Below are 62890 nucleotides of genomic sequence, written 5' to 3'. Positions count from 1 at the left end.
AGGATATATATATGAATGTTCTTGTATGTGTGGAGTATTTGTCAAAGCATATATAAGAACCTACATGCAGTTTTGCCTTTGAAGGAAGGAAACTGGGTAACTCTGATCTCAATCTGCATTGTATTCCAGCAATAAGCATATGCATCTCTAATCTCCAAAATTAAAATTTAATTCCTTAAAAGCAATGACTTGTCTTATTTATCACCAAATGTACCCAAGCACGGCTTAGCATATGGTCTTACAATTAGTAAATGCTCAATCATTATTATCTGAGATGAAATTGATCTAATCTCAAACAAGTAAAGGGAAAGTAATCAAAAAGAAGAAAGCAAAGGGAATATATAGCGAGTACATTTTAAGACAGACAAAAAGACTCTGAACACAACGTATCACTTTTATGTTAATGTTAGAATAATACAATATAATATATTACATGGCTATTTCCAGCATGAAAGATTATATAGCTCTGTCTGTAATATTTAGTAAAAACATTTTATCTGAATTTTTTAACAATGCCTATGTGGTTACCTATGTATCATGATTAACTAGCCATGGTTCTGTAGATCCCTGGGGTCCCTGAGACTCTTTTAGTTGACTTCAAGGTCAAAGCTATTTTCATAATAATACTAAGACATTATCTGCCTTTTTACTGCATTAACATTTGCACTGGTGGTACAAAAACCATGGAGGAGAAAACTGGTGCCTTAATACAAATCAAGGCACTTTTATCAAATTATACTATTCTTTAGTGCCATATATTCATGGTCAAAGAAAATCAGTGTCATTTAAGGATGACCTTGATGAAAACATAAAAATTCATTTCCTTAAATCTTGATTCTTGAGTTCACATCTTTTTAATGTCCTGTGTGAAAAAAATGGCAGGTATACATAAAGTACTTCTGCTGCACACCAAAGTATAATAGTTGTTTTTAAAAAGAAGCATTTAAGATTTGTGCTTAACTAGACATTTTTTAAAAATTTATCTTTATTGTTGAAAGTATTATAGATGTCCCCTTTATATCTCCATTGACCCCTTCTACCCCGCACCCTACCCCCCTCTCCAGGCCTTCACCACACTATTGTCTGTGACCATGGGCTATGCATATATGCATATAAATTCTTTAGTTTATCCCCACCCCCACCTCCACCCTGAGATTCATCAGTCTGTTTCATGCTTCTTTGTCACTGGATCTATTTTGTTCATCAGTTTATTTTGTTCTTTAGATTCCACATATAAATGAAATCATGATATTTGTCTTTCTCTGCCTGGCTTATTTCACTTAGCATAATATTCTCCACGTCCCTCCATGCTGTCCCAAATGGTAAGAGAGCCTTATTTTTTCACGGAATACCATTTTTACTTTAAAGAAAGAGTAAAAGAAAATGATGGTTCATAGACCACTTGTTAAGGCACAATGCATCTCACAATAGATTAAGAAGATTGAAATCATATCAAGCATCTTCTCTGATCACAATAGTATAAAACAAGAAATCAATCACAAGAAAAAACTTGAAAAACACACAAACACATGGAGGCTAAATAACATGTTACTAAACAATGAATGGGTCAACAATAAGATCAAGGAAGAAAACAAAAGTTTCCATGAAACAGATGAAAATGAGAATACAACAACACAAAATCTATGGGACACAGTAAAAGCAATACTAAGAGAAAAATTCATAGCATTACAGACCCACCTCAAGAAACAAGAAAAATCTCAAATAAACAATGTCGTCTTACACTTAACAAAACTAGAAAAAGAACAACAAACAAAACCCAGATTGAGTAAAAGTAAGTAAATAATAAATATCAGAGCAGAAATAAACAAAGTAGAATCTAAAAAAACAGTACAAAAGATTAATGAAAGCAAGAGTTGGTTCTGTGAAAAGTTAAACAAGATTAATGAATCTTTAGCTAGACTCATCAAGAAACAAAGAGAGAAGACCCAAATAAATAAAATCAGAAATAAAAAAGAAGTAACAAATGACCCCACAGAAATACAATGGATTATAAGTATTACAAACCACTATGTGCCAACAAATCAAACAATGTGGAAGAAATGGATAAATTCCTAGAAACATACAACCTTCCAAAACTGTATCAAAAAGAAGCAGAAAATCAAAATATACTGATTGTATCTAATTAAATTGAAGCAGTAATCAAGAAACTTTCAACAAAAGTCTTGGACCAATTTCTTCACAAGTGAATTTTACCAAACATTCAAAGAAGAACTAATACCTACTTTCTCAAACTATTCCAAAAAATTCAGGAGGAAAGAAGACTCCCACACTCATTTTATGAGACCAGAATTATCCTAATTCCAAAGCCAGATAAAGACACTACAAAGAAAGAAAATTATAGGTCAACATCCCTGATCAGCTTAGATGCAAAAATCCTTAGCAAAATATTAGCAAACTAAATCAATAAATCAAAAAGATCACACACCATGATCAAGTGGTTTTTATTCCTGGGATGCAAGTTTGGTACAATATGCACAAATCAAATAAAGTTATACACCACATAAATAAAATAAAGGATAAAAATTATAAGATCATATCAGTAGAAACAGAAAAGCATCTGACAAAATCTGGTACCCATTTTTGATGAAAACTCTCAGCAAAGTGGAAACAGAGGGACCATACCTCAACATATTAAAGGTCATATATGACAAACCCACAGCTAACAAATCCAATGGGGAAAAATTAAATCAATTTTCTTTAAGATTAGGAACAAGACAGGGATGTCCACTTTCACTAAACTTATTTAACAGAGTACTGGAAGTCCAAGCCACAGCAATCAGAAAAGAAGAAGAAATAGAAGACATCCAAATTGGAAAAGAAGATTTTAAGCTGTCATTATTTGCAGATGATGTAATACTGTATATAGAGAACCCTAAAGATTCTGCCAAAAAACAACTGGAACTGATAAATTCAGTAAAATATTAGGATCCAAAAATATCCAGAAATCAGTGGCATTTTTATACACCAATAATGTTCTATTAGAAAGGGAAACTAAGAAAACAATCCCATTTATAATTGCATCAAAAAATACCTAAGAATAATTTTAACCAAAGATGTAAAAGACCTGTACTTGGAAAATTATAATATACCAAAGAAAGAAATTGAAGAAGATACAAATAAATGGAAGCATATACTATGTTCATGGATAGGAAGAATTAACATTGTTAAAATATCCATACCACTCAAAACAATCTATAGATTCATCTTCATTCCTATTGAAATACCAATGATGTATTTCACAGAATTAGAACAAATAATCTATACATTTATATGGAATCACAAAAGACACCACATAGCCACAGCAATCTTGAAAAAGAACTAAGTTGGAAGAGTCACACTACCTGAATCAAAACTATACTACAAGGCCATAGTAATCAAAAAAGCATGGTACTGGCATTAAAACAGACATATAGTTCAATGGAACAAAATAGAGAGCTCAGAACTAAACCCAAAACTATACAGTCAATTAACATTTGTCCATGAATGTCTGGCCAGTGTGGTTCAGCAATTGAGCGTCAACCCAGGAACCAAGAGGTCACCAGTTTGATTCCCACTCAAGGTACATGCCCGCATTGCAAGCTCTATCCCCAGTAGGCGGCATACAGGAGGAAGCCTATTGATGATGTTTCCCTCTCATCAATGTTTCTATCTCTCTATCCTTCTCCCTTCCTCTCTCCCAAATCAATAAAAAAAATGTTTTGACCATGAAGATAAGAACATACAATGGACTAAAGATAGTCTACTCGATAAATGGTGTTGGGGAAACTAGACACATTTGTGCAAAAAATGAAAGACTACCATATACTAGAAAATTCTCAAAATAGATTACAGAATTAAGTGTAAGAGTCAAAACCATAAAACTCCTAGAAGAAAAGATAAGCCATAAAAATTCTGACATTTCTCCTGGCAATATTTTTTTCCTGATATATATGCTTGTGCAAGGGAATGAAAAGAAAAAATAAAAAGATAGGGCTATAGCAAACCAAAAAGGTTTTGTACACCAAAGGAAACCATAACAAAACAAAAAGACAACCTGCTAAAATGTAAAAACATATTCACCAATGATACATGACACCAAAAAACCCCCAAAACAATCCAACTAAAAAATGGGCAGAGGCCCTGAATAGACATTTCTCCAAAGAGGACATTCAGATGGCCAATAGACATACCAAAACATGTTCAACATTCTTAATTGTCAAATAAATGCAAATTAAACGTCAATGAGATATCAGCTCACTCCTGTCAGAATGACTATTATAAATAAATACACAAATGGCAAGTGTTGGTGAGGATGTAGAAAAAAGGGAACCCTTGTGCACTGTTGGTGGGGATGCAAATTAGTGCAGCCATTATGGAAAACAGTATGAAGTGTCCTCAAGTAATTAAAAATAGAACTGCATTATGACCCAGAGACTCTATTTGTGGGTATATATTTCGAAGTAACCGGAAACACTAATTTGAAAGAATATATGCACCTCTATGTTCATTGCAACATTATTTACAATAACTGAGCTATGTAAGAAACCCAAGTGCCCATCAATAGATGAGTAGATAAAAAGCAGTGGTGTATCAATAATGCAATATAACAGATCACCTTTTCAATTACTCTGGTAATATAGAGTACACAGGAAGCTAAGTATACTATGATTATTTCAAGGGTTTCTTTGTATTTTTGTATGAATGTGTGTTTTGTTTTTTGTAACATCTGCAATAAGAATCCGCTTATATTTGTCTTAAAAATAAAACAGGCTAAAATTTTTGCAATATGATCCGCAGAATAAAATTTCAAGATTTGGCCACATATCAATTTGAGCTTTAAAAGTGGATCCAAATAAATTTTCTAAGGAGAATATTAGAACTGTTCTAAATAACCTATTAGCACACCTACAGAAAGGGGATAAATCTTTTCAGTTAGGAATTAATATATTGTAGATTTGCTTAACTGCTGTAAACTGCAATTAATCATAACAGAGAAACAATATTACTTATGTAGAAAACTTTTTGAAAGTACTCAATGTAATAAGGTATGTAAATCATCTAGAATAACACCTGGTATACAGTAGCTATTCCTAAGAAGAATACTTACTTTTTTTAAAAAAAATATATCTTTATTGATTTCAGAGAGAGGAAAGGAGATGGAGAGATATAGAAACATCAATGATGAGAGAGTCATTGATTGGCTGCAGCCGGCAACCTGGGCATGTGCCCTGACCGGGAATCGAACCCGGATCCGCCTGGATCCTAGGTCAACGCTCAACTGCTGAGCCACACCCGGCCGGGCAATACTTACTTTTTAACAGCTAATTACTTTGTTTTCTTTTTGATGGCATGTATTAGTTTATCTCTCAGAAGATTTATTCATGAAAATGTTTGTTAACCCAAAGTGTACACTAAAATAACAATGAAAAGTTTCCACCTCAAAATATTGTATATTGTACTAAAATATATTATTGAACAAATTAAATGAAAGCTAAAAAAAAAAAAAAAAAAGCAGTGGTACATATATACATATATACAATAGTATACTACATGACCATAAGAAAACAACAAAATTTTTCCATTTGCAGCAGCATACATGGACCTAGAGCGTATTATGCTAAGTGAAATGTATCAGTGAGAGATAGATACCATATATTTTCACTTATATGTGGAATCTAAAGAACAATATAAATGTACAAACAAAATAGAAACAGAGTCATATATACAGAGAACAGACTAATGATTGCCAGGGGGGAAGGGGGTTGTGGGACTGGATGATAAAATTGAACAGATTGAGCCCATCTGGGCGTGGCTCAGTGGTTGAGCGTCAACCTAGGATCCAGGCCTTCGGGATTCGATTCCCAGTCAGGGCGCATGCCTGGGTCAGGGGCTCGATCCCCAGCAGGGGACATGCAGGAGGCAGCTGACCAATGACTCTCTTATCATTGATGTTTCTATCTCTCTCTCTCCCTCTCCTTTCCTCTCTCTGAAATCAATAAAGATATATTTTTTTAAAAAATTGAGAAGTACAGATTGGTAGTTATAAAATAGTCATGGGGTTATAAAGTACAGCACAGAAAATATAATCAATTATATTGTAATACCTATGAATGGTGCCAGGTGGGTACTGGAAATATTAAGTAGAACACTGTAAAATATATGAATTGTCTAAGCACTATGCTGTACACCCAAATCTAATGCAAAATAATATTGAATTTAAAAAAGCATGAAAATTATGTTTATTTAGATTTTGGTATTCAGTAGACATTTCTTGAAAATGATTGAAGGGTACCTGTTACTTTAAGAAAAACAACTGACAAGTATTTGTCACCAATGTTAAAATTTGGGTTTTCAAGTTAAAATTAGAACTTTGGACAACTTGCGCACATCACCATATGCTTGACAACTTCCTACTTCTTGTGGACTTCCCTACTGAAACCAGTGGTTATAGTAACAAATGTGATGCATTTTTGATTTTGTGTAGTAAATTGTATCAACAGTTGCAGAACTCAATTAAACAATATTTTCCAAAAGACTAATACATATTGTTACAAATAATGCATGGTTAAAGGATCCACTCAAAACTCAAGACAGATCAATGAATTTTAATGAAAGAGAATATGAAAAGTTCCTTGATATGCTTTCAGAATCCACATTGCAGTTAAGCTTTAAAAATCTAGTACTTCTCCAGTTTTAGTGTTGTATCAAAGAAAATTATGTACACTTATACAAAAAGATTATTAAAATGTTCTTCCCTTTTCCATTTATATACCTATGTGACCCAGATGTTTTTCTCCTACATTACAACTAAAACAATATATTGCAACAGATTCAATGAAAAAACAGATATGAGCATTGAAACATCTTTCATCAAGCAGGACATTTTTAATAGGTATGCAAAAATGTAAAACAATGTCACTCTTCTCAATATTTTTTGTAAGTTAATGACATCCGTTATTTATATTAAAGTATAATGGATTCATTATTATTTTAATTTAATGGATTAATAAATTAACATTCCTGAACATCAGTTTTTAATGTCTAATGTGATAAATATTGATGGGTGCAACTCATATAAATGGAAGCCCTTGGGATCCTAAATAATTTTTAAGATTGTAAAGGGATCTGAGACCAAAAATCTCAATAATTGCTGATTTGAGGAATTTGATTAATAGCTAATTTGTGGAATGTTGATTTAAAGAATCTTTTGCTGCTTGTCACTGCCTGACATTACAGACATTTGGAATCTATTTTCTTGTGTTTACAGTGCTCAGTTCCTAAAAATCCTTCCTGTTTTAGTATTAAGAATTTAACCAGGTCACATTATTTTGTGACAACAGAAACCCAGAAGGTCTGAGAAAGCACCATATTCCTTGGAGAGAAAGCTGAACAAAAAGGCCAGCAAAGGTAAGTGGAACACAAATAGTCGTCTCCTATTACACCATTTCCCCAATTAGTCTTAGTGACATGTATGAAGTTAGTAAACCTCATAGTAAGGAGCCAAAAATAAGAAACTGGGACAGGATATACCTTTTCCTCATCCTTTGTCCTCTTACTCATGCATAGGAGGATGTGAGCAATAGTGGCAAGATTTATTGGAACAAAACAAAGGACTGCCACTGGGTGCCATATGTCTTACCTAGGACCAGGTGGCTCAGCTCCATCTTGCTGCATTAGTAGTCCAGCCTCTGGGGCTGCAGACACCCACCCACGTCCATCAGGCCTACGAGGGCCAGGACCCAGAGACGCAGAATTTCTCTGTGTGTCATTTCCCCATCTGCAGGCTTGGTGGCTCCTGGGCAGCAACCAGTGCTGCGCTTGGGCCTTGCTTCAGCCCACACAGCTGCAAGGCCCGCAGGGCTGCTTTGGAGAGAGAGTGTGTAAACAGCACCTGGCCTTTGTTAAGCTTTGATTGTATCTCCTTTGGTTTGAGAAGGGGTAAGCTTTCTTTCAAACTAACCAATCTTCTTCCCAGTTCTTCGTGGTCTTTTGCTGATGCCTGCCCCTATTCAGTCCCTTTCCTGGACCCTTCAGGCCTTCATGCCCTTATCCTATCTGTTTTTTACCCCAGATATTCCCAGGCTAGACTCTTCCCCTTCATGGTCGCCTTTTTGGCTCTTACTCCACAAGCGTCAGTAGAAGGGCCTCCCCTTGTGCCATCTTGGCTTCTACTGTACATGTGCTCAGAGAAGAAATTTCCCCCTTACTGTATTATTCCTCTCTCTCGTAATTAATTGGAAGGGGCTAGTTCTGTCCTGAGAAGATTGGGAAGTCGGTCCTTCTTCCCTACTCGAGCTGGGGGGTCCCCGGGGAGGAATGTTAATCCTATTGGCCGGGCAGTGTGGCTATCCCCTACAGAGTCTGGAAGCTGCTCCTTCCCAGTTAATCAGGCTTAATATCTGATTCCATTAGCTCCCTTCCTTTGTTAACTACCTAGCTATCTACTGTAACAACCAAATAAATCACCAAGAATTGGGGGTAATTCCATCATTCATGTTAATTCACAGCATGTATACACAACCACCCAGCTGTTTAGAGGAAGGAAACCTGTTTGTATGGAGATTCTCTGCAATACATTTCTTTAGAAATTCACATAGTGTGAAAGGAAACCATTTCCCTTTTCAGGACTTCAGGTTCCTCATAGAGGGACTTAAAAAGTTGCCCTGTGCTGATACCAGTCTTCAATACAAATTTCTGGGGTTCACAAAAATGAACTCTTCCAGCTATAATGTATTTTTTTCATTGAAGGAAGATACTTCAGTGTATGACTCAAAAGAGTTTTAATGAAAAATATGCAAAAATTAAACCCGTTAAGGACTGATTTATTTCTGCTCAAGAAGAGTCATTTCCTCTTTCATTTTACTAATTACAGTTTTAAGTGCTCTTTTGAGAAAAATAATTCTTTTGAAATTACCCTCTATCTTCATTCTTACTGTCACTACCCTAATCCATGCTCTTATCGCCTTAAATTTAAATTATTGATGTAGTCTCCAATAGGGCCTTCCACTTTCTTTTTTGCCCCTTCTCCAATTTATTCTGTGCACCTATGTCTCAGCAGTCTTTCAGGCAGTGGCAGAAAAAAACTTGGGCTCTGGAGAGAGACTGTGAATCTTGTCTCTCCCACTTATATTTATGATATTAAGGAAGTTAATTAACCTCTGTGTGCTTTGATTAACTGATAGATAAAGTAAGATATACTATTAACCCCTACTCTATAAGACAGTTCTGAGAATTAGATGATTGTGTAAATTTCGTAGAATGATGACCAGTACATAGAAAGTACTAAGTAAATAAGAGTTTTTAATCTCCCTTCCTCAAGTATGATTAAAAGACTTCCTGTATCCTATGGGTTCTATACCCCATAAGATCTTAATTGTATGATTCCATCCTCTAAGCTTTTTTTTTTTCATTCCCTAGCATGCCTTATGCTTTAGTCAAAAGTTTGTCCTCACTATCACATGTATAGTACATGTTACTTTTCATTCATATCCTTGGGAATATTCCTTCTCTCTTCTGAAAAGCCTTGCCTTCTTTCCTCTCTTTAATTGGTATATGCCAAATTTCAGGTACTCAAATGTTGCTCCATAGGTTTTGTTGTCTGCTTACCTTCCATAGCTTTATTTGTTTGTGTTTTAAAATCATGCTTTTTTTCATCCTGCCTACTTACTTTAGCCTCATCCTAAGTAATATTTTCCATTAAATCAAAAATTTGAAGTGCTAATTGTATTACAATTTAAAGCCTTAAACAAATGTCTAACTTGAAAATGTTTAAAAAGTTATTCCTTATACTACCAAAACTAACATGGCATGCCTCCAATGAGACATGTTCGACTCATTGGGAACACTGCTTAAGCCAAACTTATCTATTGAGCAAGGACCACCCAACCTTTCCAAACAGGTCCAGCCCATAGTGAGCTCATCTTCTTAACTTTCACATAACTTAATAATAAATCATTTAATGTGCTATATTTTCTCATTATTTTATGAGTGATCAACTTCTCACTTAAAGTGGATTCTTGGAGAATAGGGGACATATTTTATGCTCCTGAGTCCCACCCTTTCCACTCAGCAGCCAACAAAATTGCTCATTGTTGTACTTCTTTAAGTACTTGTTGAATGATTAATTCCAAACAAAATGTAGGAATAGTCTGTGGATATAAAAGCAGATATGGAAAACTCCTGAAAACAGTTTATCTAAAGCAATTAATATTCACTGCTTTTAACGCAAAAGGAATTAAGGTCACTGTTCACCCTTTCTTTTTTTGGTAACTTTTTCCCCCACTATTGTTCCAGAAAAGATTGAAAGTGGTCTGGAAGGATTCATACTATAATAATAAATACAAATAAATAGTAAGATGGAAAATAATAAAGAAAAGATGTTCAAGAACATAAGAGTAGAGCCATGAAATAGAATAAAAAAAACCACATACCATATTCTCATGGCCCATCCATGTTGTTGCAAATGACAGTACTTCATCTTTTCCTATGGTTGAGTAGTATTTCATTGTATATATGTCCCACATTCTAAGCAAAATAAGTCAGATAGAAAAAGTGAAGAACCATATAATTTCACTCATATGTGGGACATAAAACTGAAAGCAATAAATAAACAAAAAAAACCAAGTAAACAGACAAGAACTCATAGACACAGACAACAGTATGGTGGTTATCAGAGGGTAGGGGGTGGGGAGGAGGTAGAATATGGTAAAAAGGGTTCAATATATTGTGATTGAAGGAGACTTGACTTTGGGTGGTGAACTCACAAAGCAATATACAGATAATGCATTATAGAATTGTACACCTTAAACTTATATAATTTTATTAACCAATGTTACCCGAATAAATTTAATAAAAAATGTTTTTAAAAGCACACTATAGGCCAGGCCGGGTGTGGCTCAGTGGTTGAGTGTCGACCCAGGATCCAGGAGATCGTGGTTCGATTCCTGGTCAGGGCGCATGCCTGGGTTGCGGGCTTGATCCCCAGTTGGGGGCGTGCAGGAGGCAGCCGATCAATGACTCTCTCATCATTGATGTTTCTATCTCTCTCTCTCCCTCTCCTTTCTTTTCTCTGAAATCAATAAAGATATATTTTTTTAAAATAATAAAAAATAAAAATAAATAAATAAAAGCACACTATAGAAAGATCTCCAAACTTGCTACCAGTAGACAACAAATTAGTTACAGGTTTTTCAGCAGACCATGTAAATGGAGACATTTGACACAATTATAAGTATCCATAAGAAACAAATCAAACAAATTACTTAGGAAAAATCTAGTTCTTCTTAATACTAATATTGGGTAGTACTCTTGGGTCTTCCCAGAAAACACAGTGCATTTTAATGAATAATGTCCTCTATAATAGTTATCACCCCTAATCTATTGTTTCTGTTAGAGAAGACCTAAAACCTTTGAAGCACCAATTTATAAACTTTCCTCAGCCTAGGGAATACACCATGCACCAGTTAAAGTAAACTTTGAGGGAATGCATAGATAAAGTAAAGAGTTCAGAACTATGGGCAAATTGTTTCAGCTGTACTATATTTTAGGCCCTTATGACTGGATATTTATTACTTCGTTTGAGATGATAATGATTCCTAGACTGTCAGTCATACTCAATAATTAGTAGACTCTCTTCTAAAAATCAGTTGTAGATGATTGTTAAATTATCAGCTTTTTGTTGTTTTAATCAACACTCAAAACTTTACCTGAGATAAAATATTTTTTGCCTAAATTGGTTCACTCACTTCTGAGATACTTTTGCTTCCCTTTTTAGGGCCAATGAAAGGAGAGGATACTTGCATGCAAGAGAGAAATGAGGTAAGCAGGCAGTCTTTCTTTTTAGCAATGTTAAGGTGTCTGTGAAATGAAACTGGGAGGTAGTGTTAATAGCTAATTGTCAAGAAAGCATCCCGTTCTTCTTTCTTTCCCAGGGTTTGGCTTTAAAGCTCAAAAAGCCTGGAATTTTCTTTGTCCAGAGTAGGATCATACCCTAGGGAAACTGGCTCATGCTGCCCAAACTCACAAGGGATAGATCTGTCTCAATAAATTTGTATTAATCGGTTATAGTAAGGAACAGAACTGCCAAATGGACTGAAACGTGTGTTGACCTGTCAGTATATTTTCTTTTCAGTAGGGAAGCCAAGTCAGAATATTAACAACAGATCAGGGCTGGATAAATATATGAAATCAGAACTAAAAAAGGGATTGCAAGGTAAAGCATGTTTCATTTGATAGACCTCAGCTAGGATGGGTATCCTCTCCCTTTACCAGTCCTCACAAGTCATGGACTTTTCATCAATCAGTTCAAGCTCTTAGTTTCTAGTGTTGAAAGTGCTTCTTTTCCATCTTTTAGTGCCCTTGAAAATTCTATTAGACATTTCTGAGTATTGGGCATGTCTCCATCTAGGTCTTGAAGGGTGCTAGTTTTATAAGGAGACCTTGTTGCAGATCCAGTTTGCCCTACTGCAAAAAAAATGTTGTCATCTACTTCTTTCTTTATTCAGTCTTATCCATAAATCCAAATGCTACTGTTTGACCTAACACACAGTACTTTTTTTTTTCTTTTGCTATGGCTATTACCCAGAAGGCTCTTTGCAGTTCCAGGCCATGGTTTCTGAATGTGGTTCCCTTGTATGCCCACAGAGGTTCATGCTGCTTTACAAGCTTTGTTTCTCAGAACTACACACAGACTTGGCTGACACTATAGGCCTTAAGAGCATGATCTTTATTTGCATGCTTATAAAGTTCCTGTAGACATTATACATAAAGACCAAAATCTTAGTAATCTTTAGGGAGACTCTATGATCAACACTGTTCATTTTTTTATTCATGCATTATTTGAACATTTATTTTTTTTTATTCATCCCTTCAATTAGTCATTCAACAAACATTCATGAAAATGCCTTGTGCTGGACTGGTTGGGAACACAGAGATAAGTCAGACATGATCTTTGCCCTCAAGCAGTTTGCAGTGTACTAAGGGGGTAAAAATGTATAAAAATAACTAAATTACACATTAAATTATAAACCTTGAAATAAACTGAGAGAAATGCACTCCAGATGAAGGGAACAGCTTAAGCAAAGCTAGTCCTAATTCTCTTAGTTCTGACCTGTATTCTTGAGATATCTTCACCCTTTGCCCTTCACTCTTGAAGGAATTGCAGCTTTCTTGTTCTTAGGTAAACTCCCTTCAGATTTTGCCTCAAAATCCCATCTTTCAATAGAGCCTACTGGAATCTAGTAAGAAAGATAGGCATGTCGTTTGTGGTAGAAAGAGATAATGTGAGGAGCAGTGAGGAAGGCTGATATGCAGATGTTTTCTGATTTTGCACAGCCTTTTGCACCATGCTCTTTGAATTTATTTGCACCAATGAAATAGAAATGAAATAAACCTCTAGTAGCGTCATCTGCTCAAGGGACTTACCTTCAGTCTGTGCAAATAAGGTTTCTGTGGTGAGACACAAAATTCGCTCAACTTCCTCTTTCAACAACAAATTTGTCAGTTATCAGCAGGATCCGAATTACCCAGAGTTATATTTTTTTCATCCCCAGCTCCCTGCAAAGACACTAGAGTGCTAAACCCGGCAAGTCTCCAGGGTAAGTTAAAGCATAGTATCTGGGAATTGGAGGTTTTGTGTGGGAAGAATGGTGGGGGCATGAAGATCCAGGACAGGGGCAAATGTGGGACCATTGTCCAAATTGGAAATGGCCCCTGTTTTCTCATTTCAGACTTCTAACAGCAAGAGTGATGATGATTTCCCTTGAGTAAGACTAGAGTACAAAGTTAGGGTTAATGCCATCGCCATCAGTCTCCACCATAACACAGTAGCGTCAAGTCTGTGACTTAGCTCACTCTTTGCTGAGGGCTCTTTGTTTCTTCATCAACCTGGGAGGTTGGCACAAGTGTTAAGAAAAGAGTGTGTTCAGTGAGATTGTTGTGACAGCTTGACATATTCAGCCAAGATCTAAATTCCTGCTCTATATTATTTATCTAGCTGCGTAATGAAAGAAAGCTTTTATGTATAAGCCCCTTGCTTTGGTGGGTTTAGCACTCATAGATACAGCAACATATAGTAAATTCTATCAAAAGAGAAGAAAAGAATTTGAGATCATAGATTTGGTAGCTGAAAGAGCTTTAGAGATCCAAATCCTTCATAATACAGATGGGAAAACTGAGAGCCAGCAAAGACACTTAATATAACTCAGATAGTGGTAGAGCTGGAACTAGAACCTGTGTCTTCTAAATCATGCTCCCTTCCCCTATAGTAGCCTGTATCCCCAAGAGAATACTGTAAATGTATTTATAGCTATGTTGGATTTTTAGGTTAGGAAAGGAGAAGATATCTCAGTTGATAAGCTCTGGTAAAATGATTTCAGTCTGTTCAGAATCATTTTTTGATCTTTTAAAAGGTAATTTTTGACTCAAGATCAGCCCTACAGCCCTACTGGACAACAGAGCCCCAAATAGAAGCACCTATCTCTCAGTGGTAATTGTTCTCATTATTCTGAATGCTTGCAACCTCTCTGGTTCTGAGCCAAGATGATTGAGTCAAAAAAAAGGCTTTTAGTTGGGGATTCCTTAAAAGTGGACTGTGCCACAGTTGGTACCAAGATCATTCTGAATATAATGATAACAAGCTTTTTTGTGTGTGTTTTATTGGATGTGGGAGCATAGACTCAGTACCAAGGATCCTGAAAATGGGGACATTTTTATTTTGGTTGTTAAAATGGTTGGGGGGTCTCACGACCATTCCTACTAGTTGATTTATCTCAGCGATCGTGACATAGTAAAATTATTCACTGCTGAAAATAGGTGATATTCTGGTATACTGAGGCAGGAAATGGCTTAAAGTATACAAATAATCAGGTCATGCAGTCAGGGTAATTGTCTTTGCAGTGCTTCCTATTGAACACAGGTCCTACTTTGGTCAAAAGTAGTTCTTTTTTGGGCTCTTTTGGGAAAGTTGTTGAGTTCAAGTTGTACAGTCTGCTCAAATTCTGGCAGTGGTGAAGCATACAATGTCAAAAAAGTGAGCATACTTCTGGGTGGTTTTGGGTGGTCTGAATTAAGTCAATTGGTGTCTTTTATTTTTCATTTTATTATTTATTTTATTTTATTTTTAATTGAATTTATTGGGGTGGCACTGGTTAACAAAATTTTATAGATTTTAGGTATACAATTCTACAACACACCTTCTTTACTCTGTATTGTGTGTTTACCACCCCAAGTCAAGCCTCCATCTATCACCATTTATTCTCCCTATACCCTCCTCCACCTCCCTCTAACACCCCACCCCGGCAATCACAACACTGATGTCTGTGTCCATGAGCTTTTTTCTCATTTTTAAAAATCTTTTTGTCCAATCTCTCCACCCAACCTCCCAGCCACCCCTCCACAACAGCTGTCAACCTGCTCCTTATCTATGAGTCTGTCTTTATTTTTCTGCTTAGTTCATTTTGTTCATTAGATTCCACATATGTGTGAAATCATATGGTACTTGTCTTTCTCTGACTGGCTTATTTCACTTAACCATAATACTCTCCATGTCCATCCATGCTGTTGCAAAAGATAATATTTCCTTCTTTTTTACAGCCAAGTAGTATTTCAGTGTTTAAATAGAACACAGTTTTTTGATTTTTCAAAATTTATCTTTAGTGTTGAAAGTATTACAGATATTCCCCACTGATCTCCTCCACCCTGCATCCGCTCCCCCTCAGGCCTTCACCACACTATTGTCTGTGTCCATGGGTTATGCATATATGTATATAATTTCTTTGATTAATCTCTCCTCACCCACTATCCGACCCTTGCCTTCCCACTGAGATTCATCAGTCTGTTCCATGCTTCTATGTCTCTGGATCTATATTGTTCATCAGTCTATTTTGTTTATTAGATTCCACATATGAGTGGGATCATGTAAAACTGAATCAAGAAGAATCAGAAAATCTGATTAGGCTAATAACAATTGATAAAATTGAAGCAGTAATCAAAAAACTCCCAGCAAACAAAAGCCCTGGTCTGGAAGGCTTCACAGGGAAGCTTTATAATTCTTTAAGTTGTAGGGGTAGATAGTTTATTAAAATTTTTTCTTGCTTTTTGAGGTAGGCCTGCAGTGCTATGAACTTCCCCTCTCAGGACTGCTTTCACTGTGTCCATAGATTTTGGGTTGTTGTGTGTTCATTTTCATTTGTTTCCAGAAAGTATTTTATTTCTTTCTTGATCTCATGAACCCAGCTTTTTTATCTACTCATCTACTGATGGACACTTGGACTGCTTCCAAATTTTGGCTATTATAAATAGTGCTGCAATAAACATGGGGGTACATCTATTCTTTCAAATTAGTGTTTTAGATATCTTCGGATAAATTCCCAGAAGTGGGATCACTGGGTCATAAGGCAGTTCAATTTAATTTTTTGAGGAAACCCCATACTTGATTTGTTTTCCACAGTGGCTGCACCTGTCTGCATTTCCATCAACAGTGCAAGAAGGTTCTCTTTTCTACACATTCTTGCCAGAACTTGTTTGTTGATTTGTTGATGATAGCCATTCTGACAGGTATGAGGTGGTATCTCATTGTGGTTTTAGTTGGCATCTCTCTGATGAATAGTGATGTTGAGCATCTTTTCATATGTCTACTGGACATTCACGTGTTCCCTTTGGAGAAGTGTCTATTCAGGTCCTTTGCTCAGTTTTTAAATTGGATTTTTTTTTTAGTGTATAATTTTGTAAGTTCTTTGTAAATTTTGGATATTAAGCCCTTATATGATGTATCATTGGTGAATATGTTCTCCTATTCAGTGGATTGTCTTTTCATTTTGTTGATGGTTTCCTGTGCTGAGCAAAAACTTTTTAGTTTGATATAGTTCCATCTGTTTATTTTTTCTTTTGTTTCCCTTGTCTGGGAAAATATATCAGAAAAAATATTGCTATGAGAAATATTCAAGATTTTACTGTCTATATTTTCTTCTAGGATTTTTATGGTTTTGACTATAACAGTTTAGTGTTTAATCCATTTTGAGTTTATTCTTCCTATGGTGTAGAAAGGTGGTATAATATTCACAAATCAATAAATGTGATAAGGCACATAAACAAAATGAAGGGTAAAAATCACATAATCATACCATCAGAGGCAGAAAAAGCATCTAACCAAATCCATTACCCATTTATAATAAAAACTCTCAGCAAAGTGAGAATAGAAAGATCATACCTCAATGTAATAAAGGCCATATATGACATACCCACAGCCAACATCATACTTAATGGGCAAACACTACAAGCATTTCCTATAAGACCAAGAACAAGACAGGGATGTCAGCTTTCACCACTCATTCCAGTTGGTGTCTTAAGAGGCAGAGAAGTCTATAGCTCTCTGTCACAGCTCTAGCAAAGATAACAAATCTGCCTGTTGTGAAACCACCCTTTCTAATAATTCTAATAATCAGGGCAATTACTGGAAGTTAGTCTATGCTTTATTTTAAAATATTTGGTCAAAAGTCTACTTTACACTCCAGATCAGGGATTTTGCAAGACATTTTCATCTAGTTTAGTTCACATGTATCATAGGCAGAGTGCTGAAGTAGATGGATCAATACACAGAGAGTCAAGAAGTCTTGGTTTTAGCTCATGTCCGGCCAGTGACTCACTGTGTGGCCTTCAGCAAGTTGCTTTATTTCTCTGAATTTCAATAGTGTTACCTATAATAAGAGGGAAAGCTTGAAATAAAAAGTCTTTAATTTCCTTCCTAGCAATACAATTATTTGATTCTAGGCCCCTACGCACCTGAGAAGAGTTATATATCATGAAGTGGTAAATAATGAGTCCATAGTACAGAAATATAGCTAGAGGGAACCTTCTGGAAATATAGTCTATATCTTGAAGGGAACCCAATAACTTTTGTCAAGGGTCATTATACTTTTTTCAGAATAATGTTATATTGAGATCCTCAACTCTTAGACCATAGGCAAGTGTTTTGCAAGTAAATTCCTTTTTTTAAACGATAAAATCAGACAACAGATAAGGGAAATAATTCGGAAATCTGCTTTCCACATGACAGTGCCACTCAAACAGTATTTCTCAATCTTTTAAAACCAAAGTTCTCTTTGAAAACATAAGAACATCTCACTACAAGAACTCCTAGAAAAACTACTCCATCACATTAAAGTTTTCCGAGTATAGCCAAAAATATTTTGTAGATCTGTATTTTCATCAGTTTGTACTATAGGGAAATTATTTTGATTTCCAGATATATTTTCCAAAATAAGAATTTTTTTTTTCAAGAAACACTTTTCCTACCCTTAAACTTTAAAAATTATTGCTTTAGTCCTACTGGCCATCTCTCACAACTCTACTTTTTGGTAGATTTCCTAAACCCAGAAAAGTACAGAATTTAACCAAAGGCCCATGGAGATTACGTTTTGTACAAGTAAAGCTGAAATGAACTAACATTTATTTAATGTCTACTGTGTACCAGACATCAAAATTGGTACTTTCATGTACATTTTTCATTTAATCTTCACAACAATCTATGTTGCATACACTGTGATCCTTATTTTATAAATGAGGAAACTGAAGTACAGAGATATGAAGTGAGTAGTTTCAGGCTAGAGAGCTGATAACTGAATCAAGATATGGCCCCGGGTCTGTCCACAGGACATAATTTTTTCTACATACAAAATGCTGCCCAAACTGCCAAAATGATATCTAATTAAGCTTTTAAGAAATTATTTTATAAATCTAATAAAGATGTATGCAGGCAAGTTTAATTCAAACTTTGAGATATTAGTTTGTGAGTAGCCTAATTGCCTTAATTTTAAGAATAAAAATAATTTTCACTTCCTTGAACTTATAAAAAAATGTGTAGACTTGCATAATATATCCAAATGTTCATGGGTTATTTAGAGTTGATTTTAATTAATACAGGAAACAACAGGGTTCTAAATTTCAGTTACTCTTTTTTCATTATAGTTGTGAGTGATTAAATGAAGGACACCATGTTCATGGGGGTCAGACTGCCTTGGGTAATTCATGTGAGATTTTTTTTTTTGGTTCAAAGAAGAAGAAAAAGGTTTTAAAAAAAGGCAAAGCAATTTAGGTTCCAAAATGGCTTGTAAAGTTGTAAGGAGTTCACAGGGCCCCCATCAGCAACCTTTCCCTATTTAATTTTCTCTTTTCCAAAAAATGACAAGCCCACATATTGACACTATCATTAAAGAAAAGAAGAGAAGCAAATTTGATTAAAATGTTCACTTAGTGGTATTAGAGAGATGAAAAGATGGGGAAATTATAGGGTAAAGCTTTGTAAAGTTGTACTCAAAAAAGAGCATTCACCTTGAAGCCAGATGCTTACACTTCTTACTCTGTCACTTGCTAATCTTGTATCTTCAGGTAAATTAGTTCACTTTTTGAACCTCAGTTTCCTATTGTTAAAATGGAGATGATATCTTCTGACCTTATTATTTACAATAAATACTTCAATAATAATTAAAAGCAATTATAGATGTAATAATAATAACTGTAAAGTGTAAATTTTCAGTTTGATTGAGATAGTGGTTGCTGCATCAGTGAAGGCAGTGTTGGTGCTGGTGGTATTAATGTCAGGGTTTGAGAGGAGCCATGTCCACAAAGTCATGGCAAGTTAGAGTTAGACAAGCTTTAAAGATCATCTAGTTCAAAAATAAATGAACAAACAAAATTGAAGCAGACTCATAGACACAGATAACAGACTGGTGGTTGTCAGAGGGGAGAGGGGTTGGAGGACTGGGTGAAAGAGGTGAAGGGAGTAAGAAGTATAATTGGTAATTACAAAATTGTTAGGGTTATGTAAATTAAAGCATAGAAAATATAGTGAACAATATTGTGATAACTATGCATGGTGCCAGTTGGGTACTGGAAATATCGGTGGGACACTTTGTAAAGTATATAATTGTCTAACTGCTATGCTGTACACCTAAAACCAATACAAAATAATATTGAAAATAAATTGTAATTAAAAAAATCATAAAGCTTAAATTGTCTTATTTTAGTAATAAGAGAAATGAAAACCACAGAATGGAAAGGGCTTAGCACGGCAACACAAATATTTAAATAGTTACTAGAATTAGTATTAGTATTGGAATAGTTAATTTGTATTTAAATGGTTAATAATTATTAGTCAAATTAGTATTTGAATAATTTATAATCAAATTAGTATTTGAATAGTTACTAGAATCCAAGTGTCTTAGTTCCAAATCCAGTTCTCTTTTCAATATATTCTACTGCTTTTGAACATTCCCCATTCTACAATGTCCTGTCATATTCAGCTTACTACTGTTATAAATATTTTTTCCCAGTACCCTATACAGAGATCTATTAATGGTTTGAGCTCACAGAGTAAGTTCCACAAATATCTCTGGTTTTGACATCACCTTACACTGACACCTGGTGGGCAGTCATTTGTCATATATATAGTTATAAAAGTGCTAGAAGCAGAACAAAGAATAATAGCTTCTTCATCTTTGAAGAACATTCTTATCCATAGAAGTGCCATTTTAAAATATACATTTTTGCATAAGAGGAATTTTAGCTTTCTGTGATCACGAAGAGCCTTATTACAATTGATATCATAATAGTTGTGACTTTGAGAAACAAACCTAATCCTGCTTAATCCTGCCTAAATTTCTGATCTGTAAAGAGATATAATAATAATAAACTCAGAGCTCTTACAAGCTCTAATCTAACATCTAGCACTTAGCTACTGACTGACAACGCATATAGAAACTTCTTAAACAGTATTTCACTGAGATTTAGGAATATGGTACAAATTCTGATGTTAAAATAATATAAGCTCACTTTGGCTGTACCTTTGTGAAACCACAGTACTGAGCACTTAGTTGATTGGAAAGAAAAGCAGCCTTTGGGTAGATATTTTTGGTAACTACTAAGTTGATGTACTCAACTTCCTTGAATCATATTTATGGATCTGACACACCTCTGTTTTTGAGACAAACTTTAGTTATTTCATAAAGTGAAGTGTTTAATGACCAAATTCCCATTTAAGTTTATGGGATTCCTGTTGGATTTTAAATAAAAAAGCTGAGATTGCAGGCTTCGAAGCTCTTAGGTGTCCATAATTATTGGACTGCAACCTTATTATCCTTGCCTTGCCCACATTTTCCTCAGTAACAGAAGGAGAAAAAATATGGCTGTTGCTTGAGATAATAACTCCTGAGAGAGACATTACAAGTAAAACTGCCTAAGGCTCTGATAATATGTGTCTATTCTCTATAACCTTACTGATACAAATCAATGTGTATGAACTGAAACCCTACTGCATGCCTAACTCACATTAAGCAAAGTGAAGGATATCAAAGTCTAAGATACAGACAATTCCCTCAAATACATTCATATTGTGAAGGCTGTAAGTTCACTAAGCATACAAAGAGGAGAAAGTCAGAAAAAGGTTGCTAGATGAGGATTGAAATGGGACTTTGGGACAGGAGTAAAATATTAAACTCTGAGACAAGACTCAGGGGAAAAAGAAGTTTGATGAAGTTTTAGTCATAACTTTATACCAACCTTCATTATCAGGAACATCCTTAGAGGCACACATTGAAAGTAATATTAGTTTAAAAATGGTAGCTAGTTATCTGCTCTGATTATTAGATTAGAACTCTGCTTCCCTTTGGGGTTTAGCTTTTGTCACCAAAGCCCTTTTTAAAGAGAAGAAGTATCCCTCCTCATGGTCTTGATATTTGGTGTAGGCAGTGTGTACCCTGAACAGAGCACTGCACGCTAGAGAAACAAAGAGGTATTTACTTCTATAAGGATGATATTGGAGGCACTGGCAATTCTGCTCTCATCTCTGTCTACATGGTCCACAAATACAGAGCTAGGGTGGTCAGAAGTATATACTGAGGAAATGGCATTTTCACAGATTAAAATTTTGCCTAGTATTTATTGTCTGTGTGGTCCTGGTTAGCTGAGTTGTTTATGCAACATCAATGAGGTTAAATCCTTGGGATTAATCCCAACATGGACCAGTTAACATCAATTATTTTAACAGTGTTCTATGGTTAGAGTTATCCTAAAGTTAGCGAGAAAGACAGTGATAAAGAAGTTTAAGACATGGCCCCTACTTCACGAGCTCACAGCCCAATGTGGAGAGATCCAGAGCCCGATGTGGAGAGTTAATAATATAAAAGTTGTCATAAAGCAAAATATTTGTTCAGTTAAATATATTTACTGAATGACTATGTTCCAGTCATCCTGCTAGGCTCTAGAGACTTAAAGATGAGTAAGACATGGTCTCAGCCTTCAAAATTACCATAGATGAGTTAGAAATACAGAGATATAAATGGAAAAATGTAATATAATGCAGTGAGTGTACTGTTAAAAGCAATTCCTGTGGTGACATGGTAGCCCAGATTTGCATTTTTGATACATCGTTTTGGTAGCAGAGTAGAGACAGATTTTAAGAAGGAGATCCTTGAGTCAGGCAGATCAGTTAATGAATATTTTAATCTAATGAGAGAGGAGAGAGAAAGAAGGTGAGAGAGAGAGAAGGGAGATCAGTTAATAAGTATTTGAATAATCCAGAAAAATAGAGAATTGAGAAAGAGGGGAAGAGAGAGAAAATATGATTGATTGAATGAAAGAGAAGAAGGGGTCTAGAATTATTCTAAGGATTTTAGGTCTTGTAGCTGGATAGATGGTGGTGGATATGTAAAAGATCAGGGAGTATGATGATGAGTTTTGTTTTGGAAATACCCATTTAGTGATCCCTGCGAGATTTTCAAATGGGAAATCTCAGTTGGAATTTGGGCATTTAGGTTTAATATTTGAGGATAAGTCATTCCTGGACATAGAGATACGAGAGTCTTTAAGATATGTCTCACAATCGGAGCCATGAAAGTGAATGATGTTACTCAGTACCAGTATGCTGAATAAGAAGAGACAGTGAAGACCTAGGGATGACAAATATTTAAAGGATGTAGAGATATAAAAGAAAGCATGAAGGAAAAGTAAACAATCAGTGTAAAGAACTATTATGAGTTTAGTTAAGAGAAGGAAAGTGACAAAAAGTTAGAATAAGACGCATAGACCAGATAAAAAATATTTTGGGTGTCGGAGACACTTGATGACAAAGATATAACTGAAAATAGAGGAAAGCATGATGATCTAAGAGTAAAATGTAATAATTAATTATAAATAAAATGGATTGAAAGCATGGGAATTCATTTTGAGCAACAGGAAAGGCAGCTGTATTGGGAAGTAAGAAGAATGTAGCTATAGATTGTTGGGAGGGAACAATAAATAAAATTGAGTTGCTTCTCACTCAATAACTTCAATTTTCTCTGTGATTTAAAAAGTACCCTCTGCAAAGAAAGATGGGAGATAGGAGAACAGAAGAGAAGACAAAGCTTTAGAAGAGTTGTGAAGGTGCTGAATGGCTACTATGGGAATAGAAGAAAATACTAATCAAAAGTGAATAAAAAAGCTGGAACAAAAAAATCTTAGACTAGAGATCATAAGTTTCTAGTTTGGGCATTCCAAATAAAGCCTAATATATTAATAGGGTTATTCATCAGTTTAGATTGTAAAAAATAGATTATGGACTTGATCTTGGACTAAGGCCTTGCCAAGCTGATGCAGAAGAAGAATGGTGAACAAGGAAGTTAAGGGTTCTTGTGTGAGAGTATTTAAATTGACCACTTAATCTAGCCTGAGCAGGGGAGGAAGTAAGATGAGGGAGGGTGCTAGGTCAAACCAGGAGAAATGGAGAGATTTAGAAATTTAAGGTCTCTGGGAGTGTATGGTACAAACTAGTATGGCGAAATTTGCAGTGCAGCTCAGTGATTATAATGTTAGATAAAGAAAATCATTTGCAGAGCAAGAAATTCATGAAGCTTGGCAGTGTGTTCAAATTTGTAAAGCTTGCAAGAGAGTGCCTCCTTGGAATAAGGAAGGGACTAATTGGCTCAGATCGTCAAGGCATTTGAGTGTTATGAGCTGCTGATCTGAAAGGGATTTGGAAAAGTGCAACAATGTGGTGTTTATTAAATGTATGTTGATTAAGTGATGGCTTCCAAGGCAGCCAGAGTCCTTAAAAAGCCATGGAAAAAAAGTAAATAGACAAACTTATTTTTCCTTTATATTTACTTTTCATCATTTGGAGAGCTTTGGGGACTACAGAGGCAGCAGTTTCACTCTCATTCCAGGTCCCACACATAGGTAGGTAGGAAGTAATTTGTTGATGAGATGAAGAAGGTGCTCCCTTCGCAGAATAGCAACCAAAAAACACAAGGGTTTGAGATGATTTTGGAAGGAGATTAGAAGGACTACCCTCTTCTTGAGTTTCATATAGTAGTGTTAATGTGCTCTGAGACCTTGGGTTGTGCTGATTTCTAATCATAGGATATATCTGCACCTGTGATTCTTAAATTGATTATTTTGCACTTCTCTCAGGCTTCTATAGGCATGGATTATTTTTTATTTTTATGGATTTTTATTAGAGTATTAAGACATTGAAAATAATACACATCCACAACAAAAAAGCACTATTCCATTTTCTTGATGTGTACGTGATATTATGGACAAAATGAATGTATTTCATAAATGGATAAAGAGCGATGAGATGAGTTAAACTCCCATTCACCAACAGCATACAGTATTTTTCATATATTTACTTAATTTTAAAGTTTTATTTCCAAAGTTAATGTTAAATGCCTGGTGCATATACTGTTGTCAGGCAATTACTCTCATTTTCTTCTCAAACATGCAAACATTTTGCTAAATATAGATCTACAAGTATCATGGCTGCATATATTTCAGAAATGATCAGAACAGAAGAGGATGCTGGAAAGTTTGAGTTCCTTTGGATCTCAGTTCAAACCAGGAGATTTTTATCTGTTTTCTTCTTTAATTTCAAAGCAGTGGCCCCACTCCTTCAGGGTGATGTGCTTATCCTTGCTGTGGTCACACTTATCAAAAAAGTGAGTTATACAGTGCTCCATGCGCACCAGAGATGCTCACAAAGAAGCAAGCTCGAAATGTGTCAAAACTCTACCCATAGGATGCTGGTCGAGTTTACCAAACTGCCAGTGCACAGGATACACATACATGTGGTATTTTTTCTTAAAGACCCTTACGAGAACGTAGATGAATGGTCCGCAGCCAAGAATCCCTTCATCAAGGTACATTTTCTTGAGTTTATTTATCTTCTTCTCATTTAAATATCCAGCATGTTCATGGTTAGACTTAGAAAGTCACATGAGGATATTCTTGAGCCAGCTTCACATCCTTAGAGGAAACTGAGCCACTTCAAAGTCCATACAAGCAGGAATAGGTCTGAAGGCTCCAAAATAATCCAGCTGTAGTTGGTGCCCCTTTTTGGTGCCCCCGCCCAGTCTGCACTTACTAGAAAACAGATGACAGGAGCTAGCATAAGTCAGTGCCATAAACTTGGTTAAGGAGTTTTTTAGGAGGACAAGTCATTAAATCTTGGCAAACACAGTGGGGTTTTCCTTGTTGGTCAGCATTACACATGTGTTCTCTTTAACACTGAAGTTCATGCAAGAATATACATTGTACACCCTCATGTAGCCTTTATTTGAACTTTCATCTTCATTCAGTAAGCTCTCTGCTTTTTCTCTATTTCTTGAGAGTTGCTGATGACCTCAAGGACAGGTTCTCCCTCTTGGCTCTGCAATTCAGTATCTTGATTGTGCTTATTGATTTTTTAATGCAGTTTCTTCTTCCATTTCTCCATTGGAGTTATTTTCTTCTTGTTTTGAGTGACCTTGCTTAAATTCATCTTTCACATATATCTTACTTGAGTTGGTTGTTTGGACTCTTTCAAAATATCATCAGATTCAGTACAGTCTTCTTCCTGCTTGCTGTTAGAATGCTCCTTGGGAAAGTCTCTCTCCTTTTCTTGGTTATCAGTGTGGGTACCAACTTCACCTTGATCTTTCCCTCATCCTCTTCCTCACTGGGAATTTTTGGATCTTGCTCTTGGTTTTCTTGATCACTTAAGTTTTCACCAAGTTTTCTACTCTTGTTCAACTGAAGATGTAAATCATTTACAGGCTGTTCTTGGTTTTCCTTTGTCTTTGTGATGCTTCTTGTTGGTCAGAATCTACAATGAAACTAAAATCAGGAGCAAGGGAATCAATGTTCTCTGGGAGTTTTTTTCTTTTGAGGCTCACTCATATCTTGGCCCACTGTACCTTCAGTTGGTCTATAATCCAAATTCTCACTTAAGTCACTTTCACTTTCTTCTTGATCCTGTAATCTCAGCTCTTGGTTGTAACTCTGGTCCTGATCTGCTGACTGGTCATGGTTTTCCTCCTTTGATTGTCATACTAAAGTTTTTCAGCCTTATGGTTAGTATGGTCTCATATGGATACTGTAGTTTTCTTTTCATTTTCTGCACATTTAACCCTTAAAATGGGCACCAAAATGTCATAAGGTGTTACTAACATTTCAGCCTGTTGGAGAGAACTCAAATAATCAGCATTTGTTTAGGAATGATCAGATAGGCACCTTGCATTTTTCCTGGGCTCCAGCGGAGGGAGGGTGGAGTAGAACAAAGTCCTTTGAGGAGAAACTGGATTTTGTGTCTCAGGAAAGAGAGCTGAAGGGAGAGCAGCCAAGCTCACTATGCTGAGTCTCTCTCCCATCCTTCAGACTCCATCTTTCTTGGGTGGAGCACTCAGGTATGACTTTTATAAGTTGAAAAGGGTAGATGGAGGGAACGTTGATGATAATAACCCAATTAGAAGATATATATTTAGGAAAGCAGCAGGGAGCATAAATTTATTTGTTGGCATATCAAGATTTGTATTTTTGCATAATGTTTCCAAATAAGGACATTAACCTTTTCTGTATGTAATTCAGTGCAGGTATACTACTTTTCCTTGAGTGCTTATTAAGTAGCAGCCTATGTCTTGGCTATATGTTGATGAACTGAACAGATCTTGTGGCACTAATGGAGCTAACAGCACAGTTAGTGAAATAGCCAATAAACATTTTAAAAATGTAAATTACAAATGTTGATGCTAGGAAGAGAAAGGACAGAGATTATGAATATATGTAATGATGTGTAGAACTACTTAGATAGGACTGATGGTGAAAGTCTCTCTGACTAGAAAACTGAGGCTAAAAGGAGTCAGACATCTGAAGATCTACAGGAAGAGAATTCCTGATAGAAGGAACAGCATGTGCAGAGGAGCAAAAGCTTGGTTTGCTCTAAAAAGTTAAAATTAAAACATAGAGGATGAGGATAGCATAAGGTGATGTTGAAGGGCACAAGAGCCATATTAGGTATGGCTTAAAGCCACAGTGAGAAGTTTGCCCTTAATGCAATAGAGAACTAACAAAGGATTTTAGGCAGGAGAATGATATAATATTTCAAAGAAAAGTCACTTGGTCCACAGTGTGGAAAGGATAAGAAGAGGCCAAAAAATGACATAGTCTCTTCCATCAAGAAGTGCAAAATTTAATTTAAAAAAAATATCTTAATAAAATCTCAATAGGTGGGGTAATCTCCATGAAAACGATAAGAAAGTATGGAGACAAACTTGGGTTCTAATTCTAATACACCATCACTATAATATTCAATTATTTTTTTTACTTTATTGCAACTTATTTAACCTCCCTTGGCCTCAGTTTCCTCATTTGTAATATAGAAATAATCAAAGGGCTTCTGTGAGGATTAATTAGATAATATGTGAAGGATGCTTAGGCTATAAATAAATGGCAGCCCTCAATAAACAGTAGTCATAATTAATGTTAGTGTTAGATACAGTATGGGAAATGGACTACAAAGGTCAAAACCGGGTATGAGGGGTTCACTAAGGCATCTCTCACAATAGTTAAGAGGAATGACGACAGTGGCCTAGATTAGGGTGGCAACAATGAAAGTACATATGGAATGGAGATGAATTTGATAGCTTTATAAGAGGGAGAATCACTTGGTTTCTGAATGGAAATGGGCAAAATGTAGTGACAGGGGTTGTTTAAATCCCCAGTTTCCAGCATGAATGTCTGGGAAGAGAGTCATGGCACAGATGGGGAAGGGGAATTCAGACTAAGGAGTAAGCTATCAACTTCACACCTCATCCTAAGACAGGAAACAAAAATACATCTAGATTGTAGAGGAGAGAGATTGGCAACACAGTGGGCAAAAATCAACCAGAAATAGTCAACAATAGAACCAGCACCAAAGATAGAAAGATAGAGGCAGAAGCAGAGACAGAAAGCATGTACTCCAAATTTAGCCCTTTCATTCAGCATTTTTCTGTTAATGGCTTAGGTTCTTTATCTCTCTTAAATTTCAAAAATTTCACAGATTGTCCACAGCAAGCTAAATGTTTCCTCTCTGAGAGTGTATATTTCTGCCCTACCCCAAACAGATTTCACCAGAATTTCCCTACCATAGGGATTTTACATTTAATTGTCACTGAAAAGATTTGGGGAAAAAACCCCAGTCCTACTTCCCTTTTAGCCTGGAGAAGAGAAGTGATTTTGGAAAGCAGGCCATGCAAATCTCTAAACTCACAATAAACTATGAATTGCAGAGTTATAAGAACCCACAGGAAAAAAGAAGGTATAAACTTAACCTCTAGCTTGCTGTTCTGGCCTGATAGAGCTCTGTTATTTAACACAAAAGTGTCAACAAAACATGCCCCTTAAGTAAGTGAAATGTAGTACACCAGTGAAGCAGAAACAAATACTGTACCCATATCTGTAAAAGCAGAAGTGGAAGCATGATGTGGGTGTGTGCAAGTTGTTCTTATTTTTGAAATTGAAATGCACTTGATGCATCTTCCCTTGCTCTCTCACAGCCTCTGCATAGATAATAGATGAGAGTAGAAACAGTGCCAACACTAAAGTCAAAGTGGGCGGTGAGGAGAGATTGGTGATATGTAAGGACAAGTGTTTAGTCTTATCCTGATAGCCTAACTAGTGTAATCTTAGTGTTAAAAGATAATAAGGTTCTCTATGTTATTAAAAAAGTTCTGCCATAATGTGCCCTTTGTGTCATGATGAACCCCATTCTATTGAATAGTCCCTCCTGAGCAGGGAGAGGCAAGTGGAATAGCAGAAATAGCATAGAATTTGAATCAAGTCAGGAGTGATAGTAAATTTCATTTTTACCATTTGCTAGTTTTGTTACCTCAGGCAATTTACTGAAACTCTCTGAACTTTAGTTTCCTCATCTGCACTATGATAATAATAATAGTACCCACCTCTGAGGACAGTTGTGAGAATTAAATTAGATAGTGCATGTGAAAAATTCCATTGCAGATTCTGGGGTACATCATTGATAGTCAAACCATGATAAATATTTCCTGTCATACCTGTGAGCACCCCTCAACCCTCTTTTCTAAGTTATCCATTCATAAGCAAGATTGCATGACTTTGTAGAACATATCAAAGATAGTCCATGTAGGGAGAATGGAACATAAAGGGGCAGAAAAGTGAAAAGTACTGTTTAGAGTAATGGTAGCTCATAATGTGGGCTCTTTTTGATTTGTGAATTAATCACTTGGGATCCTGTTCTTTTATCCTATTTCCTGGAGCAGAACCTTAAAATATAGAAAGTCATTCTGCTACTTATAAAAAGAATCTAAAGGCAGGCTTCTCCTGTTTTGTGTTTTTTGTTTTTTTTTAAGGCATTTTTAATTTATTTTTTTCAATTACAATTAATATCTAATATTTTTTATATAAATTTCAGGTGTACAACATAGTGGTTAGACATTTAAATAATATACAAAGTAATCCCCCAATAAGTCTAGTCCACACCTAGCACCATACATAGTTGTAACAATATTATTGATTATACCCTCAGGCCATATTTTACACCCCCATAATTATTTTATGACTACCCTAAAGATTTCACCAAAAACACTATTAGAACTGATAAATGAATTCAGTAAAGTAGCAGGATACAAAATTAATATTCATAAATTGGTTGTGTTTTTATACTCCAATAATAAACTATCAGAAAGCAATCCCACTTACAATTCCATCAAAAAATAAAATACCTTAGAATACATTTAACCAAGGAGGTAAAAGACATGTACTCAGAAAATTATAAGACAATGAATAAAGAAATTGAAAAGATACAATAAACGGAAGCATATATTTTACTGATGAATAGGAAAAATTAACACTGTTAAAATGGTCATACTACCCAAAGCAATCTACAGATTTAAAGCAATCTCTATAGAAATAACAATGGCATTTTTCACAGAAATACAACAGATAATTCTAAAATTTATATAGAACCACAAAAGGCGCTGAATAACCACAACAATCTTGAGAAAGAACAAAGTTGGAGTTGTCATGCTACCTGATATCAAACTATATTACAAGGCTATAGTAATTAAAACAGCATGGCACTGGCATAAAAACAGGCATATAAGATCAATGAAACAGAATAGGGACTCCAGAAATAAACTCATATATATATGGTCAATTAATATATGAAAAAGGAGGCAAGAATGTACAATGGGATTAAGACAGGAATAACTATGTATGCTGTCAGATGGGTACCAGATTTATCAACATGATCACTTAGTGAGTTATATAATGTCTAATCACTGGGGAGCACACCTGAAACTAATAAAATGTTGTACGTCAACTCTGAAAAATAAAAAAATTTATTTAAAAATAATTTTAAAAAGAAAAAGAAAAAATGGTGCTGGGAAAACTTGAAAAAAATTCATGTTGGGATACATGAAAAAAATGAAACTATAAACCACCGTCTTACACCATATACAAGAATAAACTCAAATGGAATAAAAACTTACATGTAAGTCCCCAAACAATAATACTCCTAGATAAAAACATAGGTAATAAACTCTCTGACATTGCTCTTAGTAATAATCTTTCTGATATATCTCCTTGGGCAAGAGAGACAAAAAAGAAAAAAAAAATAACGAAATTTGACCATCAAACTAGAAAGTTTTTGCACAGCAAAATAAACCATTAACAAAACTAAAGGACAACCTACTGAATGCAAGAATATATTCACCAATGATACATCCAATAAGGGGTTAATATCAAAAATTTTTAAAGAACTCATATAACTATATATGGTGGCAGAAGTATTGGGGTCAAACCAGAAAAATTTTGTATAGCAAAGGAAACCATCAACAAAATGGAAAGACAACCCATCAACTGGGAAAAGATATTTACCAATGATAAATCTGATAAGGGGTTAATATCCAAAATTTATAAAGAACTCATACAACTCAACACCAAAACAAACAGTCCACTTAAAAAGTGGGCAGAGGACCTGAATAGACATTTGTCCACTCCCTTTTTTATAAACTTAAAATAATCAAAACAAAATGAAAATAATAACAACAAAATCCCTTACTCCACTCAAGGAATAACCTCACTGTATTATTTCTTCCATTTCTAGCTCTAATGTAATAAACATTCTTGCAAATTCAAAAGAAGCTATGTTTGCAAAATTTGTCTTTGAGAGGAAAAGAAATGATGAAGAGAAAAATGTATATAAGTGTTAGGCACATTTTCCTCCGATTTGAAGTCCCTGATCTCTGTTTAGTGGCTTTGTGGCCTTGATGAACTGGGCATGCTTCTTCTACCTGTATTATGTGCAGCATGAATGAAATAATTTTCAAAGTTCCTCTCTAGTAAAAAAATTGTACAAGAGAAGTAAAGTAAAATAATGAATTTGCTGCTTTTCTGCCATTCTTATTTGCAGGTAGCCTGCATAAATCCACAGCCAGACCTTGAGAAGTCCTAAATATTCTATATTCCCCAGGCCCAACATATAATACATATTAAAAGCCATACTAAATCATAAAATTAGATTAAAGAAGCCTAAAAGTATTTTACTCCTTATAATGACTACTTTAATGAAAAAAATATTAAATATTAAAAGGGTTCCAATAAATGATTTTGGTGGCCTGTTTTGCTGGTGCCCTAATCAATGTTTATTGTGACTGTTAGATAATCTGTCATGTCCATGATGTCACACCAGTACAAAATTCCCCTTAGACAAAGAATTACTCACTTCTCTTCCAGATCACATAAGGGGAAAGATCCCAGTTCAGCTTCTAAATTTATATATTAATGAAATTTTTAATGTAAATTTAGAATGTGACCTAAGGCAAGGGAAAGACATAAAGTACACAAGAACCACAAGCTATTGTGATAGAATAATGAGGAGATAACATCCCCAAATATTGAAAATCAGCCAGGATACTGGCAATGCAGGCTAAGAGGGGCAGGGCTATTTTCCAAGTGCTGTGGTGCCAAGGTAGAAAGTCAGGACCCAATGGGCAAAGTAGGACACAAAAGAGAGACAAAGGGACATAAAAGGTAAGGCTACATTTCCATCATTACAAATGAAAATGACTGAGCAGTATTCACTTTAACCAAGGCTTGGGGCAAGACGAATTTGGACACAAAAGAACAGACTAAAATGCCACACCCTTTTTGCCGTGGTGAAAACAATAGAATAAATAATTTAGGACATCCTTGCCTGCAAAATACAACTTTCAATATCTGGGAAGGCAGTTTGCGGACAATTCCATGTTTCTCTGATTCACTGGGTGACTTTAGATCAATAGTATATTTTCCTTGAGCATTTATTTATTCAGCTGCAAACAGGTCCCTTCTAATTATAATATTCTATGTCTTTTCAAGTGTAAAAAGAAATCTGAGTGTTGGCTAAAGAATTGGTTAACCATTACACTTTTTTTTCCTTTGGTTTGGGCAGGGATCATAACTCTACGGCTTACCTTAATGAATATACTGAAATATTCAAGATGCATAACAACAGTATTAGCAATGCTACCACTGGAACTGACTGCAATGTCACTAATTTGACATTTCAGTACACCCTCTATGCAACCACCTACATCCTCATATTCATCCCTGGTCTTCTGGCCAACAGTGCAGCCTTGTGGGTTCTGTGCCGCTTCATCAGCAAGAAAAATAAAGCCATCATTTTCATGATCAACCTCTCTGTAGCTGACCTTGCTCATGTGCTCTCCTTACCCCTCCGGATTTACTACTACATCAGCCACCAGTGGCCTTTCCAGAGGACCCTTTGCCTGCTGTGCTTCTACCTGAAGTATCTCAACATGTATGCCAGCATTTGCTTCCTGACCTGTATCAGCCTTCAGAGGTGCTTCTTTCTCCTCAAACCCTTCAGGGCCAGAGACTGGAAGCGTAGGTACGACGTGGGCATCAGTGCTGCCATCTGGGTTATTGTGGGCACTGCCTGTTTACCATTTCCCATCCTGAGAAGCACAGACTTAGCCAACAACACTGTATTCTGCTTTGCTGATCTTGGATACAAAAAAATGAATGCAGTGGCTTTAGTTGGGATGATTACAGTTGCTGAGCTGGCCGGATTTGTGATCCCAGTCGTCATCATCGCATGGTGTACCTGGAAAACTACCATATCCTTGAGACAGCCACCAATGGCTTTCCAGGGAATCAGTGAGAGGCAGAAAGCATTGCGGATGGTTTTCATGTGTGCTGCAGTCTTCTTCATATGCTTCACTCCCTATCATATTAACTTTATTTTTTACACCATGGTAAAGGAAACCATAATTAGCAGTTGTGCCATTGTCAAAAGCACACAGTATTTTCACCCTTTTTGTCTATGCCTTGCAAGTCTTTGCTGCCTTTTGGATCCAATTCTCTATTATTTCATGGCCTCAGAGTTTCGTGATCAACTCTCCCGCCATGGCAGCTCTGTGACCCGTTCCCGCCTCATGAGCAGGGAGAGTGGTTCATCAATGATTGGCTAAAAATAAAATAACTTTTCAATTACGACTTTGTTTAACTATATCTTCTGTTTTGTTTGTTTGTATGTTTTCCCCAAAGACCAGCCTAACAATTTCTTTAAATGAACTTTGGGAACAACAGAAATAAATGTCCACCTGTGTAATAGTTGTAGTCATAGGGGTGTGATGGTGGAGCCAGAGTGTGAAAAATATGGGAAAGGAAAATGGGACTTGCCTGGTCCTCTTTGAAATTCAAGCCACTTTCTATTTAAGAGAGCTAGATCAAATGTTTACAGATGTTTTCAAGGAAATGCAAATAGGATATTTTTCTTAATCATTTCTTCAGTAAATATGATATTGTTAATAAGATACAATAAATGAATCTTACCCATATGTAAAAAGTAAACTTTTTAGTATGAAAGCATTTATTTGTGGATGAGACTGAAAATATCTTGCCTTTCTAAGGCACAAATTCACAGGCAAAGGAGAGTGAAAATTGAGGCAATGTGTATATAAATTTCAGGACAACAAGCCTTTTGATTAAAAGGCATTTGTTCATTCACTGAAAATGTATTGGATGTCTATTATATTGTGGTTTTCCACTTTCATAGATACTTTGCACATATAGCATCTCATCAGGCCCTTCTGATAAACTTGTGGAAGTTACCAATATAAATATATAAATGGAACTTCAGGGAAGTGAAGCAACTTGTCAGGGGATAAACAGTGATTAGTCAAAATATATGTTTAAATTATTCATTCCATTTGTGTTGTTACTTTTACTGAGTCAATACTAAACTTGAATTGAATGGTGATGACACAGACTAAAGCTAAGATAATGAGACTAAAATGATTTTTACACAATTTATCTGAGATTATCTGAAAAGTCTGTGGGTTGTGGGGATCAATGTCAGGCTTCAGGCTGCAAGGTATCAGATAAACAGAAAGGTTGTTCTAATATTGCCTTGATTTACAGCCTCCTGATGATCAGAGGTATAGGAAACCTAAATAGTTTATTACTTGCCAAAACATATTTTAAGGCTCAATGTACACCATACAAATCCCATAAATAGATTAAAGAAACAAAGCTGTAAAGCTGAGAGATAAGCATTCTGTGAAATTATAAAAATTTTGGAGCTTGCTCAACCTTTTTTTTCTTAAATAATACTATACACATCTCTGAATAAATGTGTGTTTATTAAGAAGCTTCTCTGTGAACAGAGCTTATAGAATTGCATTAGAAACAGAAAATGTTATCATGTTATGAATAAAAGGAGGAAAAATGTGTTGTCCTGGAAATCTTCTTATCTTTATTCTTCTGGAGGGTATAGCTGTTGTTTCAGAGACATTATGAAAACTTTAAATATAAGCAATCCTCAGTTTCTCTGCTTGGCATTTATGAAGCTCAATTTATCATTCTGATCTTTAATGCTTATAATTTAAATAGCATGTCAGACATTTGGTCTGCAGAGAGGAAGTGGTAGTCCTCAAAATATCCATTTCAACAGACTGACTGGAAGAGGATGAAGTGATAACTAAAAAAGAAGGAGTTAAAAAAAAAAGAACAAGGTTTCTATGGAGGGAAAGAGTTATGTAATTACAAATTAAAACTGGTTTTTGTGTGCTTTATTAATCAGAATCTGAAGTTACTGCCTAACTGTTTGGAGAATGGCAGTATTATCAGAATTACTGTATTAACAGCCCCACCCTAAGGAGATGATTTTGAAAGAAACCCATTTGGAACTAAACATCCTGCTATGTCTGTAGAGAAAAAGAACCTCAGTTCTAGATAGCCATACTTTATATTCCCTCTTTTCAAGTTATTGACAAGAGGCAGTACTTCAAGCACAGGAATTGTGGATTAGTGGTAAAATTAAATCATGTACCTTTCATTTAGCCAGCAAGAAAGTGGAATCTTTGGGCTTTGTAGTGAGAAAAAAAAAGAAATCATCAAAGCAACAAAAAGTTGGTTCTTGAATTTTAAAGGCTAAGATGTCTTATAAAGGTTGGAGCAAAAGTTAGTTTACAGTTGTTTGTATGAAAAAAATAATACAATAATTAATAAATAATAATAAAAGAATAAACTCAGTTTCACATACTCAAAACTGTAAACCTCCCTAGCTGATTTGGCCCAGTGGTTAAAGCATCAGTGCTCAAACTGAAGGGTCTGGGTTAGATTCTGGCCAAGGGCACCTACCTTCGTTTCAGACTTTATCCCCTGCCCCTGGGCATATGTGGAAGGCAACCAATCAACCAATCGATGTGTCCCTCTCACATCTATGTCTCTTCCTTCCTTCCTTCCTTCCTTCCTTCCTTCCTTCCTTCCTTCCTTCCTTCCTTCCTTCCTTCCTTCCTTCCTTCCTTCCTTCTTTCTTTCTTTCTTTCTTTCTTTCTTTCTTTCTTCTTTCTTTCTTTTTCTTTCTTTCTTTCTTTCTTTCTTTCTTTCTTTCTTTCTTTCTTTCTTTCTTTCTTTCTTTCTTTCTTTCTTTCTTTCTTTCTTTCTCTTTCTTTCTTTCTTTCTTTCTTTCTTTCTTTCTTTCTTTCTTTCTTTCTTTCTTTCTTTCTTTCTTTTTTTCTTCTCTCTCTCTCTCTCTCCTTCCTTCCTTCCTTCCTTCCTCCCTTCCTTCCTTCCTTCCTTCCTTCCTTCCTTCCTTCCTTCCTTCCTTCCCTCCTTCCCTCCTTCCCTCCTTCCCTCCTTCCTTCCTTCCTTCCTTCCTTCCTTCCTTCCTTCCTTCCTTCCTTCCTTCCTTCCTTCCTTCCTTCCTTCCTTCTTCTTCTTCTTTCTTTCTTTCTTTCTTTCTTTCTTTCTTTCTTTCTTTCTTTCTTTCTTTCTTTCTTTCTTTCTTTCTTTCTTTCTTTCTTTCTTTCTTTCTTCTTTCTTTCTTCTTTCTTTCTCTTTCTTTCTTTCTTTCTTTCTTCTTCTTTCTTTCTTTCTTTCTTTCTTTCTTTCTTTCTTTCTTTCTTTCTTTTTTCTTCTCTCTCTCTCTCTCTCCTTCCTTCCTTCCTTCCTTCCTTCCTTCCTTCCTTCCTTCCTTCCTTCCTTCCTTCCTTCCTCCCTCCCTCCCTCCCTCCCTCCCTGCCTCCCTCTCTCTCCCTCTCTCTCTCTCTCTCTCTTTCTCTCTCTCTCTCTTTCTTTCTTTCTTCTTTCTTTCTTTCTTTCTTTCTTTCTTTCTTTCTTTCTTTCTTTCTTTCTTTCTTCTTTTTCTTTCTTTTCTTTCTTTCTTCTCTCTCTTTATCTCTCTCTGTTTCTCCCCTTTCCCTTCCACTCCCTCTGAAAAACAATGGAAAAATATCCTCTTATGAGGATTAAAAAAAAAACCCCACAGAAACTATAAACCTACTTCTGCCACATCTTATAATGCCAGTGGAAAAAGTGGCAATATTTGATATTATGAGATAACAGCTCAAGAAATCAATGAGATTGATTGAAGGTATTGCAATGCACAATGATTTGAAGAGTTATCCCTATGCTTATCATAGGGATAAGATGTAACACAAAGAGAACAGCAAAACATATATCCTTGAATCAACTTTTCAAAAAGTAACCAAAAAGCTGTTAGCATAAGCAGATTTTCTGATCTGGAATTGGAGGGCATATTTTCATGACCTCAGAAATTGCATTTTAACTGGGTCTTGCACTGTGGGAAAGTTTTTAAGTTATTGCTAAATATGGAAAAAGATTAATTATTGTTATTGGAAACCCTCCTGAGCCAACGTAGAAAGAAAATAAGTGGGGAGGTGACTAATACCAAATACTATAGCAGTAATCAATGAAGCTATAAAATTTAGAGGTCTGGTTCAAGATGGTGATGTAAGAATATCCTGAACTCACCTCCTTTCATGGACACATTGAATCTACAGCTCTGTATGGAACATTTTCCTTTGGAAAAAAACAAACAAAAAACCCCCCAAAACAAAACAACTAAAACTAGTGGAGCAACCCCTTCACATGAGAAAATGAGAGGGAGCCCTGGCCTATGTGGCTCAGATTGTTGAGGGCCTTCCTGAGCACTGAAAGGTCACAGGTACAATTCTCAGGGTACATATGCAAGTTGTAGGTTTGATCCTTAGTTGGAGTGCATAACGGAGGTAACAGATCAATGTTTCTCTCTCACTCTCTCTCACTTTCTCTCCCTCCCTCCCTTTCTAAAATCAGGAAAACATATTTAAAAAGAAAATGAGAGGAAAGCCATATCAAAGCATATAGAAAAGGCTTAGATGTCATCTAACCATTAACCCCACCCAAGGTAACCCACAATTGGAAAGGAGCTCAAAACCTGCAGCTTCAATTTGAGATACAAAGGGTTTGTATCCCACATTGGGCACCCAATCATTTAAGACTGGCAGTTGAGAGACAATCCCCAACAATCTGGCTTTGAAAAGAAATAAGACTCATGCCCAAAAGAGCTGTTGGGCTATAGCAAACTATGAAACAGCTCTTAAAGGGTTCATGTGGTGACTTGTCTGTCCCAGAGCCCAGCACAGAAGCAACCCTTTGAATAGCATCTACACCTTCTGTGAAAAAGACTCATTGGCTAATTTTAAAGCATTGGTCTGAGGATAGGGGCCTGCTGTGCTACTCTCCAGGAACAGAGGCTCATGAGCACCATCTTCCTTCTCTCCCTGTCCTGCTAAATCTGGTAGGCAACATTTTTTTTTCTTTTCAGCCAGTGCCATCTTTATGCTCCAGCTGATGGAAGCCATCTACTCTGCACTCCCTCTGCTTTGCTAAAGCCAGTGTGCACCATCTTATTTTTTCCTTTTTCTTTCCTTCTTTCTTCAGTTCATTTTTTTTTTACCTTTTTTTCTTTATCTTCTGAAGGGGAGCTTCTGCACATGTCTGGTGCCCCTCTTTTTATATCTGGTGACCTAGTTTTTGTGGCTGTAACACAGAAGATGCCCTTTGATTAACTGGTTTTGGAGGCCAAGGTAGCTTTCAATCCTGGGTCTCATGGCACTGCAACAATCCGAAAGAGAGTTGGTGGCAGACTACCACTCCCAGGGAACTGTACAGATAACAGATTGAAACATATCATCATCTTTCTGAGAAGAAGACCTATTTGCTTGCCCAAGAGCTTTGGACTAAGGGGAAGGTTTCTGGGTTGGCACACTTTTAAGGGCCTGTAGAGGTACTCTCAGATAATGGACACCTATGAATATAATCTTTGCACTCTCCCTTTGCTTCACTCCAACTCACCGGTATCTTCCAGAAAGGAATCTATACCCTTTTCTAGGACCCTGATTTTTGCACCTCTTACCAGAGGACACCTCTATATTGTCTGGCTCTATTGGACAGTGGGACTTACACTCATGGGTCATACAGGGCAATAATCAATAGAGAAATAACTGTAAAAAAGCTGCCACACCAGGGCACAGCAATAGGTAACAGACCCAGGAGCTAAGTCTTTCTGTGAAAGAGTTCTAATTTGCTTGTTATCATTGCTGCAGCCTGAGTGGCAGGTTTCTAAATAAACACAAAAGTAAGGGCTGACTGTTAACATTTCCTGAGACTTCAGAGGGTCGGCACTATCTTCATGCTCTCCCTCTGTCACACTACAGAGCACCAGCATTTCTCAGAGGGGAGCCCTTATATGTAACTCATGCCTCAGTATTTATTCCTAGTACCTTGTTTTTTGTAGCTGCTACCCAGGGGATATCACTTGATCACCTGGGTCTGGTGGGTAGGATAGCTCCTGTTCTTGTGTCCCATGGGACTGTAACAATTGGAGGAAAAGATCTTGGAAAGCTACAACACCCAAGACACTGCATAGACAATAGTCTGAACTACACACTCAGCCTTTCTGTGAAAGAGGCTTACTTGTTGATCCAGGAGTTTAAGGTTTCACGTTTGACATATATCTAGGGGCTAAAGTGCTCTTGGGGAATAAAGATTGTGGGAATGCCATTTTTGTGCTCTCCCCCTGCCTTACTACAGCTCATTCTGATCACCCAAAAAGAAGATTATACATTTGTCTGGAGCCCCATTATTTGCAACTGCCATCTAGAGGACACCTCCAGAAAACTTGGCTCTGGTGGCCAATGGAGTTTGTGCTTATAGTCCCACAGGGCTCTATATATTTGCACTGTTTAAAAACTGCTGCCTGAGGCTCTGGCTTCCAATCAGCCTGGATCTGGGTGCTGACAAGATCCTCCCCTTTGGAACACTGGTTTTGGCATACCCTCAATTAGTGGAAGCTATTAAAAATAAAATAAGTGCTTGACAATCACAAAAGTTTAAGACACAACCAAGAACTAGTACAGGATTAAATAATGTTTATCTCAAACACAAAACCAAGCCTTCAAGTCTAGAAAAAAACACAGAGTTAAGCAAAATTAAGAAACAAAGAAATATGTTATAAACAAAAGAACAAGATAAAAGTTGACAAAAACTTTAATAAAATCGAGGTAAGTAATTTAACTGATAAAAAGTTCAAAATAATGGTCATAAAGATGCTCATTGAACTCAGAAGAAATTGAATGGATGAATACAGTGAAAACTTCAACAAAGAAATAGAAAATATAAAAAAGTATCAAACAAAAATTACAGAGTTGCAGAGTACAATAACTAAAGTGAAAAATACAGTAGAGGAGTTCAACAATAAACTAGATGAAGCAGAAGAATGGGTTAGTAAACTCAAAGATAAGGCCAAGGAACTATCACCCAATCAGAGCAGCAAAATGTAAAAGATTAAAAGTAAGAGAAAATAGCTTATGGCATTTATGAAACAAAATCATGTTTGTTAGACTAATATTTACATTATAGGAGTCCCAGGAACAGAAAAGAGAGAGAAAGGGGCAGAAAATTTATTTGAATAAATAGTGGCTGAAAACTTTCCTAACCTGAGGAAGGAAACAGACATGTATATTCAGGAAGCCTAGTGTTCCAAAAAAGATGAACCCAAAGAGACTCATACCAAGACATATTAAAATTAAAGTGTTAAAAGTTAAAGGCAAGGAGAAAATCTTAAAAACAGCAATATAAAACTCTTTTCTTTTTTAAAATTTAATTAATTTTTTTCATAACCATTTATCCCCTCTATGCCCTCTTCCACCTCCACTCACCCTCTCCCTCACAATCACCAAACTGTTGTCCATGACAATGAGGCCTCTCTATTTTTTTTCATTGTGGCTCAATTCCTTAACTACCCCCAAAACCAAACCACTGGCAGAGCTGTCTGTCTGCTCTCTATCTATGAGTCTGTCTCAGTTTTGCTTGGTAGTTTAGTTTGTATATTAAGTTCCACATATGAGTAAAATCATATGGTACTTTTCTTTCTCAGAGATGCTTATTTCACTTAGCATAATATTCTCCAGGTACACCCATGCTGTCTCATAGGGTAAAATTTTCTTTCTTTTTACAACAAAGTAGTATTCCATTGTGTAAATGTATCACAGCTTTTTTACCCAATCATCTAATGATGGATACATGGGCTGCTTCCAAATCTTGACTATTGTCAATAATGCTGCAATGAATATAGGGTTACATATATTCTATCCAATTAGTGTTTCCAATTTCTTCAGATAAACTCCCAGAAGTAGAATCACTGTGTCATAAGGCAGTTCCATTTTTAATTTTTTGAGGTACCTACCTCTGTACTGCTTTCCACAGTTGAATACACTAATCTGCATTCCCACCAACAGTGCACAAGGGTTCACTTTTCTCCACATCCTTGCCAACACTTGTTTGCTGAGTTATTGATGAGAGCAATTATGATAGGTGCGAGGTGATATCTCATTGTGATTTTAATTTGCATATCTCTGGTGATTAGTGACATTGAGCATCGTTTCATATATCTATTGGCCATCTGGGTGTCCTCATTGGAGAAGTGTCTATTCAGGTCCTTTGCCCATTTTTTAATTGGATTTTTTTATCTTACTGGTGTTGAGTTTAATAAGTGCCTTATAAAATTTTTATATTAACCCCTATCAGATATATCATTGGCAAATATCTTCTCCCATTAAGTGGGTTGTCATTTCATTTTGTTTATGGTTTCCTATGATGTGCAAAAATCCTTTAGTTTGATGTAGTCCCATTTGTTTATTTTTTCTGTTGTTTCCCTTGTCCTAGAAGATATATCAGAAAAAAACATTGCTATGGGAAATGCCTGAGATTTTACTGCCTATGTTTTCTTCTAGTATTTTTATGACTTTGAGTCTAACATTTAAACCTTCAATCCATTTTAAGTTTATTCTTGTGTGCAGTGTAAAGAGGTGGTCTAGTTTCATTTTTCTGTATGTATCTGTCCAATTTTCCCAACACCATTTATTGAATAGACTATCTTTAGTCCATTGTATGTTTTTACCTCATTTGTCAAATAGTAATTTACTATAAAGGCATGGATTTACTTCTGTGCTCTCTATTCTGTTCCAGGGAACTATATATCTGTTGTTTTCATGCCAGTACCATGCTGTTTGGGTTAATACAGACTTGTACTTGATATCAAGTAGCGTAATTCCTCCATGTTCTTCTTTTTCAAGATCATTATTGCTATTCTGGGTCTTTTTTGGTTCCATATAAATTTTTGAAGTTGCTCTTATACTGGGTGCATATATATTTATAACGGATATTCCCTCCTGTTGGATCAATATCTTTAAGGATTAAGTAGTGACCTTCTTTGTCTCTCGTTACAGTCTTTATTTTGAAGTCTATTTTGCCAGATATAAGTGTTGCTTGCTACTCCAACATTTTTTTCATTTCTATTTGCATGTAATTTCTTTTTTTTTCATCCCTTCACTTTCAGGCTGTGTTAATATTTTGTGGACAGCATATATATATAGAGGTCATGTTTTCTTTTCCATTCAGCTACACTATGTCTTTTTATTGGTGCATTGAATCCATTTACATTTAAGGTTATTATTGATATATGCTTATTTAATACCACTCTTTCCCTTTCTGCCAAAGTAGCTTTCTCTCAATATTTCTTCTTCCTAAAGCAGTCCTTTTAACATTTCTTGCAATGCTGGTTTGTTGGTGCTGAATCCCTTTAGCCTTCTTTCATCTGAGAAGCTCTTTATTTCACCTTCAATTTTATTTTATTTTAATTTTTTTAAATTTTATTTTTGTTTAAAATATTACAGATGTCCCTTTTTCTCCCCAATGACCCATTCCACCCCATCCCATCCCCCTCTCCAGTCCCTCTCCCCACCATTGTCAGTGTCCTTGGGTTGTGAAACTATGCATATAAATTTTTTGGTTACTCTCTCCCCCTCCACCCACCTGCTCTCCTCTATCCCTCTGACATTTGCCGGTCTCATCTACGCTTCCATGTCATTGAATCTATTCTGTTTATCAGTTTGTTAAGTTCTTTAAATTCCACGTATAAGCAAGATCATGTGATGTTTGTCTTTCGCTGCCTGGCTTATTTAACTTAGCATAATATTCTCCAGGTCCATCCATACTGTCCCAAAGGGTACGAGATTCTTCTTCTATACAGCTGCATAGTACTCCATGGTGTAAATGTCCCACAGCTTTTTTATCCCTTCATCTACTGATGGGCACTTGGGCTGTTTCCAGATCTTAGCTATTGTAAACTGTATGACAGACCTACAGCCAATATCATACTCAATGGGCACAAACTAAAACCATTTCCATTAAAAACCAGAACAAGACAGGGATGTACACTTTCACCACTCTTATTCAACATGGTACTGGAAATCCTCGCCATAGCTATCAGACAGGAAGAAAATATAAAAGGTATTCAAATTGGAAAGGAGGAAGTAAAACTGTCATTATTTGAAGATGACATGATATTGTACATAGAAAACCCTAAAGACTCCATCAAAGTACTACTAGATTTGATAAACGAATTTCACAAGGTAGCTGGATACAAAATCAACATCTGGAAATCAATGGCATTCTTATACACCAACAATGAACTTTCAGAGAGAGAAACTGATAAAGCAATACCATTTACCATTGCATCTAAAAAAATAAGACACCTAGGAATAAACTTAACCAAGGATGTAAAAGACCCGTACTCAGAAAACTACATTACACTGAAAAAAGAAATAGAGGAAATTTAAACACGTAATAGAATACACCATGCTCACGGGTTGGAAGAATTAATATCATTAAAATGTCCATACTACCCAAAGCAATTTATAAATTTAATGCAATTCCTATTAAAATACCAACAGCATATTTCACAGACCTAGAACAAACATTTCAAAAATGCATATGGAACCAAAAAAGACCCTGAATAGCTGCAGCCATCTTGAGAAAAAAGAACAAAGTAGGAGGGATCACATTACCAGATTTCAAACTGTATTACAAAGCCACTGAAATCAAAACGACCTGGTATTGGTACAACAACAGGCATATAGATCAATGGACCAGAACAGAGACCCCAGAAATAGAACCATGCCATCATGGTCAGTTAATATTTGGCAAAGGAGGCAAGAGTATCCAATGGAGTAAGGACAGTCTCTTCAATAAGTGGTGCTGGGAAAATTGGACAGATACATGCAAAAGAATGAAATTAGACCAGCAACTTTCACCATGCACAAAAATAAACTCAAAATGGATAAAAGACTTAAATGTAAGTCATGAAACCATAAAAATCCTGGAAGAAAACATAGACAGTAAAGTCACAGACATCCCACGTAGTGGACTTTTCACTGATACATCTCCTAGGGCAAGAGAAACAAAGGAAAAAATAAACATATGGGACTACATCAAACTAAAAAGCTTCTGCACAGCAAAAGAAAACAGCCTCAAAATACAAAGGAACCCCACGGTCTGGGAAAACATATTTGCGAAAGATGTATCTGATAAGGGGCTAATTTCCAAAGTGTACAGAGAACTCATATTACTCAGCAAGAGGAAGAAAAACAATCCAATTAAGAAATGGGCAAAGAATTTGAACAGACACTTCTCCAAAGAGGACATAGGGATGGCCAAGAGACATATGAGAAAATGCTCAATTTCTCTAATCATCAGAGAGATGCAAATTAAAATCACAATGAGGTATCACTTCACACCTGTTAGAATGGCTGCCATCAACAAATCAACAAACAACATGTGCTGGTGAGGGTTTGGAGAAAGGGGAACCCTCATACACTGCTGGTGGGAATGCAGACTGGTGCAGCCACTATGGAAAACAGTATGGAGGTTCCTCAAATAATTAGAAATGGAGCTGCCTTTTGACCCAGTGATTCCACTCCTAGGAATGTATCTTAAGAATCCTGAAACATTCATCAGAAAGAATATATGTACCCCAGTGTTCATAGCACCTTCAATTTTAAATGATGGCCTTGCTGGACAAAGCAGTCTTGGTTACAGGTTCTTGCTCTTCATTACTTTGATAAATTCATGCCAATCCCTTTTGGCCTGAAGAGTTTCTGTTGAGAAATCTGCTGTCAGCCTTAGGGGAGCTCCCTTGTAGGTCACGGCTTGTCTCACTCTTGCAGCCCTTAAAATTTTTTCATTGTCATTAAAATTTTCCTTTTTAATTATGATGTGTCTTGGAGTGAGTCTCTTTGAGTCCCTCTTGTTTGGAACCCTCTGAGCTTCCTGAACTTGTGTGGCTTTCTCCTTCACCAGCATAAGGAAGTTTTCTGTCATTATTTCTTCCACCAGGTTCTCTATCCCTTCCTCACTTTCCTTGCCTTCTGTCATCCCTATAATGCAAATGTTTTTTTCACTTCATGTTGCCCCAAGGTCCCTTAAACTGTCCTCCTGCTTTTTAAGTGTTTTTTCTTTTTGCTGCTCTGATTGTTTTTTTCTCCCTTGTCTTCTAAGTCATGTATTCTATCTTCTGCTTCATTGAGCCTGCTTTTAAGTCTTTCCAGCCTTTTCTTGATATCAGATATAGAATTCTTTATTTCTGCCTGGTTCTTATTTATCATATCTATATCCTTTTTCATGGTGATAGAGCTTTCACTTAGTTCCTGGACCTTCCTATTGTCTTGTGATTCTCATTAATTTCCTTGTGCATCTTTATAACCATTGCTCTGAACTTCATTTCTGATAACTTGCTCACTTCCACCTCTTCAAGGTTTTTTTCTGGCAAATATCCAATCTCCCCTTTGAATGGGGTGACACAGGATCTCAGACCTTGACAAGGGAGCTAGCTATTTTCCTTCTAACTCAGCAATGCACTGTCAGAAACCCTAAGGATAGGCTCTGAGGGGGTCGCACCAGATGCTCCGACACTGAGCTATGTCCCCTTTGCCCTTTGTGGCTTCTCCAGCAAGTATGTGTAGGCAGAGCTTGGAGGAAGAGAATAAGGCTGCCCTCCTCCTCTTGGGTTGTCACCTTCCCTTGGGAGGAGAGAGAGAGAGCTGCTTGTTACCTTCTGTCTCTGTAGTGCTCTACCAGAGGCCTTGTTGGAATGTTTTGAGTCAGTCAGGTCCAATGCCCAAACTCTGTTTTGCTCCCCCTTCCCCTTGCTAGTGGATGTATTAGCAGGGTATGACTAGCAAAATCTGTAGGTGCTAATCTAATCCATCCTTTGATTGAGGTGGTGAGGGTCCTTAGCCCTCAAGAGAGGAAGTCAGTACTCTTCTTTAGCCTCTATGCTAGAGCTCTGGAAGCGAAGCTCCTAGGGGGATTCACCAGATTTCACAGTTATGATTTGTGATCCCTTTACTCTATGAAGCTACACCTATATGACAGTGTAGGTGGGGCTTAGAGTAGTAGATCAAGGCTGCCCCCTCTGCTTGGTGTAGCACCAACTCTTGTTGGGGGTGGGAGAGAGCTTGTCACTCCCCTCTCTCCTTGCAGCTCTCTGCAAGAGGCCTTGATGTAGACCTCCAAGGAGGTGGCTCCAGATGCCCAAGTTCTGACCTACAATTCCTCCCCCCTTTTAGTTTGCACTTGGCTAGATGTATGGACAAGTTTATGGAATGCAAATCCAGAAGGCATCGTATTGGAAGTGGTACAGGGGCTCAGCACTCAAAAAGGGAGCTAGTCACTTGCCCTACAACGCAGGGGCTCCTCATGAAAGCTCTTGAAAGGAGGCTCCTAGTGGGTCACACCAGATTTCGTAGTTCTGATTTGTGACCCGCTTTCCCAGGGAGCTTGACCCTGTAGGATGGTGCAGGTGGGGTTTGGAGTGATAGTACAAGGCTGCCCCTTCTGCTTGGGGTTGCACCAGCTTTTGTGGGGGGAGTAGAGGGTTTGTAGTCCCCCTCTATTCCTGCAGCTCACTACCAGAGGCCCTGGTGAAGACCTCTGAGGAGGAAGGCTCCAAGGTACCAGTTCTTGTTTGCCCTTTGCTACAGCTGTGGATCTGTGCTTGGCTTGATGTGCAGGCAGGATTTGGAATGCAAATCCAGACTTTGGAAATGAAAATTCAGGTGTTCCCTCCTTGGGGGTGGCATAGGACCTTAAAAGGGTGGTTAGCTGCTAGCTTTCTGGTTTGACAGTGCTCAGCCAAAGATCCTGAAGGGAGGTTTGCAAGTGCACACCTCTCCCTTATTCCACTGTTGCTTGTAGCCTGAGGCTCTGCCCAGGGCTCCTTTTTTGGGGGGATTGCACCCGCATACCTAATGGGAGAAGGGAAAGATTTACTTTTATTTCCCAGCCACTCAGTTCAACGTTCCTCTAAGGCTATCTATAGTTTCTCCAGAGAAAAAAGCACTATTCATGTCCATTTTGGGTACAGCCTACAATTTATTATGCCAGACTCAAGCTTGGCAGAATGGTGTTGCCATTTTGGAGGACAGTGTTAGTGCACTTTCTCCAGCTGGTGCAGTAAGAATAGAATTTCTGGACCCTGGGAGATGGTGTTTGGGGACAGTGTAGGATGCTGGCTTGAGACTGGTACCTCAGAAGACTGCCTTTCTGATCTCCAGCACTATGCCACCCTGATCTTCTTCTGACTTCTGTATGCCTTGAGTCTCCTTCCATCCACCAGAGCCCCAAGTGAGTGCCAGAGAGTGAGTCCTTGTGTGGTAGCCTTTAGGAAGCACACCTTGGATTCAGGTAGACTACTTCCCCTTTCCAATGAGCCAATTCCCTGTTTATTTTTTGCTGCTAAATATTATGCATGTTCTTCTTTCAGGTCCTGGTGTTCTGGGTTGGTGGGCCTGGCATGGGATTGAGGCCCCTCTTTCCTCTGAGGGAGTTTCTGCAGCCACAATATTTCTCTGGCTAATGCTGCTGCCCCTGGGAGCAAGGACCAGCCCTTTCAGCCCCTCTACCACTCTTACCAGTCTCTGTGTAGCTTCTGTTATTCAATCATTGGATATAACACTCCTGTTCAGGTATTTCTTCTGTTGTTAATTCGGATTAATTTTTCTAAATTTTAACTGTGTCTCAGGTTCGGTGCCTGGAGCAGGTTTATATTGCTTTCACCTATTCCTCCTCGATCTTCAGTCTCCTCCATTTTAATTCTTTATACCTATGTTTTTCTCTCTCTCTCTATTTCTACTTCTTATTACAGCAGTCCTTTTAACATTTCTTGCAATGCTGGTTTGGTGGTGATAAATTCTTTTTACCCTTTAGTCTAGGAAGCTCTTTATTTCTCCCATCTATTTTAAATTATATCCTTCCTGGATGGAGTAATCTTGGTTTCAGATCCTTGCTTTTCATTACCTTGAATACTTCACAATTCCCTTCTGGCCTGTATAGATTCTATTGGGAAATTAGCTGACAGCCTTATGGGAGCTCCTTTGTAGGCAACAAGTTGCTTTTCTCTTGCTGCCTTTAATATTCTCTCTTTGTCTTGAATTTTTGGCATTTTAATTATGATGTGTCTCGGTGTGGGCCTCTTTGGGTTCTTTTTGCATGAGACTCTCTGTGCCTCCTGAACTTGTGTGACTTTTTCCTTCACCAGGTTAGGGAATTTTTCTGCCATTATTTCTTGAAACAGGTTTTCTATCTTTTATTCACTTTCTTTACCTTCTACTCTTCTATGAGGTGAATATTGTTACATTTCATTTTGTCCCACAGCCCCCTTAAACTGTCCTCCAGTTTTTAAATTGTTTTTCTTTTCGGATCTCTGATTTTTTTCTACTCTGTCTTCTAATTCACTGATCCAATCCTCAGCTTCCCTTAATCTGTTATTTATTCCTTCTGATATATTTTTTGTTTCTGCTTTGTTATTCTTAATATCCTTCGTAGTTTCCATATCTTTCCTCATACTGTTGAACATCCTTATAATTATTATTCTGAACTCTATATTTGATAGATTCCTTATCTATCTCCATTTCATTTATCTCTTCTTCTGAAGAATCATGTTGTTCTTTCATTTGGGGTTTGTTTTCCTGTCTCCCCATTTTGGCTGCCTGTATTGGTTTATTTCTATGTGTTAAGTATATCTGCTAGGACCCCCAGTCTTTTTTATGGCCTCTGGTACAGGTCCATGTCAAATACTGTTTGTGACTCCCTTGTGTGCTCTGTTTGGAGCTATCAATGATCCACAATTTGTGTCTCCCTCTGATGTGGCTGGGTGCATTTGGAAAAGACCAAGTTCTGCACCAAGGTCAGTTTTTCTAAGCTCTGTGTTCAGAAGCAGATCAAGCAAAGACTCAAAGCTCCCAGAGATCTCCCTTTGCCTGTAGGCTGATTGATATTCTCAGCCTCTTAATGAGCCTCAAGGTGTAGACCACTGCAAGGTATAAACTCCACAGTGTTGGGTGAGAGGTTTTCCAACAGGTTGGGAGAATTGCTTTCTCCCCCCCAGGCAAAAGCTGCCTGGATGGTAAAGGTTTGTCTGAGAAAGATGTTCTCTGGCATATGGGGGGAAATTCAGCACAGGAATGCAGACAAGTGCCCTCTGACATTTATCTGTAGAGCTTGCAACCCTAGATTCTCCACACACAACTCTGGTCCATGCTGCCAGAGCCCAAGGTGAGTGACTGCACACAAAATTTTGTGTGTTGGCCCTTTAAGAGGGTGTCTGCTTCTCCAGCCATCTTTCACTGGCAGACATAAATCCCAGTGCTTTTCACAGCCAGATGTTATATGGGCACCTTTCTCAGTACTGGTGCTCTGGGCTGGGGAAGCCAGCTTGGGATTTAGGCCCCAGAGTTATCACTGGAACTGAGATATCCCTCCAAGCCTTCAGTGGCTGTCCGTGGGAGTCCAGCCAGCCCTCTTGCACCCCCACACTTCCTACCAATCTCTATGGAGTCTTCACTTTAGGTCCTTGCTTATGAGGGTTCTCTCCAGCTAGTCTTCAGTTGCAGTTGTTTATTCAGGATTTTTCTCTATTTTAGTTATAATTCCAATTTGGTCAAAGGAGGGTGTCAGCAGCTTCCATTCAATCCACTGCCATCTTGGAATCTCCCTTGATTTTGTTGATGTTCTCTCTTATTTTACTATTCTGCAATTCATCTATTTTGCCTCTATTTTTTATTTTCTTTCTTATGCTTGATTTAATTTTACTTTTTCTCCATAGATTTATTTTTTTTTCAATTACAGTTGATATTCAATGCTATTTTTTTATTACTTGCAGGTGTACATCAGTCATTAGACAATTATATAATTTACAAAGTGATCCCCCTGATAATTCTAGTACCCATCTGATACTATACACAGTTATTACAATATTAAGGTGGAAAGTTAGGGCATTGATTTTGGATCTTATTTTTTTAACATATGTGTTGGCATCAATAAATTTCCTTATAAACACTATTTTGTTGTGTTTAATAAGTATTGGTTTGCTGTGTTTTCATTTTTATTCATCTCAATGTATTTTCTAATTTCTCTTATGATTTATTCTTTGTTTCATCATTCAGGAGTGTGTTCTATATTTCCCACATATTTGTTGCTTGTTAAGTATTCTACCGTTGTCATTGTCTAATTTCATTCTATTTTGTTCTGATTATATACTTTACATAATATCAATCTTTTAAAATTTCTTCAAGCTTGTTTTAATGGTGTAACATAAGTTCTACCTTGGGGTATATTCCATGTACACTTGAGAAGAACATCTATTCTCCCTTTTCATGTGGAATATTCTGAAGATACCTGTAGCTATATTTGTTTTTGTGTTGTTCAAGTCTTCTATATCCTTATTGATTTTCTGCCTTGTGTTGTATCCACTATTGAAAGTTTGGTATTAAAATTTCTATTACCTTGATTTGCTTATATTTTTCTTCAATTCTACCAGTTTTTGTTTCATGTGCTTTGGGCCTTTGTTTTTTAGATGCTTATATGTGCATAATTTTAATGTTTCTGATGGTTTGACTCATTTATCATTATGAAATATCCTTTTTGTTTCTAGAATTTAGTTAAAATATTTTTGTCTGATATTAGCCTAAACAGTTCAGCTCTCTTATGTTTGTTTAAATGATTTATGTTTTATGCAGTTATGAGATTTAGTTGATTTTCATGAGTAAATGTGTCTCATTTCTTTTGCTGTATGTCTTTAGGACAACTTCTAAATATTGCAAATGAACATTTGTATTTTTTCCAGTTAAACAGTTGTTTTGTAATGGATAGTGTGCACTGTACTCCTCATTCCACCATTCTGGAAGTTGATCCCTCCTGCTTTCTTTTGATTAATATTTACATGACATATATTTTTTTCTCTTCTTTCACTTTTAACCTACCTGTATCATTATAATTTAAGTGAATTTGTTCTATATAGGAATAGTTGGGTAGTATCTTTTTGTTATTCCATATGTAGACCATTGATATTAATATAATCATTGATATGTTAGAGTTTAAGTCTGTCGTTTTATTTTTGTTTTCTGTTTTATTTCCTCAGTTTTATGTATCTCTATTTTCTTTTTCTTGCTTTTCAGTGGATTATTTCACCTTTTTGGATAACCATTTCATTTGTGACACTCTAAAGACCTGAATGTTAGATATTTTGTTATAGTTCTATAGTTCCCTGAGTATGCTCTTTAAAATTTTTATTTTAAAGTTTATTTTATTTCTGTTATTTATATTGTATCATTTTTATTGTTCTATCTTCAAGTTTACTTCTTTTTCCTGTGCTCCCCTTATTCTATTCTTGAGGTTATTTGTTGAGATATTTATTTTTGTTATTCTATTTTTTCAGTTCTTAAATTTCCATTTTGATCTTCTTTATATATTTTTATTTCTTCCCTGAAAGTTCCTATTTCTTTTCTGTTGCTTTCTGTTGTGTCATTTGTTTCAAATGTGTTTATAAGTGCTCATTGAAGTATTTATGTGATGGTTACTTTAAATAATTGCCATATCATTATATTTTTTTTATTATTTAAAATATTACAGATGTACCTTTTTCTCCCCAATGACCCGGTTCCACCCCGTTCCTTCCCCCTCCCCAGTCCCTCTCCCCACCATTGTCTATGTCCTTGGGTTCTGTATATATGCACATTAATTCTTTGGTTACTCTCTCCCCCTCCACCCACCTGCCCTCCTCCATCCCTCTGACATTCATCAGTCTCATCTATGCTTCTATGTCATTGAATCTATTCTGTTCATCATATTATTAAGTTCTTTAGATTCCACGTATAAGCGAGATCATGTGATATTTGTCTTTTGCTGCCTGGCTTATTTCACTTAGAATAATATTCTACAGGTCCATCCATACTGTCCCAAAGGGTATGAGATTCTTCTTCTTTACAGCTGCGTAGTATTCCATGGTGTAAATGTCCCACAGCTTTTTTATCCACTCATCTACTGCTGGGCACTTGGGCTGTTTCCAGATCTTAGCTATTGTAAACTGTGTTGCTATGAACACTGGGGTACATATATCCTTTCTGATGAATGTTTCAGGATTCTTAAGATACATTCCTAGGAGTGGAATCACTGGGTCAAACAGCAGGTCCATTTTTAATTTTTTGAGGAACCTCCATACTGTTTTCCATAGTGGTTGCACCAGTCTGCATTCCCACCAGCAGTGTACCAGGGTTCCCCTTTCTCCACACCTTTGCCAGCACATGTTGTTTATTGATTTGTTAATGGCAGCCATTCTAACAGGTGTGAAGTGATACCTCATTGTGGTTTTAATTTGCATCTCTCTGATGATTAGCGACATCGAGCATTTTCTCATGTGTCTCTTGGCCGTCCGTACCGTCCTCTTTGGAGAAGTGTCTATTTAAGTCCTTTGCCCATTTCTTAATTGGGTTGTTTGTCTCCTTCTTGCTGAGTGCTATGAGTTCTTTGTACACTTTGGAAATTAGCCCCTTGTCAGATTCATCCTTGGCAAATATGTAAAAGACCTGTACTCAGAAAACTAGGTGACACTGAAAAAAAGAAATAGAGGAAGATCTAAATAAGTGGAAGAAGATACCATGCTCATGGATTGGAAGAATTAATATTATTGAAATGTCTGTACTACCCAAAGCGATTTATAAATTTAATGCAATTCCTATGAAAATACCAATAGCATATTTCACAGACCTAGAACAAACATTTTGAAAATTTATATGGAACCAAAAAAGACCCTGAATAGCTGCAGCCATCTTGAGAAAAAAGAACAGAGTGGGAGAGCTCACATAACCAGACTTCAAAGTATATTACAAAGCCACTGTAATCAAAACGACCTGGTAATGGTACAACAACAGGCATATAGATCAATGGACCAGAACAGAGACCCCAGAAATAGAACCATGCCATCATGGTCAGTTAATATTTGACAAAGGAAGCAAGAGTATCCAATGGAGTAAGGACAGTGTCTTCAATAAGTGGTGCTGGGAAAATTGGACAGATACATGCAAAAGAATGAAACTAGACCAGCAACTTTCTCCATACACAAAAATAAACTCAAAATGGATAAAAGACTTAAATGTAAGTCATGAAACCATAAAAATCCTGGAAGAAAACATAGGCAGTAAAGTCACAGACATCCCACATACTGGACTTTTCACTGATACATCCCCTAAGTCAAGAGAAACAGGAAAAAATAAACATATTGGACTACATCAAACTAAAAAGCTTCTGCACAGCAAAAGAAAACAGCCATATCATTTTAACACCTTTGGCATCTCAATGTTGGCATCTCTTTTTTTCTTTTCACATTCATGTTGTGCTTTCCCTGGCTATTGGTATAATAAGTACCTTTTAATTGAAACCTGGACATTTTAGTTATATTATGAAACACTGGACCTTATTTAACTCTTCTCTTTAAGTAGACTTCCTCTGGCACCATTCCAGTGCAGGAAAGGGGATGCTATCTTATTAGTGAAAAGTGGGTGGAAGTTTGGGTTGCATATTTTATCTCTTTTGATACTTGGGAGTAATGATTGCCTTGTTTTTCTTCTCCCATGTGGCCTCCACTGAGACTGTGAAGGATAATCCCCTTATTACCATTTGTGAAAGTCCTGACTCTCCATTAGGACTCTTCTGATTCTGTTTTGGTCAGGAATGTGTGAGTTGCTTCATTATTATCATGTCTTGGTGGAAAGTCAGCATCCACATGTGACTTCTGTTGACATTACAGGTTGAAGAAGACTTGTTACTGCTCAGTGGAAATAAAAGTCCTGACTCCCTTATTCTCTGATACCAATCCAGTGGGGAAAAGTGAAGGTGGGGTTTTGAAGAGCCTTACTACACTTTGTGAGGGGGGAAATCTAGGTTCCTCATTTGTTTTTTTCTGGAAGAAGTGGAGTTGGAATGTAGCAGAAAAGACTCAGGCCGTACACCGGAGGAGGCGAAAGGAGACCTTTATTTAACGCATGCGGTCCCAGAGGAGGCAGTCTCCAAATTCTGGGCCCCGAACAAAGGGCTTGGGTCAGCTTTATAGGGTCGTAGGTAGGGCCTTCTTTTGGCCTGAAAATAGTGGGTGGAGTTACAGAGGTTAGATAAGGTTACATATACATTCAGGCAGGTAATCTGATACCTGAAATGGGGAATCTTTCTAAAATGGCGGCGGTTCCTACCTCAGGAGGATACAGTATTTTCTGTGACATTTGGCTAGAGTAGAGATGTTATTATCTAAATGTTTTCTGTCTTACTAAGATGACTTTTTTTCTTGTGCTTTGGCTTGAAAGAGGAGGCTTTTTGTGGGGGTTTTCTAGTCTACACTCATTGATACTTATAGGTTCTGCTTCTAACACCAAATCTGGAATATATGTGACAAAAAGAAAACTTAGGGAACTTCTCTGTTATTTCTCACATCCTGGGTTCCCTAAAACATCTGCCGTTTTGTTTTTATCCTTCAGAGACTTTTATGTTTCTTTTATAAATAATGTCCAGAGTTTTTAGTAGTCCCTAGTGGGAAGAAGAAAATAAAGCACATCTACTACATGTTTCCAGAAGCCAAAGCCACTCATTTAATTGTTTTAATTTCATTTTTTTAATGGAATATGAGGACAAAGATTTTTTCATATGTATGTTAGCTGTTATTTCCTCTCTCTTTTATTTCTTGCACATGTCTTATGTTCATTTTTCTATTAAAACTTAAAACTTTTCTACTGATTTATAAGAGCTCTTTAGTAATGAGAAAACCCAAATATTGACTAAAGATATTTTTCCCAGTGTTAGTGACTTGCTTTATAATTTTATTATAATATTTTCTAATGCACATAGGTTTATAATATTATTTATTTTTATTGACACTTTAAACATTTTTATTTTTAATCATTTTTAATTTATATTTTTAAAAAGTCAAACTTATCTTTTTTCTCCTAAAGTTTCTGCTTATACACACCTTAAATGTCTAGTGCCATGAGTTGCTGTTAAATTATTATATACACTTATGTCTCTTTCTGTACTTCCTATTCTGTCCCTTTGATAGTATTTTTATTTAAAATTTTAAGGATAACCAGGGCCTTTTGAAATTGTTTACTTAGATTTCTTTTGCCCTTATGTAAGAAAGCTCAAAGCACTTTTTAATGTTAACACCTGGTCCTTAAGGTTCAGCAGGACACTCACCAGCTCATTAATTATAAGTGGCTCTGATGGTTTCCAGGCCTTTCACAGACCAGCATTCTTATTAGAAATTAAGGTTTGGCCCTCAATCTAGAAACATTTCTACCAAAACCAAGATCCCAACTAAGACTAATTTTAAATATCAGAATCATGCCGATTGCAAAAAAACAAACAAAAGTGTCTTAAAGAGATTTACAAAAAGTGCTGACATCTGTTTAGATAATAAACATGTGGAAACAGATACACCAAGTTGCATACCATCATGAGAACCACAAATTATTCTCTTCTGGATTCCCTTCTGGAAAAAATACTGAGTAGATTTTTTTGAAAGACATACAGAACAAAACTATATTATCCTTTCCCTTGCTTGTGAATAGACTCTGTTCTAGAGCCTTCCTAAATTGTGGTCACAGGGTGACAAGCAATACATTAAATTGCAGAAACTTATTTTCTTTCTCTCTTTCTCTCTCTTTTTGTATACTATCTCCTTTAGATTCCTGGAACAAGAGCTAGGTACAAATGTAGGCATAAAAATGATGAACTTAGTGTTTTCAAATATGTTTTACTGTGGTTCATTTGTGGCCTTTCAGAATATATACTTCTGAAGAAAAAAAAAAAGCTCTCTTGGGCAACCCAATGTTACTGGGGTACAGAGCATGTACTCTGACTAGGCCACAGAAGAAAGTTTTACTGTCACAGATGGTTAGTGTAGCTTAAAGAAGTTTTATAATATTTTAGCAAACCAGAAGTAAACTCTTGTCAAAATGCAAAGGAGATTAATTTTGTTTCAACTTCCCTTTACTTTGAGTTGACCCCTAATTTCTACTCTCAGGGTGTTTATATGCTAAATTTCGTCACATTCAAAATTTGTCTTCTATTTATGCTGATATGACTTACTTTATTTATTCCTCATTTATAAATGCTTACTTTGTGCAAGGCACTGGGCTAAGTCTTATAAATGAGTTAGATGGAATTCTTACCCTCAAGGAACTCACAGATCACAGCTTAAAATGTCACCCAAGTGAGATGGTTTTTATTGTAACTGAAATCAAAGTCTTTAGTTGGAGAACTGGACTGCCAACTTTTGGCATTTTAAGCACCAAGAGAAAACATTTGAAAGACACTAAAATCACTGCTGTATGACTCAGCTGTTCTTAAAAAGAGGTACATACTGTGCCAATAGATTCTCCAGATTAGGAACATCCCATAATTTTTATAAAACTGACTGGTTATTTTTAAACTTTACTAAGTACAATTGATATACAAAGTGAAGTAGACTTAATCTGATTAAAATGTCTATCCCTTGAAGTCAGGAGTTGTATTTTTATTTACCACTAAATACCCAACACATACTAGAATGCTTAGGCTTAGAAATATTGGCAGAATAACTCCATAGTTCAGACCATGCTCCAGATGGTCCCTCACACAAATGTGCTTGAGAGTGCTCATAGAACACCTGGAGAGCAATCTGATAAGGTCTTCCCACTTTTTATGTTGTTGTTGTTGAGGCCTTACATCTCACATTACATCTCTTCTCACCAGAAAGAACCTTTCACCAAGAAGCTGAAAGAGGCTTAGGCAGCTGGTGTATAACCAAAAATGGCTGTTTTTGGTTCACATGCTAGTGTGAGTTTTCCTGTGTAGCCGATTTATTAATAAATTAGTCAACATATAATTGATTACTCTTTGCTAAATTTTAGGTTGAATATTATATAAACCATGAAAAAAGCAAAGTAGCCTTATGAAAGAAGCAGTATAATTTAGTGAAAAGAACAGAAGCCTTAGATGGACACGGTTTGACATCTTGGCTAAGCTACTTACAGTTATGTAACCTTGGAGAAGGTGTTTGAGGAAGATTTTAAGCCTCAGATTACTCATTAGGAAAATGGAGATATTAACATTCATATGAGGTTGCTCCAAGGGTTACATAAGATAGTCTATATGAAACCAGACACAGTGGGTCTGGGCTGCCTGTCACTACTTCAGCCAATTAAGCAGAGACAAGGTTGAATCATATTTGATCGTTTATTCCATTATTGTGGGCAAAATAAGAAAGCAGTGAGATTTTTCCATATAAAATCTGCTTTCTCCTTCTCTTATTAGCTGACTGGTTATATTGTAACAGAAAAGACTCAGGCCGTACACCGGAGGAGGTGAAAGGAGACCTTTATTAATGCATGCATGTCCCAGAGGAGGCTGTCTCCAAATTCTGGGCCCCGAACAAAGGGTTTGGGTCAGCTTTATAGGGTCATAGGTAGGGCCTGCTTTTGGCGTGAAAATAGTGGGCGGGGTTACAAAGGTTAGATAAGGTTACATATACATTCAGGCAGGTAATCTGATACCTGAAATGGGGCATCTTCCTAAAATGGTGGCGGTTCCTGCCTCAATATAGGGATGAGAAAGAAAGGCTGCATGAAAGGAAGAAGGTGGGGGAGGGTGGCCACAGGATCTGTGGTCCGAGTGTCTTCTTCCAGGATCTTGTAGTCTGATAACAAGGTAGTTAATTTTCAGTGGTATTAAAACCCAGTTCTGCCAGTTCCTGAGACCTGAGAATAGTCAGCATTCCTGAGGCAAACTGCTGGAGGGGGTTGTCAGACTCCAGGCACAGCAACCAAATCAAAGCATATTCTGTCTTTTGTCTGTTCTCAAAATGCATTTTCTTTTTTGAGCAATGGGCCATCCAAGCCCCAAAGTGTCTCATCTTTTTACAGCTCTCTTTTCCTTCTTGCAGCACATCCTCCAGTTTCTCAGGGTCTGTAGGAAAACTTCTTATTTATAGTTAGTAATGTAAATAATCATTAAACAGCTATATTCCCATTCCTATTAGGTGCCCTCCCCCCTTTCACAATCATGGTTAACAGAGTATGATCAACATCTCTGACCCCAACATATGTACTTTGAATTTTCAATGTAGAGCTAGACTTTGAGTAACTCAAAGGACCCTGTGATTTTCATCTCTGTATTCACCCACCGCCCAGTGTTTCTCATATATTGTAGGTGTTCAATAAGTATTTGTAAAATGACTCAACAAATTAAATATACTTGTTCAGAAACAAATATTTTTAGCCAGTTTTCCAAGGAACAAAGATAAAGCAAATTAACAACGTTTGCATTTTAAGAGAACCTACCACCCAGGCAATAATTTAAAAATCCTCATTCTAAAATAAATTCCTAAAAGCCTAAATTAATACTTTATACCATATGTGAAAGCTTCAGAATTCCATGAACAGCTATAGCTTAGTTTTTTTAAATGACTTTGAAGTTATTTAAAAATAAAAGAAAAACTTGTCTCTGAGCCAATGTAATACGTTTGAAAAACAACTACAGGTGTCTTGAAAGCTCATCCAAAACTGAAGACTGTGAAAACAGGATGCCCACAGTTCAATTTCACAGAAATACGTTAAAGAGATTAGAGTATATTACCTTGCCCTGGTTTGGTTAAAACACCAACAAAGCTAGCTCAATTTCTACTAATAAACCATTTCAATGAATGTAATATTGCAATGTCATAGATTTATCTGCACAGTAATTTTCATTATTTAATGGTGCTAAGAACAAGTCAATGTTGTTTAAAGGAGACTACAAGTCTACCTCTCTCATTGCCCCTTCTCAATAGATGAACAACACTGAAATTTGGCTGTTTTTCAGGAATAACTTGTTTTTCATTCAAATAAATTTGTGAAACAAAGGGGCAGGGCGGGGTCAGATAAAGATGTATTAAGGCACAGGCTCATGCAAATTAGAGAAAAGATGATCATCTTAACATATCAATTTATGTTTCCATTGCAATTATATGGACAAATTAACTTTTGATTATTTGGTAAACTATCTTTGAGCTTTTTTTCTGTCTTTCTTCCTTGTCCAAAATTCTAAAAAGTTGTGGAGTTTCTCTTTGATGATATTCTCTCTAGTAAGAATAACAATTCCAATATGTTAAAAAGAAATTGAGAATGGGGTCATGACTTATTCATCACTATATAACTGAGTACAGTGCATTGTAAGTACTAGTTGCTTAATAAATACCTGTTGAATAGATGAATGTTGCCTTATTTCCTATTGTGGTAACATTATTGACTGAAGCTCAAATTATAACTGTTGATCTCTCCATCTCTTTTGGTTCTCCAATCAGTTGGACACAGAATCCAGTTGTTTCTTCTTTTGTAACATTTCTCAAATCAATTCATTCTTAGGGTAACTTCCGATCTTAACTGCCACAGTTTACAGGGACACAGTGAAGTGGTCTTCTTTCATGTTCATTTGTGGGTTTTTAGCACACAGTTTATCAAATCTTGTTTACTCACACCGAACAGGTTATAGGAGCTCAGGAATTCTTTCTTCTTGAAACACTGGTAACAATTTTCCTGTGTTGATGATATGGAATTACTTCTTTATAATAGGCCATGATACTTTTAAAAAATATATAATTCTCATCATTCCCTTTCCTCCCTGCTTAAACTAAATTTCTGGGTACTAAGTCTGAATCTACTTTAACTTTTATTTTAATTTCTTTGACTCTTGAAAAGATGACTCCAAGTCTGTTTACTCATATCTACTTATCTATCATCTATCTATCTACTGATCTATTATCTATCATCTATCTATCTATCTATCTATCTATCTATCTATCTATCTATCTATCTATATCTATCTATCTATCTATCTCATCTATATCTATCTATCATCTATATCTATCTATCTATCTATCTATCTATCTATCTATCTATCTATCTATCTATCATCTATCTATCTATCTATCTATCTATCTATCTATCTATCTATCATCTATCTATATCTATCATCTATCATCTATCATCTATATCTATCTATCATCTATATCTGTCTATCATCTATCTATCATCTATCTATATCTTTCTATCATCTATTTATCTATCATCTATCATCTATTATCTATCTATCATCTATCATTTATCTATCATCTATCTATATCATCATCTATCTATATATCATCATCTATTCATCTGTCTCTTATACATTTCCCCCAAAATAAATTTGAAGGCAGTTTAATAAAATGATTCTAAACGTGACAGTTAAAATAAATATTAAATTAACAATAAAAACTCATTAAGAGTTTGACCACAATTTTAAGAGTTTTATGAGTCTATTGAAATCTATCCATTGAATCAAGATTAAGATCTCCTGACTTAGAGGAAGAACAAATGAAGATTATGATAGATGAAGGGAACAAGCTCTGAATGTCCTAGAAATTAGGGTGGGGATAAGGTAAACTTAGTTGACTACTCAGTCTCATTGTCAGGCGACACTACTAAAGGATTACCACATATACTTTTTAAAGTAGCTGACCTCTTGACTACCTCATTTTGATGGGATAGTACATCATCTTTTTCCTTTCCAATAACATAACTCACTTTTTCATACTGAGTCTTTATTCTCAACCCTAATTTTCAATTGCTCATGGCCTTTTCAGGACACTTCCCAACTCTAAATCCTTATCACCTCATGCTTGGATTATTACAGTTCTCTTGATACCCTTTGAAATAGTACAAATCAATTCACTCATGCTTGGATTATTACAATTCTCCTTTCATTCAGACATACTCCCTCCCCTATTTATTTGTATATTAGCTTCAGAAGATTATTAGAAATAAAGTATTTGAACAGAGCCATCTTTATTCCTTCCGGTTCTTTTAAAAATTAGAAAAAAAGTATCTCTTCCAGTGTAACATAGTCTTATGGTAAAGAGGCTTGCCTTTGTGAATTAGAAAAGTATACATCTTCATCCAGGTAAAGCAGGACTGCTCTTCAGAGCACTGCTTGGCTTAGATTTCAGCTCCCATGCACATCTTGGATAGTCACTCATTTGCACTGTACAACCATATGCAGCAGTCCTGGCTTTGTTTCATTACTTCTTTATGCCAAGCTTTATTGAGCTTCCATGACTTATAACCATATCATGATCATTTGATTTTTATTCCATATAAACAGGTCCAAAATAATCCAGAAAAAAAAAGATCCAAAAGCAAAAGATGTTCCAGAGAGCGACTTAAAATTTTCCATCCTCAAACTATAACTACATCTATCATAAAAATAACATTTTGGGTAGAAATTAATAAGACTTACTCCAAATATCTCACCCACTTTTGAGTTTCAAAGCTCTTTATGCATTTAATGATGTTCTCAGACAAAAGTCTGTTGAATGGCTATTAGTTAATCTGCCTAATGGGACCAGTGAATATCAAGGTCATAAAATCTTGAAAGTTTCTCTTTGGAATCCTTACCACTCCTTTCTGATCAACTTTCTCCACTTTTAGAAATATTATTTCCCTTCCAGCTTTGCATAATATTACTCAAACAACACATTTCCAATATGGTGTTAAAAATTTAATGTGATGAAATTAGCATTTTCAAAGAAAATTGTATGGAGAGGATAAAGCTTAACCCAAAATAATGTCTCAAAATTTTTTTTAGCCATCTTTATGGGAGACATTGTGAAGCATAGCCTTTCTGATGACTTCAAATTATTCCATGAGGTTTTCCCATATGTTCAAGGAAGTTCTTATTATTACCACCCTATAACACTTGAAACAGACAATATGGCAAAGCATAGCAATGTGGTCTAACCATTTCAATATGCCTTGGAAACATTTATTTCATATAGCCAGTGTAAATATCATCTTTGACTAGTATGCATGCATACATAAATAAAAGAAAAGAAAGAAGAAAAATGACGATAGAGTAAGATGTGTGTGGACATAGCAGGAAGATTAGTGCATTTTTTAAAGCACTATCTTTTAAAGAACCATAGCAAAGACACATGACATTTCATGTCATTGGGTAGAAATAGCAGCCATTGCATCCATGGGATCTATTGATGAAACAGAGTATCTTCTGTAACTTTAACAAGCTATGAAATAACCTCTTGATACCCTTAAGAGTAGTACAAATCAATTCCCTCAGGAAGGAAAGCTGTCATTTACTTGCAGATTACATGATACTGTATATAGGGAACCCTAAAGATTCCACCAAAAAACTAGTAGAACTGATAAATGAATTCTGTAAAGTAACAGGAAACGAAATAAATATACAGAAATTAGTTGCATTTTTATAAACCAATAATGAACTATCAGAAAGGGAAACTCAGACAACAATCCCATTTACAATTGAATCAAAATAAAAACAAAAACCTAGGAATAAATTTAACCAAGGATGTAAATCACCTGCATTGGAGAAATTATAAAACACTGAAGAAAGAAATTGGAGAACATACAAATAAGTTGCAGCATATACCATACACATTGATAGAAAGAATTAAGGTCAATAACATGTCTATACTACCTAAAGCAATCTATGGATTCAACACAATTCCCATTGAGATATCAGTGAATTATTTCACAGAACTAAA

General features: G+C 36.3%; 1 protein-coding gene and 1 pseudogene across 3 annotated transcripts; one reads left to right on the top strand and one right to left on the bottom strand.

Annotated features, from left to right (window-relative positions):
* The first annotated feature begins 11772 nt into the window (after nucleotides 1-11772).
* Nucleotides 11773-34454, top strand: LOC308550817 (putative P2Y purinoceptor 10). 2 transcript variants are annotated; one of them, XM_081125086.1, is made up of 2 exons: nucleotides 11773-11817; nucleotides 32738-34454. In XM_081125086.1, exons 1-2 carry the CDS (start codon nucleotides 11813-11815, stop codon nucleotides 33777-33779), a joined length of 1047 nt encoding a protein of 348 aa, XP_080981212.1. In that variant the 5' UTR covers nucleotides 11773-11812; the 3' UTR covers nucleotides 33780-34454. The 2 variants fall into 2 exon arrangements, with proteins under 2 accessions (XP_080981212.1, XP_080981213.1); XM_081125087.1 differs by lacking the exon at nucleotides 11773-11817 and adding an exon at nucleotides 13525-13595.
* On the bottom strand, nucleotides 24863-26486 carry LOC308551648 (SPARC-like protein 1 pseudogene; annotated as a pseudogene). The gene is made up of 2 exons: nucleotides 25652-26486; nucleotides 24863-25619 (listed from the first exon to the last, which is right to left on the bottom strand). The product of its transcript is annotated as an SPARC-like protein 1 pseudogene (transcript).
* Nucleotides 34455-62890: the final 28436 nt, after the last annotated feature.

This window comes from Miniopterus schreibersii, assembly GCF_964146895.1.
Source record: "Miniopterus schreibersii genome assembly, chromosome: X".
Classification (NCBI taxonomy): Eukaryota; Metazoa; Chordata; class Mammalia; order Chiroptera; family Miniopteridae; genus Miniopterus; species Miniopterus schreibersii.
Note: the sequence above shows the minus strand (reverse complement) of the source record. Positions and strands in the feature narration are given on the sequence as shown.